The sequence below is a fragment of the Xenopus laevis genome, chromosome 2S (assembly GCF_017654675.1).
Source record: "Xenopus laevis strain J_2021 chromosome 2S, Xenopus_laevis_v10.1, whole genome shotgun sequence".
NCBI lineage: Eukaryota > Metazoa > Chordata > Amphibia > Anura > Pipidae > Xenopus > Xenopus laevis.
Window position 1 is genome coordinate 29,400,527 of NC_054374.1, and position 71,766 is coordinate 29,472,292.

The 71,766-nt window shown below is 48.1% G+C and overlaps 3 protein-coding genes and 1 long non-coding RNA gene across 9 annotated transcripts in view; 1 reads left to right on the forward strand and 3 right to left on the reverse strand.

Moving 5' to 3' along the window:
* Positions 1-272: 272 nt before the first annotated feature.
* On the reverse strand, positions 273-10,585 carry ttf2.S (transcription termination factor, RNA polymerase II S homeolog). Of its 5 annotated transcripts, none has more exons than XM_018248191.2 (24): positions 10,461-10,580; positions 9,894-9,931; positions 9,179-9,290; positions 8,836-8,919; positions 8,493-8,559; positions 7,169-8,176; positions 6,670-6,796; positions 6,286-6,474; positions 6,040-6,197; positions 5,615-5,696; positions 5,145-5,258; positions 4,897-5,047; positions 4,570-4,675; positions 4,122-4,312; positions 3,504-3,657; positions 3,269-3,360; positions 2,895-2,977; positions 2,444-2,577; positions 1,977-2,147; positions 1,832-1,890; positions 1,513-1,666; positions 1,222-1,304; positions 741-815; positions 273-529 (listed from the first exon to the last, which is right to left on the reverse strand). In XM_018248191.2, exons 2-24 carry the CDS (start codon positions 9,919-9,921, stop codon positions 385-387), a joined length of 3,567 nt encoding a protein of 1,188 aa, XP_018103680.1. In that variant the 5' UTR covers positions 9,922-9,931; positions 10,461-10,580; the 3' UTR covers positions 273-384.
* Positions 10,586-18,264: 7,679 nt separating this feature from the next.
* On the reverse strand, positions 18,265-39,563 carry igsf3.S (immunoglobulin superfamily member 3). Of its 2 annotated transcripts, none has more exon segments than NM_001094987.1 (11): positions 18,265-19,528; positions 19,607-20,005; positions 20,163-20,579; positions 20,737-21,138; positions 23,743-24,147; positions 25,262-25,663; positions 25,974-26,363; positions 27,113-27,520; positions 29,817-30,194; positions 39,136-39,253; positions 39,503-39,563. In NM_001094987.1, coding segments are annotated over 10 exon segments (3,498 nt in total). In that variant the 5' UTR covers positions 39,182-39,253; positions 39,503-39,563; the 3' UTR covers positions 18,265-19,277.
* Positions 39,564-51,650: 12,087 nt separating this feature from the next.
* On the reverse strand, positions 51,651-55,729 carry LOC121400434. Its single transcript, XR_005965750.1, has 2 exons — positions 55,270-55,729; positions 51,651-53,017 (listed from the first exon to the last, which is right to left on the reverse strand). It is a non-coding gene; the product is annotated as an uncharacterized LOC121400434 (long non-coding RNA).
* Positions 55,730-64,998: 9,269 nt separating this feature from the next.
* The window catches only part of ptgfrn.S (prostaglandin F2 receptor inhibitor S homeolog), a 14,322-nt gene continuing 7,554 nt past the window's right edge, over positions 64,999-71,766 (forward strand). Inside the window, exon 1 of the mRNA XM_018249029.2 lies at positions 64,999-65,155. Coding sequence (XP_018104518.1) covers positions 65,107-65,155 — 49 coding nt within the window. The 5' untranslated portion in view covers positions 64,999-65,106. The remainder of the gene's footprint in view (positions 65,156-71,766) is intronic.

Genomic DNA, 71,766 nt, shown 5'->3' on the forward strand with positions numbered 1-71,766 from the left:
GCACTCTGAATGTACTCAAGCAGCTTCTGTACCCCCCCCCCCCTCCCAGGACATGAATGGCATCAGGCTTCCAGCTCTTGCCCAAAATTCATGGAAAGCCAATAAGTGCACCAAACCTCAGCTGTATGGGGTAAGTGGACCCACCTTGTCCAGCCAATGGAAGTGTCCTTGTACTGACACGCCCTGCTTTACTCACCTACAGGGCACAACCAAAGGGATTTGCATCACCCACACTGCATAGCATCACCCAGTGAGCAAACTCAGCAACAGTAGGAAATTAAATACATTTATTATATTATTAGAGCCACTCGGGGGTAGTGTAGGTCTCACCACAGATATTCTCAGGGCAAAAGATAGGAGGATCAGATATCCAGAAGCCCACGATTATACCCCAAACAGTAGGCGCAGATCTGCGAGGGTGAGCTTGGTGAAAGTGGCGCTGTTCCCAGACAGAACCTTTTTGGCCAAATCCTTCTTCTTCTCTTGAAGCTGCGAGATTTTCTCCTCTACTGTCCCCAAACAAACAAACCTACAGACAGATGACCATTAGCTATTGACCCTGGGGACTCACATGGGACAGATTTTTTGCACAACCCCCACACATGGCAGCTCCCACCTATAGGTACTGAGAGAGGGCAGGAATGCTGGGTGGCACCAGATCATGTTATTCTATGGGGGGCTAATTGGTAGTGGGCAACTCCTTGGCACATCTAAAGGGCATGCACTGTGGATGTACTGACCTGTGAATAACCACATCTTTCTGCTGCCCGACGCGATAGATCCGGTCACAGGCCTGGTCCTCCAGCGCCGGGTTCCTAGGAGACGGCAGACACACAGTTAACCCCCAGTTAAACGGACATCATGATATTTGCCCTGCCCAATGAGGGGAGACTGGAAGTGGAGACTTCGTTTCTGCACTACCCAGGGGTTTAAGGAAGTTCTTGTGGGGGCAGAAAAATGGACAGGTCTGGGGCTCTCATAAAGGTGAATGGAAAGAGGCTGTTGGCCAGGATTGTGGCAGTTCTCGGGGGGGGGGGTACCCCTATTCAAACACCCTCTGTGCCATAACCCGTAAGGGAACAACAGAATTATGTACAGGACACTGGGGAAGAGATTGGGAGATGCTGGGGCACAGATGAAATAGAGGACATAAGATTAATGGGAGGAGCATAAAACTGCCAATCAATATACAAAAAACATCACATGACAATGGGGCATTACCAGTGCATGTCCATTAGGAACAGGTGATTCCCACCAACCAGATTGAGTCCAACGCCCCCAGCACACAGGGAAACCAGCATCACCTGCAGAGAAAATGAAAAACCCTCTTAGATTTCCATCAGACCATTTCCCTTTCTTTTGTAATGGGCCCCTGTGTTAATTCTACCACAAGAACTTAGATTTCACACTTTCCTTTTCCTTACATTCTCGGGAGAAAGGGTTAAACATACAGGCTGCCACAGATGGAAGGGGATACTTCCCATGTATCAGACAGAGAGGAGGTTACCAGACCTGGGGCCCCTTGGGGTTGTTGTTGAAATCTTCCACCATGTCCATTCGCTGCTTGGGATTCACTGACCCATCAATGGTGGCGCAGGAAAGGCCAATCAGCTTCAAGTGAACAGCCACAATCTTCAGCATGCTGGTCCACTGGGACACAATGACACTGGGGGGGGGGGGAAGAGAGAGACACCTTCTGATTAGCCCCCACACCTCTTTATAACAGGGCAAGTTCAGTGGGACACAACAACACTGTGTTTGGACCTGCCCCATAGCCTTAAAGTATTGGAGAAAACAAAGCCACCTTCCCGGGACCCCACGTGGCTCTCACCTCTTTTGTGCCTGGGAGCTGCTCCTTATGGTCTGGAGCTCTGACACGAGGGAGGAAATCTGTGTGGGAAAGGGACAGAGGTACAGGTGAGCGGGATACATAGATACACACACGTGACACAGACAGACAGACAGCCAGGGGGTACCTTGGTGCTTTGGCTCTCAGTGTCAAACAGCTCAGAGGGGAAGTTGGTGCCATTGAGTGAGACAGTGGATTTGGGGTCGGGGCCCTGGCACTCAGTCAGAGAAAGGGCACTCAGCTGCTCCTCCAAAGTCAAACTCAGCCCCTCACTCTTCAGCTCCAGCTGCTCCAGCACCTGCCCGGGTGGGGGGGGGGGGGGAAGAGAGACATGTTCACAGCACAGACACCCATTGTATTTGTGTATTTATAGTAACACTCAACTCTGTTACCCCCCAGTCTCACAACTGCCCATATTTATTCTTCACATGCTTCTCACATTCAGTGTCTGGCTTGGGGGGAGTGCTCAGCCCCTGGTAGTTCAATAGTTAAATCACAAATGCCAATGCTTTTTCTTGCTTGGGGGGGAATAATTAGCATTTCTCAGAATTGGATTAGGTTGCCCGTTACCCATAATGCCCAGCTGACACTTACCACCTTGAGCAGGGACAGGTGACCACAGCACTGGCGGAGGCGCAGAAGCAGGGACAGAATATGCACCGTGCTGGACCCCTGGGAAGCTGGCAGGGCGGAGACCTCTGACTGGCTGGAGCCAAACTCATTGGCAACTGCAGAGAGAGAGAGAGAGATGTAAGGAGAGGGACACAAATGAGCAGAGCATGATGGGAGAACTACACAAATGGGCTTTGAGCCCCTAGAGAAAGCTTTCCAGTTCAGGCCTCTGGGGAGGGGGGGGGGCATATCTTTACAAGGAAAGCTGGGATTGGTGCAACTGATAGTATGGGGGGGTTAGGAGGAAGCACAGGTAGGATTGTCGTTGGAGCAGTAAGAGAGCTGGATGCTAGGCAAGAAGTGGGACAGCTGATTGGACATTACAGGTCATGTGACAAACAGACCTATGCAGCAGAAGCTTCTGTGGACTTACCTCTCTCAAAAGGGTTGTCTGTATTTTGGGTTCGTATGTGGGTGCCCCCCTCATGTCTCTTTAAATAGTTCTGCAGTGTGGATCTGAGGGTGCAGATAACAACATGGGGGTCACTTACTGTAGATTTGTCTCTTACAAAAACCTCTATATGGGTCTTCCTTCATACAGGGAACCTGGGGGGGGGGGGGGGCCATCATAGTTGTGGCTTCATTTCCCTATACAATAAGATTACCAACCCAAATCCTAAAACATTGCCATGGACTGAGGAACTCTGGGTAACAACAGTAGTCCACCAAGCAGTGCCCTTGCTATGTACACTCACACAGTGATACAGGAGTCTATAGAGCAGCCATGAGTGGGAGGAGTTTCCTTACCTGGATCTGGCGAATATGACGTCGTACACGGCCTTCTCTTTGTCACTGAGGGTTAGTTTGTGCAACTCACTGCGTCTCTGGGGCAGCAGCACCTTGACAAGAAACAGAGAAGCTTCATTGGTCAGTACCGGCTATAGTAGCGAATGATATTTTGGGGAAAAGAGAAATTAAGAAATTTGTTTGGAATCAATCTCCCGGTGCCAGCGAGTCACTAGCGCCAGTGACTTTACATTACCAGTGGTCGTCCCAAGTGGTCCATCTGATCCTTGGTTCTCCTGAGCAGCAAACTCTTGGTCAGGATGTTGAGCCGCTCTCCTCCTTTCCTGCTGCCGTTATCCACCTGATTCTTCCATAATTTGAACTCGTCAAATGGAGAGCAGCGCAGGAACCTGCACCCGGGACAATAAATATTTACCCTGCACTTGATTTTAGGAAGAAGCGCTAAAACTATTACACTTCTTGTGCCCTGCTCTGTACCCCAGATACCTCCTGTATTTATCTTTTGCCCCCATAAACCTGCATCCATTCTCCAGCAGGAGGTGGGTAGGTAGCCCTATCCCAGCTGGAGATTTCTGGCACCTTAGATGTGTCATGCTTGTGCACCCCAAGACAGTGGTTCCCTATGCCGCAGCACATGCTGGTGCTATAACCATAACTTTGTACCCTCTCCCTCAGTCTCACACGGCTGCCTGTTACTATACCTGGAGCCAATGGTTGCATCAGGGATATGTATTTGCAGAAGAGATTTAACAGCCCTCCATGTAGACTGGGGAAGGATATCAGAAGAACTGTCCCCCTTTAATGAAAACTCTGCAGGGTAAAATCACAACACACCCCTATAGGTGGTACTTACCGTAGCAGGGAATACATGTCCAGCAGATTGTTCTGAATGGGGGTCCCAGTCACAGCCCAGCGGGCCCCGGCTCTCAGCTTGCACACAGCAATGGAGGTCTGCACTTTGGGATTTTTTATGTTGTGAGCCTCGTCCAGAATGATGCGAGCCCATGCCATCCGCAGCAGTGGGGAGGAGCTTGACGCCTTATCCTATCAGGACACAGAGCATAGAAGGGTGATGGTTACAAAGCCCTTTCAGGGCACAGAGCATGAGTGAAGAGGCTGAGAAGTAGCATTTTGAGCCAGAGAGTCCAGTTGGTTTGATCTCAGAATAGGGCAAAAGTGGCAGCACCACAGGCAGTAGTGGCAGGAGTAACAGCCCTTAAAAGGGAGAGAATGAACCAATGGTATGGGGACAGGAAGTACACAGAGCCAACTGTCATTCTATTGCTTGTCTGAGGAGGTACCTCCAGGTCCTGGTCCTTAGCTGGGGCATCCCCTTCCTCCTTCTTCACAGGGATCTCTTTGGACACCAGGCTGTATGTAGTCACCACAATGTCGTAGTCAGCCAGCCTACAGGCACAGAAACAGGGAGATTAACCAGTGTCGCTGCACAGCTGCGGGATCAGTACTCTGTGCCAAGCATTGCTGCACGGATCAGATACTCTGATGTGGAGCCTCAAACAATGATGATCTCTCTGCATCACCCAATAACTGTACTGAAGAAACAGGATTAACCCTGACATATAAATGCAGAAGGTGGCTCTCCCTAGAGGCAGCCCAGTGGCACTTACACACTGCAGTCTCTTTCCCGGCTGGGGCCGTGATATAGATAAACTTTCAGTCTGCTCCCTGCCACGCGCTTCTCCACTTCCTTCTTCCAGTGATGGACAAGAGAAGCTGGGCACACAATGAGAGTCCCACGAGTGACCACGAGGGTGGAGTCTGTGGGTGCAACACAGGAAAATGTGATGCTTCTGGATGTAGGACTGGGGTATTAGAGCGGGAGGAGATGACTGAACCCTGTGCACCCCTATAATACCTGTTTTAGAGATCCACTCCTCCAGCTTTTTCTCTTGCTCCCGGTTCTGCCGCTGCTTCTGCATCAGTATGAGGGCCACCATTGTTAGCGTCTTACCCAGTCCCATGTCATCGGCTAAGGACAGACACAAGGTGGTACTCGGGTGATTTCAGGGCACATTATAGCTGATTTGCTACATGATTACGGAGAAGATGAGGTTGTACAAAGAGACACATCCATCAGGTCCAAACCTTTACTCAAAACATGCATAACCAGCACCCAGATCTCCCACAGGAATGAGGGAACCCATTTCATTCTCACTCCAGTTTCCAACCAGGGCTGGAAATAGAATAGAAATGAAGGGAGTCCCTGGAGTACTGCAACCAACATGTTCTTATTCACAGGCTGGACAAGCATTTCCAGAATCAGCACAGCATTACTTTTGCCCCTATGGCATAAACACAGGCCGACACCTGCATTTCTGTTCTTACCCAAAATTCCTCCCCTCGGTGTCTGGTTTTCTCTCCAGCGCAGCCAAGCCAGGGCCTGTTTCTGGTGCAGTAACAGTGGTACCTGAACACACAGGAGGAATCAGTACTACAAAGTCTACAGGGGCTTCATGGACTATCTACCAATAAAGAGACAAGAATCCCACTCTCCCAGCTGCACTGGTTCTAGGTGTGAGGGACAGAAAGGAACAAAGAGTTATGGGGTCCAGGCTTGAATAAGTTTACAGGGAAACATATATTCTGGGTTAAGGAGGAGCATACTATATGGTCAAAGCACGTCATTGTCCCTGTTGCGACTTTTCTGCCTCCCAAAGAACCAGCCCCACCTTGAACCCTTTAGTGCTGGAACCTGAATATTGGTAAATATTTTATTCCCAAAGGCCCTCCTCCTGGTGACACCCCAATACCTTCAGTCCTGCGGGATCCTCTACCGTGTTTTCAGGGCTGGGACAGGACTCCAGGCTCTTGTGCAAATGCTCAATGGCCTCGCTAGTGGCGTTCCTTACAGCAAACAAACGTTCCTCAGTCATTCGCCCCCCATATAGAGTCTGCCACTCCGGGTTCACTGGAACATATACATCACAAGGTGGCACCACTGCACAAATGCAACATGGATTTTGGTGGGTAAACAGACACATTGTACACAAACCTACCTTTATATAAGCTGCTGAAGTTCTGGCTAAGACTTGGGACTGGCGCTGACCCTTTCAGACCCAGGGACATAGGCGGGAGCTCATGGAAGGACAGCGGTTTCACTCCCCTGGCCAATTCCACCGGCCCTGGTTTACTAAATGGGTTTTCGGGGGCAGATCTGGGTGGAATCATTTCCGATTGGCTGCTCTCTGCAGGAGGGAAGTTGAAAAACTGAGTGATCAGCACCCATCTCAAACAGGTGCCAGTCTAAGGGGTTAAAACAGCACAGGCATTGGGTGCAGGGGGAATTCTGGGAGCCCAAAAGGCAAGGAAGACTGTGTGCCATTGCCTGCAGCAAGCCAGAGAAGTGGAGCCCTTACATTACTCCACTGGGCAGCACTTACCTTTCTCCTCACTGGTCTCTGGGGAGAGGGACAAAGAGCTCAGTGCATCTTCCAAATCCTGCACCTGCTTTAAGAGCCTCACCCCTCGGTCTGGCAGTGCCTGGAGATTCACCGCAGCCATGGTGGCCTAAAACAAAACAGAGGTTGCCCAATAATTACTGCCCCTGTAGTTATGGTTTATTACTCAACATGGCTCTGGTTCTGTTATTGTTAAAACTGCCCTCTATTGCCCCTGGAGGGAGGCGGGTAAATTACTTAACACACCCCCCTCTTATATCTACCAATAGGCTATACACACACAGAAAATTATTTAACACACACAAACACACCCTCCTATATCTACCAATAGGCAATATCACCCATACTGTACTATAAGCTGAAAAGCAGAGGGGACATTGCCCATCTAGGCTTGTACTTTGGCTGTTTGTGTGGCAGCAGCACACTACCCCATACAAGCCATGCAGAACAGAGACAGTGCCAGCATTAAAGGGACACGCACCTTTTTCTGTTGTAGCTGAGCAGAGAGCTGAGAGTGCAGAGCAGCGGAGCTTTGGCTCTGTTGCTGTTGGCTGAAGCCTGGGAAGGAGGTGATGGTTCTCTGTTTGCCAACGCCTGATGTTCTCATAGAGGGAGCCTTCTCATTTGCAGGGAGAGAAGAAACAAACACAACATCATCCCCATCCTCCTCCTGATTGTCAGGTACCGGAGCATCATTACTCAGTTCTGGCTGCAGAATCAGGGCACTGGTGGTGTGATTCTCTGTGAGCTGTGCACCTTCTGTTCGGACTTGTGAGCCAGTGCGAGAATCCCTTGATGTATCAGTGGTTTGTGTCTTACTGTCCCTCTGATCAGTAGCTGCCATTACCCTACCAGAATCGGAGGCTTTTCCTTCTTTTGCCAGTAACGGTCCCCTTGAGACTGACGCGCTGCTTTTCCTGATAACTAACTCACATTCCCGGGGTGTCTCTGCAGCCTTCCCATCACTCTCTGGTGCAGATTCTTGCTGAAACTTTTTCACTTTCATTCCACCTGGTAACTCCCTGTCACTCCATCCCTGCTGTAGACTCCTCTCCTCCTTCTGGGCTTCCACACACTTCTTTGGCTCTCCAGTTGCATGACGGATGCTCTTCGAAAGCTGCGCCTCACTGGCAGAATGGCTCTCCTCCTCCCCAGAAGGCTTGTTCGTATCTGCAGAAAGCTTCTGCCTGGAGTTGGGACCACCCTGTAAAACATGTCTCCTTTCCTCCCCAGAGGCTTTTCTCTCTTGTGTGATCTTCTCGCTCCCTTGTCTCCTATTATCATGAACAATCTCACCATGGGCCCCGGCTTTTGTGTCCTGGTCACTCTTCTTAGTGATCTCTGCTTTGGCCTTTGGCTCCTCATTGAGCCGTTTCCACACACCAATTTTGGGATCTTCATTGATGACTTTAAAGGGATTTCTCTCTGGCTTTTCCATGGAATGCTGGGGCAGCTTACAGTTCGGAACAGTCTTCTGTTTTGGATCCTGCTAAGAGCAAGGGGGAATATAAACATTTGGAATATCCCAGAATTCAATGTCTATATTTGCCACAGACTCCATGACTGAGTCCATAGAGCCCATGTATTATCTAAGGCTCATCCTCTAAACCTGCAGTCTCTACTCTGAGCCCAAAGACACCACACCCCAATGCCAAACTCACAAACCCATCAGAAGGTGGTGCCTATTTCCCTATCTACTCTCACAGTGGGCTCTCCTAGTACAGATTATGCAAATGAGATGCCCTGTCAGTGAGAATAGGGTGGAACCAATGAGGACTGCCTTTCCCAAATGCATGGCACTGTACCTGCCAAGGGATGTATCCGCACCACTTCTTCCCATCACTCTTACTCTTCACACAGCGATAGTACAACCTGGGAGGAGAAACCATTACTGTACAATTACCATAAACAGAAAATTGCATACAGGGTGGGTAACTACTGACCAGGGTGTGAGAGGAAGACTGGTTATATGTGGCTGTTATTAACCATAAACAAGGAATCACATACGGGGTGGGTTACTACTGAACAGGGTGTGAGAAGAAGGCTGGTTAGATGGGGCAGTTACTAACCGTAACTTGGGATCATGAACAAGAAGGGCTAATAGGACACCAGGACCAGACATATGGATAGATAGATGGATGCTGTTACCTGTAAGGCCCAGACTCTTGTTTCACAATTGCCTGCAGCTCCACCAGGAAATCTTCATGTAAGAGGCAGTGAGAGGCGGGGAGTCTGCACACAAACACACACATTTAGGATTCATGTCTAGGGGGAATCATGTGATACCCCAATTGTCTGTATAGGACTGTGGGTAATATGTGCACATGTGGAACAATACCAGGCACAGAGGAGCCTACAGAGCAAGTGGGAATGTGATCCTATCTCCCACAGTTATATGGTTCTGCCCAGCCTGGACCCCACTTCCTGGTCTCACTGTATATACTGTACACCCCCCTCCCAATTTCCAAGCCACCCCTGGGATACAACATACTCAGCAGATTGGGTGAATAGGCAGGGGGCACTGGGATTACTAGTGCAGACATAGAAACTCTTCCCTCTGTTGGGTCCATCGCGAGTGCCAGTTTTCAGCAGACATAGAGTCCCTGAGGATAAAAGGAGGACAAGCATTAGTCTGGGCTGTTATCAATTACCCCCTATGCCTGTAGGAGGGGCACTATAATCATCCATGGCACTGGGAAAAAGGGGTCTGGCTAATAAGCCACTTGCGCTGCACTGTATTCCTACCAAAGGAGAGACATTGTGGTTTATTGATACAATATAAAGTAACAAATCAATAGATAATACACATTTCCCAACAACAAAACAGATGAAAGAATGTGTAACTTCAATATAATCATTAAGTTTAACTTTCTATTTCTTAATTCATTTAGTTTGAGTGCAGCGATTCGTCTGCCTATGTTCCCTCTTATCCTGGTATTTCCCCTTGAACCCCTCTTTTTCCAGGGGATCCCTCGGCCTCAGTTTGGGAGACACTTTGCTACTCGCTTAAAGCCAGTAAATGCTACCACGTTGTCCTGTCACACTGGTGTCTATAGGATCCACAGGCTACACAGCATCATGTGATACACGCAACATATGATTCTCTGCCTTTCCGGTGTGACAAAGCTGGGCACAGCAAGCCAGGCAGCATGTGGATTGTACAGTTGGCAGCTTTAGCCGTGGCATTAGGGAGGACTTGCACTCACCATGCTCCTTGCAGCGCACTTTCTCCATCACTCAGGGCCTGTGGGAGGAAACAGATACATTAACTGTGATGTGTTGTACTTAGCTGTCATTATGAGCAGGTTGGATTCCCCTGTAGCTGTATAAACAGGTGCCCTTTGTACAATCACTATGACCCCCACAAACACCCAATGCATCACTATGACCCCACAAGTAATAACCCTGCCTGTTTGTGAGTGTAACTTCCCCCCATTAGACTGTAAGCTCTTCCCTGTGTGTCTCAGCCCATGATTGCCCTGTGTGGCTACTTACTGAGCCGTGTAAATACATAAAGACACAGACCTGTCACTACTGCCACAGAGCTGATCCCCCAGAAACTGCTGCTGCCCCGGTAATAACTGTGTGTCACTACCGTTCCAATAGCGCCTCCTTCTGTCTCTACAGCCCCATTACAAGTGTTCGGTTACACCATTGCCCCTGCCTATCGCTACTACCACAATAATGCTGGCCGTGTGCAACAACTGCCCCTGCCAGACATTAATACCCCGAGTAATAGCCAAACCTGTGTTTCACGCAACAGATAAACTTACACTTCGCGCCTTCTGATGATGCACAAATCCGACCAACCAGAATGCAGTTTGCGAGCAGTTCCAATGCAGAGGCGGGTCTATATTTACACGTAACCATCGAGCGTAGTGCAGGGCTAAAACTTAAACCAATCAGCAGACAGTAAATCCACATGGGCCCGCCCCTACCTTATCAGGAAAATGTGGGAGGGCGAGTGTGACGTTCGGCGATTTCCATTGGTTTCTGATGTGGCATTGACGGATGCGTGAACCAATCATAAGCAAGAAATACGTTTGCAAGCGATTGGCTTGAGTGAGAGCTTCCCATTTAAAGAAGCGTCGCCAAGAGTATTGGGCGGTCGCCATATGCTTGGTAGGTTCACATGATGACAAGTACCCCCAGTAATTCTCATTTTCCTAAAATGACTGGGCGGCTTTGCTCCGCTCGCCTCCCCCTCTAAAATTCTCATGGTGGAATATCACCTTGAGCAGCAGGGGCCCCCTTGTCACACCCACCCATCAGTACAAAGGCCACACAGACAAGCACTAAAACAGTGAATAAAATCATTTTGGCCAAAGGGTTATTAAGCCTGCCACCACATCAAAGTAGACTCTTTAAGCAGGTACCTAATCTAACCTAAATTGCACTCCGTTTTAAAATTTCTGCATTTCTAATGTATAAATAAGAGCCATTTGGTTTACCCCATGGTCAAAAAATAAGGGAAAGATGGAAATGTGTCTCTTTCGGAAAATAAGCACCACTGGTGAGAAAATCGCTAAAAACAACTTCCCCCATCTAACATGCATGTCTAATGTACACAAACACACATTTATTGCACAGCACTATGGACTGTAGGCATTTTACAAATACATGTTTAAAAAAAAAACTGAAAACGAAAGTGAATTGGCAGTTTGTAAATAAACATAGGCCATCAATAAGAACTTTGATTCGTATAAATAAAATGCACCACATTTATACATCTTTATATACAACTTTATTTTTATAACAAAAAAAGAACTTTGTATGAAGACATAACATTTAACCTTTCAGAAGTATAAATAGAAATATCCTAAAAACAACTTCCCCATCTAAAATGCATGTCTAATGTATATCCACATTTATTGCACAATGCTATGGACTATGTAGGTAGCTAATGGTTATTAAAAGTGACCACTGACCAGGGGCAGGGCCCCTTTACAAAGTACCAAAAATTGCCAAGCGGCCAGGGCCCCTCTACAAACTACCAAGGTCAAGGGGTAACATTGATGGGCTCTCTTCAGGCGGCGGTGGATCCTCTTCAAGTGGCGGTGGATCCTCTTCAGGCGTCGGTGATCCTCTTTAGGCAGCATATCCTCTTCAGGCGGCAAATCCTCTCTTCGGACAGGTAATTCCAGCAGCTAACTTTTCTTTCCCCTAGGCGACAGGTCACAGGCACCTTTTATAGGGTTGCGCCCGTGCGTACCGACGTCATAAGTATGCACGGGCCGCAGCCAATCGCATCAACCCGCTGACCACCAATGGGAAGGACCCTATTCAACTGGGAAAGGGGGCCCGGCCCCGGCTAATCAGAAAAGTGTGGTACGGCCAGGCCCCCCTTAAGCCTGCAAATGCTCAAGGCCCGGGACGACTGTCCCCCCTGTGCCCCCCTGATGTGGGCCCTGCTGAGCAGGTCCGGCTGAGAATTAAAACAGGCCCTGGCATTTCAGGTACACAGAGGCCCGATCAGCCCACTAAATTCTGATGTAGGGGACTGGTAAATTAGTTCCCCAGAATTATTTAGCAGGCAGTCCCCTAGTGTTATAGCCACCTAACTGGGTCCTAAAAAACAGTTAGGAGGGGGGAACTGTTTCCTATTCCTGGTTTAAACTATGCCCCTTGTTGTTTCTCACAGTGACCAGTAGATGGCACTGTGCTAAGGTAAAAAGCCTCTGAAGCCATGCTTTCAGGGTCCATTTTGTATTAGTCCTGATCTGATCAGGCAGACAGGACCCCTGTGGAACCTAAACCTGATAAGGGTTTAGTCAGTATAAGTTATCACTTTAAGGGTAAGGCCACACGAGGAGATTCGGGGAGATTTTGTCGCCTGGCGATTAATCGCCTCATCTTTTGCGCGACTATCTCCCTGAACTGCCTCTGCGTTTTTCCCCATAGGCTACAATGCAAAGTCGCCTGCGCTAATGCACACGTGGCGATGCGTTTTCAATAGTCGCCCAAAGTGAGTGATTCAACTTCAGGCGACTATAGAAAACGCATCGCCGCGTGTGCATTAGCGCAGGCTACTTTTCATTCTAGCCTATGGGGGGAAACGCAGAGGCAGTTCGGGGAGATAGTCGTGCAAAAGACGAGACGATTAGTCGCCAGGCGACAAAATCTCCCCGAATCTCCTCGTGTGGCCTTACCCTAAGATCCCAGGGTACTAATTGCCCAGAGTAGGGACTAAGGGTTAGGCCACACCGGGCGTTTTAGGGAGATTTGGTCGCCTGGCGACTAATCGCCTCGTCTTTGCGCTGACCAATCTCCCTAAACGCCTTCCCTCACTCTGCGCCGGCTAAAATGAAAAAATGCCGGCGCTAATCACACGCGGCGGTTCGTGATGCTTGACAAAGGGGTTTTGTTCCCCAAAACGTTGCATTGCACTCTGCTTTGAAATAAAAATTTGCCACCTTAAACCTGACGAATTGCTATGTTAGCCTATGGGGACCTCCTAGAACCTATAGCCAACATTTGGCTAAGTTTTTATAAGTCTAAGTAAAATCGTTCGATCATTCGATTAAATCGTTCGATCCGAAGGATTTCATCGTGCGATAGAACGATTTTACTACGACCGAATATGGCCAAATTCATTTAAAAATTACTTTGACTTCGAATATCGAAGTAATGCAATTCGATGGTCGAATTTCGAAGTTTTTTACACTTCAAAATTCGACCCTTGATAAATCTGCCCCTAAGTGTACAGACCTAGGGTAGAATTGCCTCTCAGGTTCCACTTAGGGGAAAGGCTTAAAGCTGGGTGTACCTCCTCAAAGCTGCATACATTGTCTCCTATATCTGTGGGGACAGATACTGACCAAAGGTGTTGTGAGTAAATGCCTATTACTGTTGATATATGGCCTTGTATGTGTCTATTAATGTACACTCCACTGAGGATTGTATGTGTTAAATAAATGTGTTCATTGGTTAAGTTATAAGAACCACTGGAGCCCAATTATTGCACCCTGAATACAGTTACAGTTGCACTACACCCTGCCTCCACACTGTTGCGAGGGCTCACTCCCTAAGATTTTAAGGTCTCATCCGGAGCACATTTATTAGGAGTGGAGCTTATAGTAAAGTAAGGTGCACTCAATTTACTGTAACGCTATACTGACTTTCTATTTCACCTTATAATCATCATCAATAATAATAATCGCTGCTCATGTCCCAGGTTGTGCAGATTTCCTCCCCCCCTCCAGGATGGAGCATCCCATGGGAGGAGCCCAGAATTCCGCTAACTTCACAAAAGGGAGAAACAGAAAAAAAGTAAAACGTTTTGGGTCAATTTGATGAGGGCGACTGATGATGGGAAAGCTTTCAGGTAGATTAAAGGAATAGTTCAGTGTAAAAATAAAAACTGTGTAAATAGATAGGATGTGCAAAATAAAAAATGTTTCTAATATAGTTAGTTAGCCGAAAATGTAATGTATAAAGACTGGAGTGACTGGATGTCTAACATAATAGCCAGAACACTACTTCCTGCTTTTCAGCTCTCTAACTCTGAGTTAGTCAGTGACTTGGCTAACTAACTATATTAGAAACATTTTTTATTTTGCACAGCCTATCTATTTACCCAGTTTTTATTTTTACACTGAACAATTCCTTTAAAGGAAAACTATACACCCTGAACAATGTAGGTCTCTATAAAAATATATTGCATAAAACCAGGGTCGGACTGGGCTGGAGGGAAAATGGCCGCTGGCCTAGATCCGCACCCAGATCCCACATCTGAGGGATTCTTCAAGCCTCAACCTCCCCTTTTTGGGTGGTCGTGGCAAAAAACATAGTGTATGCTCACATGTGCGGTGCAACAGAATAGCGGGCGGAGGGGGGGCCCAGGTACAGCAGCATCGGTGGCCCCCCACCACCATTCTCATAATAATATACTTTTTTAGTAGTATGTGCCATTGGGTAATCCTAAATAGTAAATGCCATGTTAAAAAATAAGGGCCGCCCCCTGGGATTGTATGATTCACAATGCACACAAACATGTTAGGTCACATGAGCCAATTAACAGTCAGAGTTGTGTCTTTTGCTTCCACACTTCTTCCTGTTACAGTTAGAGTTGTAGTATTTCTGGTCAGGTGATCTCTGAGGCAGCACAGAGACCATCACAAAATGGGGGTTCAAGGCAAGAGATGTAAAAGGGCAATATTTACTTAATTATATACCAGTTTGATAAGATTCTTTAATATGCCACTTAATTTGATATAAACTATCTGTTGCACAAGTATTCAATATGGGGGCAAAGTTTTCCTTAAGGGCAAAGACACACACTGCGATTCGGGTAGATTAGTCGCCCGGCGACAAATCTCCTCTTCTTCGCGCGACAAATCTCCCCGAATTGCCTTCCAGCTGGCTAGAATGAAAATCGCCGGCAGGATGGCACTCGGGGTGCTTCGTTTTCCGAAGTCGCCCAAGCGCTGCAAGTACCATCCTGCCGGCGGTTTTAATTCTAGCCAGCGGGAAGGCAATTCGGGGCGATAAGTCGCCCCGAAGAAGAGGAGATTTGTTGTCAGGCGACTAATCTCCTCGAATCACAGCGGAAAATACACGAGACAAAATCTCACGTATTTTCCAACTGTAATTTCCTCCCCTTGTTTCTCTATAAGAGAAATTCCAACCGGGTATTTACTGCTTATAATGATTATACTGGGTTATACTAGTAATATGGGTTGTACTGTGGTTTACTGGGTTATACTGATTATTCTGGTTTATATACTGGTTGCAATGGGTTATACTGGTTATATTGGGTTATACTGTTTATACTGGATTATACTGTTTATACTGGTTATACTTTGCTATACTGGTTATATTGGGTATACTGGGTTATACTGGGTTACACTGGTTATTCTGGTTATGTTGGTTATACAAGTGTAGAGACCCTGAGGTTTCGGTATGTTTTACTCGGGCAGTTTCCCCTCTGTATTTGGACACAAGTGATCCTCTGATTCACCTGGGCAGCTTGTCCCTTTTCCTGGGTCCATTGTAGTTCAAGGTTTGCCCAGTAGGTGGGAGGAAAAATTTGGATAAAAAGAGAACACACATGCTCAGGACTCTTCCTGGATCCCAACTTGCAAGGATATGGGCACAGGATTGAGCAGTTCCCAGGCCTGTTAGTTAAAGTTCAGTATAGTTGACATTATTATAGTCGCTCTAGGAGTGAAAGACAGAGGCCAGGTTATGTAGCCAGGCAGCTCAAAGCCCCATCAAGGAGGACAGAGGGGTTAGAACACTTGTGGAGATCAGCTGCCATCACAGGGACATGATTGTATCAGCTTAGGGCAGGAGATTTGCCAAGAAAGCAAGATACCATCAGAGAGTTGGTTAGCACAAGGGCAGGGGAAGCTGCCATCATGAGTTTACCTCTGCCGGGGAAAGGATCACCAAGACAGACAGTACTACCTCTAAGTGGGAGGAGATTTACCAAGAGTATTGTGTCTCAATCCCTTTAGATTGTAAACTCCTTTGCACAGGGCCTTCTTCATCTTTTGTATTGGTTACTGGTGGCTATATATGTAATTCTGTATGTTCTATGTATAAACACATTTATTTTACAGCACTGTGGAATATGCTGGCACTATAAAAATACATATTATTATTAATAATATTATATACTAATAATGATACACAACTGCATCCCAGGGCCCCAAACCCATTGATAACAATAAAGCACAATTGGGAAAGGCAGGGGCAGCAATTCTGAAAATGGGCAGCAGGTGGCAGCAGATAACAAGGGAAAGGCAGGGGCAGCAATTCTGTGAATGGGCAGCAGGTGGCACTAGCCAATGAGTGGAATTTGTGAAGAAGTTGTTAAAATTCCCAGGGAACATTAATGGGAGGCGGAAATGATCCAATAAGTGCAGCTCCACCCCCCTACTGGGTTTTTATTGAGTGCATACCTCCCAACTGTCATGTTTTGAGAGGGACAGTCCCGATTTTGACAGCTCAACCCGCAGTCCTGGATTGTTACTGTAATGTCTTGGCTTTCTCTTTGATCTCCTGCACTGAACAGCCAGAAAAAGATACAAAGTTTCTAACCTATTTGGCTTTTTGACAGAGAGCCCAGAATATGGGGTAGATGCACTTAGATACTTTTGTTACAATTTAAGATAAGCAAAGAAACTATCGTAATATTTTAAGATAAGCAGGTCTCTTGGGGAAACTGTGACTTGCAGCTTAAAGGGCAATTCTCCTTCAATAGCAAAACTGTAATAACATAAAAACCACAGAAATGTGTTCAAACTTTCATAACCTGCCACATTTTGTAAAATGAACATGGTAATTAGGGTGTGATCAAAATAATTTCAAGGCACTACATGCCGCAAATCCTGGTAGTAGCAGCAGCTTGGGGGTTCTAGAAAAGATTGCAAGCGTCAGCGTGAGAAATATCCTGTGTGAGTTCCCCTTTAAAGGACCATTTAAACCTCCAAACGTATGTATGTGGATTTGTTCCAAAAGCTTCCACCAGATCTGTGTCTACTTACAAGATAGTAGTTTATGTTATTGCATGTAATAACCACTATTTTTCACGCTTGGGAGTAGTGAACGGTCATTTGAAGGGGAACGCACACAAGATATTCTTCTTCTCCCTTTTTTTAACACACTCTCACTAGATTTACACACACACACACACACACACACACACACACACACACACACACACACACACACACACACACACACACACACACACTGCTTGCAGCCAGGGAGTAGGTTCATACAGTTGGACATGGCTCCTCTGACTCCGGCGCAGTCTGCAGCACAAATTACTGAATGAGGCCTATTGAATAAATGACTCCCTTAATGAGGACATATTAATTACCCTGCCTGGCTCTGCCTTTATCCCAGTGATGAGCAGATTGTTGAACCTCAGAACCTTTGCGTCAGGAGTTGAGTGGAATCTCAGGTTCTGGACATTTTTGGAACAGGTGAAACTTTTTGCCCCTCATCAAATGGGAAGAGGCTGTGCTGGTACCAAGAAAGCCGTACACGCACATCAGTGACATCAGGACCATGGGCTCCTGGAGTGTCGAGGGTACAGGGAATCTAGATAGACAGCCTGGGGAGAGACGCCCCCTATGTTGCATTTCTCGTGGTACGACCCATTGAATCTCCACTTAATCCAATATTGCAGGGCCCCGACATGGACATTTATTGCCAACTCCCTTGAACTCCCCTAGATCCTTTGCCAGGAGAAATCAGAAAAGAGCCAAATCCCCCATTTAGCCTGTCCCCTCCATGTAATACTCCCCCCCCATGTAATATTCTCCCCCCCATGTAATATTCTCCCCCCATGTAATACTCCCCCCCCTTCTAGTGTCCTCCCATGTAATACTCCCCCCATGTAGTGCCTCCATTTAGTCCTTGAGAGTCAGTGGGTGGATCCTTGAGAACATCCATGAGGCCCTGACCTGTGACTAACAAGGGCCCCAACATGTGAGCAACACATTGTAATTTCTAATTGGTTTCTGCAGCTTCTCATGCTCCTCCCCCCAGTACAGGATCAGCCCTTCTATTATTGGTTATCAGTCCAAGCCCCCCTAGTGTGTAATGAGATGCAGGGCTCAAGGCTCGGGGGGTAAAACCTTTACTGTGAGAGGAGGCGGCAGCAAATAAAACAAGCTCAGTGCAACATATCACAAAGTGGGGGGTCGGGGGTCTCATGCACAGGTGGGTCTAAGGGGGGACAGTAGAAGTAGTTAACCCTTTAAGCAACCATAAAGGTACACCCCAGGCCAGGGGCAGGTAAGGGGCTTTACATTCTGAGGTGCCACTAGGGTGTGAGGTAAGTGGGACCCCGGGGCAGGAAGACATGACTGAGAATGAAAAAACACTGAAAATGTTCCTTTTACCCCAAAACTGGTGAAATAGCACCGTGTAATGACAGGGACCCCCGAGAGCCCAGGCTGAGTAGGGGGCAGGGCAGAAGGAAGACCTGCAAATGACAACAAAAGGGGAGGGCATAAAGGGAGGCGCCAGCCAGGGCGTCACTCCCCGCACCCCTACAGTGCAAGAGAAGCATAAAATATATACAGAATAATTAGGGGCAATAAAGTGGGGCACTGGGGCAGATAAAAAGGGTCCGACTCGGGGGATATAAAAGACACTTTCACTTCACAGGAAGCAGTAATTCAGCAAGGAAAGGGTTAAATATTATACACAAATGGGTCATGTCCCTGTGTTTGGCCCCAGGACACAGAAATCTATCGCTACATTGTATCACATGAGTCTGTTCCATTGCAGAACACAAGGGCCACAGAAGCCCCTCGGCCAATGATGAAATGATAGTCCCAGAGTTCCAATCAAGTCATTTCCTGTTGCTGAAGGGCCCGACCACCGGCTCGCAGGGCCAGTTAGTCTCCAAACAGGGCGGAGCCAAATAAAAGCTAAGAACACGTGATTCTCCACTGGCACCAGTGGGGCAAATCCAACTGCCTCTACACAGGACACAAATGGTACAACAAGTAGGGCCCATGGGGCCCCGGCAGTGTTACAGAACAAGTAACTCCCAAAGTAGATCCCAGGATCCTCTCTCTGGCAGGAATCGAGAGGGCACAGTGTGGGTAAAACCTCTGCCCAGATCCTTAGTCAATGGTGCCCGGGTGGATGCTAAGCACGGGGGGCTCCAGGCATGTCGGGGAGTAGTTGAGATGGGGTTCCTTTATCCACAGCAGGGGAACCCCATTCTTGCCCTCGCCAGGCTTGCTCGTTGGTCGGTGTCGGAAGCGCACCAGCAGGATGGTGATGATAAGGATGCCAAAGATGGGGAAGGGGTAGAAGAAAACCAAGTAGAAGAGGGCATCGTTGGCGCAGATGGTGGACTGCAGGTTGGACTCTGTAGGAGGGAAGAAGAGGAAGGTCAGTGAGGAACCCAAGGGGCATGGTGCTGCTACTATGTACCTCCCACACCTACCCTTGCTCTGCACTCTGATCCAGCCAATCAGGGATTCATCCTGAGCCAGGAGATACCAGTTCCCCCGAGGTCCCTGCAGCCACTCCTGCACCAGGCAGGTGTAATTCCCAGAATCCCCCTGGCCCACGCGTGGCACATGCAGCCGGAACAGAGTAGGCGACAACTGAAGCTGCTGTAATCGACCCTCCCAACGAGGCGCCATCGGGGCCCACACCCCGGAACGGTCCACATTCAGCAAAGTCTCCTGCTCCGCCCCCCGAGATGCCCCCTGTAGGGACCAGGAAATTGCCAGCTGGGAGTCCGGCCGCGAGCGTGATGATACCACGCAGTCCAGATCAAAATGGCCGCCCTCCATCAGCGACACGTTGAGTAGAGACGAGTCCAACTGCAGCGCCGGATCTGTGGGGGGAACCAGAAGGCTTACTACTCACAGCCATAGCAACCAGATACCACAGAAACACGTTAGCAGTTTTAGCAAATGTTACCCGCCTTTCCCCCATCACATAGCAGATTGATGGACAGACAGATGGACAGGACTGAGCCCAGACACACTTACCAGGTTGGCGCACGCTCACGTAAGTGGCACCTGATCTCTCCTCTGTACGCTTGTACCACTGCCCCCGCGGGTCCTGGAGCCACTCTTGTACCAGGCAGCTGTAGGTGCCAGTATCCTGCACCTCAGTGCCACGCAGGGTCAGCGCATAGAGCCCCAGGGACGGCTGTGACACCTGCATCCGGCTGGGCAGCCCTGGGGCCACATTCTCCTCCTCTACAGAGCCCAGTATGGTCACCCCATCCACAGTCAGCCGCACCAGGGCCCGTCTCTCCATGTGCCCAGCCCACCAGGACAGCCACTCCAGGGACAGGCGGGAGTCGGGGAGGGTCCGGTTCAGCACGTGGCATGTAACTGTGAAACTCTGCCCCTCCAGAGCCGATACATTCCGGGGGATCTGATCCAGTTGCAAGTTGGCATCTGTAAGTAAAGGGGAGCCGGTCACCCCCAGAAGTAATGCACCCCTACATAACCCTGCCCCCACACCCTGCTTTATGTGTAGGGTACATATCCCTGCCCCTGATGCCCTACTATAGCTGTAGGGTCCAATGCCCAGATGCCCCCACACAGTAAATACCTGGTACTCGCACACGAATCTCCGTCATTCCCGACGCCTCCTCAGCCAATCGGTACCAGGCCTGATTAGGGTCCATTGCCCACTCCTCCACCTGACAGTAGTAGCTGCCACTGTCGTCCGCATGTGCCCCCTGCAGGGTGAGTGTGTAGTGACCTGGTGCCGTCACCTCCAGCTGTAACCGACCTTTCAGTGAAGCCTCCTCAGCGTAGGTGCCATACTCCATGCCCGTGTTACTGCGCACAATCAGCTTCCCATCTGCCCCCGAGGGCTGGCGCATAAACCACAGCACCGCAAAGCGTGAGTCCGGCCCAGTCTGGGAGCGAATGGAGCAGCTCAGAGTCACCTGAGACCCTTCCACTACACTGAGGGTCCTCGTCACCTTACTGACCTGCAGCCGCGGCACTGGGGGAGAAGAGGAAAGGGTTAATCAATAGGATCAACAGAATTCCACACAGATCCTTAATCAGATTTCTGAGCCTGAGAGCACAATCCAAATTCTCACTGCCAGCGCATCGAGCCTGAGAGTGCTCCCCTAAATATCACTGCCAGGTTATGGAGCCTGTTACCCCAAGCTTTCTGGCTGTAAGAGACACATTGGGGAGCTTAAGGGTTAGTTCTGGAGACAGTGAGAGTCTCTGGGGCCCCACATTGTCGCTGTGTCAGACAGAGATGTCCCTGTGGCCCAGAGGGGCTGAGCCCAGAAGCCGTTTATTTAAAGGGAAAGTAAAAGGGAAGGCGGCGGCTGCTGTACACAATCATCTGGTGGAACCGGTTTGTTGGGCTCATCGGATCTGAACTCAGGCAAAAAGAATTTCCCCTGGGGCCAGGCAATCCTGGGGCAGTAGGGGAGGTACATGTGTGTGGGAAATTAGAGGGGCCCCAGGGATTGCGCAGGTAGGAATAGGGCCCATCAATCACTGGGTTCTGTCAGTTTTGAGAATCCGACCCAGGAGAGAAGCAGCCTCATGGTATAAACCATGTACAATAAGATACAGTAGACTCAGCAGTTAGTTCCCCTTTAATCTAACACTGTGCAGTAGTGACAGAGGGTTACATTAACTCCCCCCCCCCTTCTCTTATGTTTCACACCAGCTCCATGCCCCAATTTTACTCATCCCAATTCCTACTGGTACCCAAACACTGCCAGGAACCCCCTTAACTACTGTTACCAAGGCAATGAAGGTTGCCAAGGAAACATATGCACAGAGCACCAAGGAGTGGGTGTCTGACGTGTGGGATGGTGGCAGAATTAGCAACAGAAAAAGGAGGTGGAGCCAGAACCCGTGGGCTCTCATGTACAGCGAATACTGCCCTCACCTGCCAGCCATACCCATCCCAGCATGCACTGCCCTCACCTGCTAACCATATCCATCCCAGCATGCACTGCCCTCACCTTCCAGCCATACCCATCCCAGCATGCACTGCCCTCACCTGCCAACCATACCCATCCCAGCATGCACTGCTCTCACCTGTCAGCCATACCCACTGCCCCCCCATGGCACTGAGATAGCAGGGGCCCATGGGGTTATAGGGCCAGGCACAACTCCCCTATCTGGCACATGGTGGGAAGGGCACATACTGTCCAAAGACATTCATCAGAGCAATTGGTCAATGACATGACACAGCAAGAATGACCTACTAATACACAGGGGCCCCCGTGTGGCATGGAAATGCTAGAGCCCAAACTGGTGCCCGGAGCCAGAGCAACAAATAAGCATTGGAATAATACTCCTAATAATACTGGTAATAGTCCTGATACCAATACTGATACGACTAATACGGCTAATAGTACTGATGCTTCTAATACTGATACTGCTAATAGTCCTGATACTACTAATACTGCTAATAGTCCTGATACTAGGAATATTGCTAATAATACTGACGCTTCTAATACTGACACTGCTGATACTGGTACTGATACTATTAATACTGCTAATAGTACTGATGCTTCGAATACCAACAGTACCAATACTAACAGTAATGATACAGACCCTCCCATGTGCCAAAACCAGGAAACAATGATGGGGCAGGAGACAGGAGGGGGTACAAGGACAATGGCTGTGCCCCTCTCTGTTCTGCACACAGGGGCAGTTGGGGTCTGGCAGTTACTAGCTGACAGCTCAGCTGCACAGGGCAGAGGGAGGGGCCAATGAAGGGGGCATGGAGCTTTTCTAATAAACACAAACGGCTGCTGTGGGTACAGACTGGCACATTAGTGCTGTGTAAGGGCTGCGCTGGGGAAGCAACTAATAACTTGTGTTTTATGAGCCTCGGCAGGGGGGAGACACGGAGAATAGAAGAGAGGGGGAGTTAAAGGGTGATAGAGGGGAGAGCCAGGGAAAGGACAGTGAGGAGAAAGGAGAATGTAACAGGGAATAGGGAGACAGAGGGGGAATATACAGAGGGGAGATGGGGAAAGAAGGGTTAATGGGGCCAGTTCTTGTCATGTAGTGCTGCACACTTTACTGTGTATTGATGTTGATTTATATTTATGAATATTTTTTGTATTTGAGATTCTTTTGTATTTGCTTTTCTATAGGATTGTTTCATATCTGTATGTTCTTGTTGTTCATCAATAAAAAAAATGGCAGTTAGTGTGAGTGTGCATCAAGGTGTAGTAGTAGTGCAAGGGCGTAGTGGTGATGTGTGTATGTGTGATTGTGAGAGTGTGTGTGTCTGTGTGTGTGCGTGCATGTGTGAGTATGTGATACAGCTGACCTGTAACACAAGGGAGCAGTGCTAGTGAGTGCACACGAGTTGGGCAAAGTGATTGGAGAGGAGGGTTACCAGGAAACTAGTTAGCACTAGACTTAGGTTAGTGGGAAATGGAGGCTTACCAGGCAGCTAGTTAGTACTAGACTTAGGTTAGTGGGAAATGGAGGATTACCAGGAAGCTAGTTAGCACTAGACTTAGGTTAGTGGGAAAGGGAGGGTTACCAATCAACTAGTCAGTCAGAGTGGCAGAAAGGTTAGAAAAGGGAGGAGGTACCCAAGGCCTGTTCTCACCTGGGCGCTGGACTCTGATCTCCAGCAGGTTGGATGCCCTCTCAGCGAGTTGTGTCCACGTGCCTCTATATTCCCATCTCCACAGCTCGGCAACACACTGGTACTTGCCCGCCTCAGAATCGCTGGCACGACTCACACTCAGTTTCACAGTGTGAGTAGAGTCTCCCTTCTCCACGACACTGCGGCCACGGAAACTTCCAGCCCTTTCACCCCACTGGACCCCCCCCGCCCGACTGAAGGTCACCAGGTCGTGTGTGTCTCCTCCCCCTGCGGGCTGAAAGCGCCAGGTAACCGACACCCCCACCCAGGGAGGATAGTGTGGCTTCAGGATGCACTGCAGGTCGAAAGAGTCGAAGTAGGAGACCCCGGGAGTGCGGGTGATTGCGGTCACAGCAAATCCAGTCTCTGCAGAGAGAGAAGACGTGTTATTCTATGGGCCACACAAGGAACCAATAGGGCCCCAGCAGGGAGGGAGGTCATGGGATTGTGTATAACAAGGCACAGGCAGGACACACAGCAGTTCTGATCCAGGTACTGCTGCATAGTCAGCTTTTGTGGCCACATCCTTCCATCTGAGCAGAAATCCAATGAGACAGAAGAGGTTAATGTCAGAGTGTGAGTGAGACACATAAAACTGAAAGGGTTAAATCATCAGCTGCCCCACTCAAGGGAGTCTAGGCATGTGATTCAGAGAGACAACTGTGATTCACTAAATTAGTCATTATCCCCAGGAACAAACCCAATGCCAAGTGCCAGCTTGTCCTCTGCCCACATACAGACAGCACAAGAGTTGCCTCGGGCAGCCAGCAGGTCACATAATCCTTCCAACATGGGTACAACTAGCCCAGATGGCCAGGTTGACAGGAGTGGGATATTATCCATGGGGCTCCTTCCAGCCTGGAAGCTCATGTCTTTATATGTTCATAGGAAAGATTAGCTTGGCCTTTATTATGCTAATGATGCTAATTATGGCTGCTGGGTACTGCATTTATTTTTGTTTAACAGTTTAGAGAGGGTCCAAGCAGGTCCGGACTGAGAATTAAAATAGGCCCTGGCATTTCAGGTACACAGAGGCCCAATCAACCCACATAGAGGCCCAAACAGCCCCCACCAGCCCACTAAATACTGAAGTCAGTTATTTCATGCCAGTACCACATTATTTTGGGGCATGATCACATCATGTGTATGAATGTGGCCCTATGTTGTTAGCACTTGGGGAAAGTGAGCCTTATCAGCCTTCTAGCACAACATATACGTATGCATACATACATATGAAGGAATCCAATGGAGGAAGAACACAAGAGGGGAAATTGGGAGGGACAAGCAACTCCCACTGGAAGATTAGAGGAGAGGCAATGTGTTGAACATAGGTGAATGTGGGCGGAGGGCAGAGGCTTTGGGAGGGAATAGTAAAGAGGGAGGTGGGGCCAGGTACAGAGGAGGAGCCTTGTATTCTATGTCCCACCCTAGTGCCAAGCAGATATCCCGTTAAAGTTGGCACATTGGCTCTATCACTCACCCAATGCCATGATATCCACGTTGGCCTGAGCAGATCTCTCACCCAGCAGCTGCCACTCTCCGTCAGTGGCTGGTACCCACTCGGCCACACGACATTCATATGAACCTGTGTCCGTTCTCTGACTGCCCTCCAACTCCAGGCTAAAAGTATCCGAGCCAGACCTGATCAGCCGCAACTCGCCAGTGCCCAGTCTTTCCCGGTACTGCTCCCCCGCCCACGTTACTCCATCACGGTCCTGCCGCACCACTTCCCTCTGGCGCCCCTGTTTATCCTGCAGGTGCCACGAGGCAGAGATGCGGCTCTGGGGTCCAGCAAGAGATGCCACGGAGCAGGTGAGGGAGAGGCGCACCCCTTCTAGCACCGAACTGGAGTTGGCAGTCACTGTGACAGTGAGAGACGTCCCTGTGGAGGAGAGGGGAGACAGAGTCTGGAATGAGCCAAGGACTCCACCAAGAGGCAATAACTGAAGATCCCACCCAATCTAGGAATAACCCCAGGATGTGCCCCAATCTGAGAATAAGCCATTAGATCCTGGTGTACCCCTGTAAGATTATGGCCTAATAAACCCCATGTGGGCTGAAAGCATTCACTTAAAGACCTGCACAGTGTTACTTCCAGCTCTCCTGCACTTTCTCAGTGGAGTATTACCCCGAATCCCCCACCTACTTTCTCATATGCAGGACTGTGTTACCCCCAGCCCTCCTGCACTCACTCAGGGGCAGTACAGAGATGGGGATGTTCTTTGGTCTCTTGCTCTCTCGGTCAATCAGTTCTCCCGAGGGGCCCCTCTCCCGCTCAGTCACCCGGCAGTTGTACTTCCCGCTGTCCTCTGGGCGAAGGTGAAATATTTTGAGTGAAAAGACGATGTCGCTGTCCTTGCCCACCCGCACCTCTCCGCGATCCTCCCGCTTGGCATATTCTCCTGTCAGGGATGGGACCCCCCCAGGACTCTGGCTGGCAATTAGGGAGCTGTTAAATGCCCAGGACACCGCAAACAGGCGCTCAGCTGGATTCTGGGCATCAATAATGCACCGGAGACTCGCCATATCGCCGGCACCATACGTTCTACGTTCTGTCTCCAATCGCACGTTGAACTCTTTGTCTGCGGCAGAGAAAATGGGCACCGATGAGACCATAGGGCAACATACAATGGGGGCAACATACAGAGGAACATTGTAGCGAAGGCTGAAATAGGACACACCCATTAGGTACGAGCCTGTGCCTAAATATTTCCTCCCTATTAATCCCCAGATGGCACCTCAACCCCAGTTGAAGCCCTCACCAATTCTGCTCTGCCAGAATCTAACGTGGCACAGTCAGTTCCCATATTCCTCTACTCTGGGGCCAGCACAGAATTTATCATGTTCCAGAGGTTTTGATCCCAAAAACTGAAGTGAAGAACATTCCATTCAGTCTCAGGGTTCCTGGTTTCCAGTTTGGACCTGGAGGTGCAGGCCAGTGCCACAGTGACCAAGGCCAAACATGCCCAACACAATTATCAGGGGCACGGGGTTAAAGGGAAAATAATAACACCATTAATAAGCTCTTTTGGCCAGGGTCCACTTTAACTCTTCAGTGTACACATGTACTTATTGTATAGCATGGAAGGATATGATGACGCTTTATAAATATTTGTGTTGAGCAATAATTTGAGGGGAGGGGGCAGCTGGATCAGCCTCATTGGTTAATACAAACGTCATCCTGCCCTGAGCCATAACTATGTCTGCTCTCTGCTCCACTGAGCACAAGGGGCGGGACTTGGCGGAACAGAGAAATACAAATTCTGCTCCCAGGAACACAGGCCAGAGTACAAGGGAGACAAAGGCAAAGCAAAGGGTTTTTGGAACTTACCTGTCGGCTGAACCGTCACTGATGTCCCTTCTGATCGTTTCTGGGTCAGGGGGAACCACGTACCATCCGGATCCTGGATCCATTCTGTGCCCACACAGTGAATTTCACCCTGGTCACTGGGGTGCAGGTTATACAGGGTCAGACGGAAGGTGCTGTCCCCCAGTTTGTCCATCCTGACGTCCCCCACTGAGTGCTTCTGGGCATAGGTGGGTCCAGCCCGCACTGAGAGATTCTGGGTCAGAGAGATGATCTCATGCTCCTCCCCTCCAGATATTCGGAGCCAGGAGACGGACAGGTGAGTGTGCTGGGAGGAATTCTGGGAAACTTCACAGGTCACCTGCAGGGAGCCCCCCTCCACCTTCTGGAGCGTCTGAGCAGGGGACGAGACTGTCAAGGTGTCCGGAATCACTGCAACATAGAAATATAGTGAATATATATACAATATAGTGCTAGATTGTTTATAGCTAAACATTGGAAAGGTCCTATTCCTCAGATGTGGTTTAAATAGGGGAGATACGTGTAATGGAGAAAATAGCGGCACTTGTAAATTATGGGGTGAATACGTTTAGGCTGATTTGGAAATCTTTTATCTCTAGATATCCAATTAATACTTATATAGATTAAGACCTATGGTGATAAATAATTAAAACAAGCTGTGATATATACTCTATATGCAATGTAACCCCTATATTTGTTAATAACGCCACATTATATTATTTATGAATGCGGACTTATTTTCTATAAAAAATGTTTTGCACGGTATTTGCTTTCATAAGTTTAATGTTATGCAAGTACACTGGGTAATAAGTACTAGCCTGGTGGGAGGGTATATTTAATTAATCATTGATGTTGTACATGTATAACAGACTGATAAAGGAATATTGTAAACTGTGATAATGTTGTTGTACAAAAAGGATATAGGACAGTATTTTATTATTGGTCAAGAATATATTTTCTAATGAAAAAAAAGAAATATAGTGAGTGTGCACTGTGCCGGGGGTTATGCAGCCTTCCAAATACCTCCTGGGGGCACCTCTCCCTAAACCCTCTCCAGCAGGGTGGCTCAGTCAGCCATGGTGAAAACATACATAACAGCAGGGCCCTTGCGACCCACTGGCACAGAATAGGCCCCTGGTTATTCACTCCAGTCTGTCCCAGGGGTGCTGCCGGCTTAAAGAGTTAAAGGGGCTGAGTTTGTATCCTCCCTAGAGCCGCTGCTTTGTCTGTCCTTCCACCATGTGCCACCTGCCAGCTGTCTGCACCTCTCACTCCTCCCAGGGGCCCCAAGAGGGGGACGGTCAGACTGGCTAATGTCTGACATTTGGCTAATGTCCCATTAACTATTCATGTTCTGGCATGGGAGAGCCAATTATGCTGTAATGGCCTTCTGGGCAGCACAGCGCTGAGAGAGAACTCATGGACTGGATGGAGCAGCCTCCCATTACTGGGTCAATCTCAGGCCCCCTGCTCTATTCCTTTACTGTACTAACCCCACTACCCTTGCTGGGAGGCAGTCTCTGTGTCTATCTCCCTTTCTTGAAAGTTGGACAGCACTGTTTAACTGTATTAGTACCTCGGCCATTGGGAGGCTGTTCTATCCCCCTTTCTGTAAAGTTGCACTTCCTTATGTTCCCTTCCAATCTCCCCTCCTATTCCTTTACTGTATTAGTCCCACCACCCCTGCTGGGAGTCTGTTTCCTGTATCCATCCCCCTTTCTGTAAAGTAACACTTCCTTATGTTCCCTTTCACCCTCCCCTCCTATTCCTTTACTGTATTAGTCCCACCACCCCCACTGGGAGTCTGTTCCCTGTATCTACCCCCCTTTTGTAAAGTAGCACTTCCTTATGTTCCCTTTCAATCTCCCCTCCTATTCCTTTACTGTATTAGTACCACCACCCCTGCTGGGAGACTGTTCCCTCTATCTATCTATGTATCTATGTATCTATCTATCTATCTATCTATCTATCTATCTATCTATCTATCTATCTATCTATCTATCTATCTATCTATCTCCCTTTCTGTAAAGTAGCACTTCCTTGGTGGGGGGGGGCAGCTCCTCGTCACTTCCTGCTGTTCTGATCATGCAGGCGCTCTGCCCAAACACCCAGACAATTAGAACAACAGAAAGACCAGCTGTATAGACAGTCTGTAACTACCTAGCACATACTTGTGTGATAAAGGCTGGGCAACTCTGCTTTTTATAAATAATGGGGCCAAAAACACACAAACCAATGGCACCTTATCTGCCCCACTCTCCTGCCTGAATCAACCAAAGGCCTCTCCAGTCAGCAGTACTGTGACTTTAAGACTGGCAGTGAGTGGACAGGAAGTAGAGACAGTCACACAAGTACCAAGAAATACACCCCCCATGCAAAGGAAGTAGAGACAGTTACATGAGTACCAGGAAACCACCCCCCATGAAAAGGAAGCAGAGAAAGTCACATGCAAAGGAAGTAGAGAGAGACACCTGAGCAGAGACAGCCACACAAGCAAAAGAAGTAAAGATAGTGACATAAGTACCAGGAAATACACTCCCCCATGCAAAGGAAGTAAAAACAGTCACACGAGTACCAGGAAATACACTCCCCCATGCAAAGAAAGTAAAGGCAGTCACAAGAGTACCAGGAAGTATAGGCAAATATAGTGTGAGCAGCCCTGTGAGCAGCCCTGTCATTCCCATGGGGTAAGTGGTGCACAACCTACCATGCAGGTTCATCTTGGCGCTGTAACTGCCATGATAGGTGGGGTCAGTGTTGGGCGTGTGGCACTCGTACTCCCCCGCGTCCTGTTCCTGCAGCTGGCGTATATGTAACAGGGCATGGTCCCCACTCACTCGCTCCACATAGATGTCCCCAGAGCGCACTCTCTGTGAGTAGATGGCATAGGAGAAGGAAGGATCACTGGTTCCAACCATCTGGATCTCCTTCTCAGGTGCAGAGGGGAGGTATATGGACCACAGGAAGTTCTGCTCTGAGGGCCCCTGGTACCCACGCACATTGCACCAGATACTGATCTGAGAGCCTTCTGCCCGGTAGAGGGGCCCCTGTTGTATATTCACCTCCCGCTGGGCCCAGGATGTACCTATAGGAGAGACACATGGGACAGAATGAATTCCAGTAGTCACAGCACCCCAGTCTAATAACATGCTCCCCTGGAAAGCTTGCAACCCTAGACATTGGGCCCACACTGGCAGGTAGGTCTGATAAGTTTCTGTAGGTTTTGGCAAATGGCTGCTTAAGATGCCATAAACACTCAGTATTTATTGGACCTTGATGTACTAGAAATGCAAGGGCCTTTTTTAATCCCAGCACAGACCTGCTGGCTACCGCTGGACTAATCTAAAGGGGAAGTTCATCTTTCCTTCCATAAGCAACACACTAGAGCTGGATGTATTCAGTGCAACTTACGACTGGTATTTTTATTGCACAATTTGCATTTAAATGTCTCCAGAGAAAAGAATATTATGCTGTCTGGTTGCTAGGGACAGTAATCCCAGCAACAACAAAAGGTACAGAGCTGAATCAGTTCATTCTATTCTATTGCAACAACAATAACTAATTCATTAATTATTAACGAAACAGACAGAAAATATATCAGCAAGTCTGTGAGGGTCATTTATCAACACTGGGCAAATATGCTAATGGGCAGTAACCCATGGCAACCAATCAAATTGTTGCTGGCTTTAAAAAGCTAATCACTGATTGGTTGCTAAAGGTAACTGCCCATGGGCATATAGCCCAGTTTTGATAAATTAACCTGTGTGTCTGCATAAGAAGTGGCCCTTGCCAATCATGTCTGTATAAGGAATGGCCACATCCCTCACGATTCAGATGAAATACAACTCCCAGAAGCCATAGCTTAATTTATGGGCATCAGTTTATAGAATGGTGTGCCTGCCCTGCAGAACTGAGGTGCCCACCCCAGCTGTTCCCATTGTGTCCCCCGCACTCCCCCTCTCCTAACAACTCTGTGCTATTTCTGGCCCTTTCTACTCCCGGTGCTGTAATAACAGGCCAATGACAGTGAGGCGGGGCGAGAGGCCTCAGAGAATCAGGCTAAAAGGTGCCAGAATCAGAGTGTTGCACTTGGCCCTGCTGATATGCCGGGCCGAACCCCTCTAGTGCGCCCCAACCATTAACTACAGAGGGAATAAGTCAGTAACCATAGATGCATAGAAGCCAGTTAGGGAAGAGATTGGAAAGGACACAGGGCTCCCCTGAGCTGGAAGTTGGATGGAACATAAATTGTCTGATCTCAGGCAGGTAGGGAGTGGGAGCCCAAATGGGTCACACTCTGGGGGGATCTCAAGAGGGGAAAGGGGTACGTGTGAATGAGCCGGAGGGTTATAGGAGGTGTTTTTGGCAGAGGGAGGCGCTACAGGAGCTGCACAAGGTCAGGGATTCACCACTTACACTCGGAATGTTCCCAAGGTTGGGGGGGGGGGATTAAAGAGACAGTGACAGCAAAGCATAAAATGTTAGTAGATGGTGCCTCCACTTCCTCCTGTAGCTACAGGGATCCTTTCCCCAGCACTTGAGCAATGATGTTCCCATGGGCTTATCTGATGGTTGCTATGCAAAGTGAGCCCTGCAGCTGTATAACATCCTGTACGGCAGCCCCAGCAGCTTCAGCTCATCCCTGTAATGATGAGAGCACTACATGACTAATAGCTCAATAACACACACTTCTTACTGGAGTCAAGGAACCGGCCTAATTGCACTTCCCTGCTACTGGTGCTGACTAACTGCATATTATTCTGAAATCTATTTCACCCTCTCCTGCTCCTTCTCTTCCTCACTTCTTACACTGTTCTTCTGGCCATGGAAATGCATCACTAAAGAAGCCCAGTGTCACCCGCAATCCCTCCAAAACACTTGGCGTTCTGAGGGTTTATGGTTAAACTCTGGGTGCTGTGTGATTATGCATTAAGGAGGGATATTTCCTGAAATAAACACATAAATGGTGTATGGCTCTATCCTTTAAACAAAAATCCTTAATCAAAAAAAAGAAAAAAGAAAATTGTGGTCTCTCGCCAGGACAACCCCCAGTCCAAGGGTTGCCAATCAATTTTTGCAATATGTGGAGAATTCAAAAAGGGGGGAGACCCACTACTAGTAAAGCAGTAGTAGTGATTATGGGGTTAGGAGGGATATTACCCAGAATCCCTGGCTGTGAGGGAGCACAGTGTGATTATGGGGTAAGGTGGGATATTCAGAGCCGGAGCGCCTGAGGCGGCCAAGGCCAGGTGATCTCACTAGGACCCCACTGCTGCATGGTCCTAGCACCGAAAAATTTGTGGCCTGTGGATATTATCCAGAATCCCTGGCTATGAGGGAAACTCTGGGTTCTGTGTGATATTACCCAAAATCCCTTTCTGTGAGAGAAGTGCTGGGCGCCATGCGAGTATGGGGTAAGGATAGATATTACCCTGGCTGTGAGGGAAACTCTGGGTGCCATCTGGGATTATGGGGTACGGTGGGGTATTACCCAGAACTGGCTGGGGGGCTCCTCATTATGCCTGTCGGTGAGTGTAGAGAATTAGAAGAAGGTGTGGAGGGTGTTTGGGAAGGTGTGGGCATGTCTCTCTCCTGAAGAGTAAAACAGTTTGTTGCTGTTACAGGGAATCTCTGGGGGCCACAGAGCCACAGGAACAAGAGAATAAGCAGAGCTGCCAGTGGATCGGCTTTCAAAGGGAGAGAGCTGGGGGGAGAGCGGGAAGTGCCAATATAAATGGGGGAGATTAATAATTAATGTGTTTGGAAACATATAAAGGGAAAGAGAGGGAGGCGAGTGGGGAGAGCAGTGTGCCGCTGTATCCTGTGTGGGTGTGTGAGTGCAAGTGTATATATGGAAGGTGATTTACCCCATGGGAAGGGAAATACATACAAATATATGGAGCATTGGGGTACATGTACAGCAGCCTCTATATATCCTATATATAATCTCAGGGGATGTGAGGGGCGGGGGCAGGGAGATATAGGGCAGTACAACCCTATTTCCAGGAAGGTTGGCAGAATGTGTAACATGTAAATAAAACAGAATGGGATGATTTGCAAATCCTTTAACCCTTTTACTGTTGGATGATTTGGACATTCTAGTTCTGAACATTTTCTGCTCTTTCACTTTAGGGCATTTCGTTTATGTAAGGAAACTATACATTTGTAGCAAACTTTCTAAATATGCTGTAATTTGTGTGTCATTCCACATCTGTAACAAGATATCCGTTTCCAAACAACCTAAGAATTGCAACAATTGTATGTTTTACAGATATGTATATGGCAAAAATATATATATATTACCAACATCTTCCTATTGCACCAACACCAAATCTGTCCAGTTTTATGGTGATTTCGGACTTGTTTGGTCACAAACGCCCAGCAGAGCACAAACCAATCCCCTAAGCACCGCTACAGAAATCCTACGAAACTTCCTAACCCCAAAATACCACTAACAGTAGGTTTTACCCCAGTATAACATTTATTTAAACTCTGAGCTCCTAAACTGCAAAGCTTTCCTAAACATAGTAGTTTTGGAAAAACATTTAATATAATTTTTTTTAATTGCTTTAAAGCTTTTACTTTGCAGCACCTTATCTTATCACCTTAATAGTGTCGTGGGTAATTGTGAGCAAAAATGAGTTGGGCAGGAGGGCCACTGACAGAGTGGAAGAATCCCCCATCTGTGCAGGAGGAAGCCTGTGGGTGGGCCCATTCTTGTCTGATTTCAGCTGCTCTGCACTTCTCCTTTGCCTTTGGTGTCCAATGGGTGACTGGTTCAGACTGCAAGCCAGGCATCCACATACCATCATAGATGTGCCAGCTCCCCATGCCATGTACCCTAATGCCCCCCCATACCATCACGGATATGCCAGCTCCCATGCCATGTACCCTAATGCCCCCCCATACCATCACGGATATGCCAGCTCCCATTCCATGTGCACGAATGCCCCAGCGTAGGTTAGGGAACTCCCAAATTCTGTGGAATTTTACACTGAGGAACATTATTTTTACACTGTTGTAATATTTGCCACCCCTGCTGTTTTTTTTACTTGGTACCCCTGCTGTTTTTTACTTTTCTCTGGGAACCCCTCTTTTTAGGACACGGGCAGATCAGGGGAGATTTAGTCGCCTAGTGACTTCGGGGCAACAATCTCCCCGAACCGCCTGCTAAAATGAAAAATTGGCAGCAGCAATGCACTTGTGGCGCTTCGATTTCCAAAGTCGCCCGAAGTTTCCTCATGAGGCAACTTCAGAAATCGAAGTGCCGCGAGTGCATCGCTGCAGGTGGTTTTTCATTTTAGCAGGCGGAAAGCAGTTCGGGGAGAAGGCAGATGGAAGGCAGTTTGGGAAGATTCGAGGCGATTAGTCGCCAGGCGACTAAATCTCCCCGAATCTGGCCGTGTGCTAAAGCCCTTAGCATTGAACAGCTTTTCCAGTCTTTTGTTGCTCTGCACCCTCAGCTTTTTGGAAACATGTTGCTAGCATTACATTGAAAAGTAGCAGGGATTTTCCAGAAAACAATAGAATTACTCCATTTCAACATTTGATCTGTTGTCTTAGTACTATTTGCCCTTAAATATTGGGATTCGTTGATTTGCAAATCATCCCATTCTCTTCTTCTTCACATTTTACTCAGTTTCCCCAGATTTCTGGAAGGGGGTCTGTACATATAACCCTCTATCCAATAAGTCTGAATGTGGTTACAGTACCGAGGGTTGGGGGGGGGGCAAGAGACTGAATGAGGTGCATCCATTCGCTCCTGCACCAGATGCACTTTACAGCCCACGAAGAGCCCTATGTAAATCCAGTGCAGCTGCTGGGACTGGGAGCAGGGGGGGGGGGGGTTTATCCGTCGGATATTCTGCGGTCACTCTTGGCAGCACCAGTATAAACAGGAACCTGGGTCCCACATGATGCGCTGAGCGCCACTAATCTGGAGATAAAACCCACTGCTGCCATATGAAGATTAAAGGGGAAGCAGAGGTGCATTAAGTCTGCACATGTGTTTATTGTGGATCTAGTGCTTACTGGGTGAAGAATGGACTTGTCTGTGTGACGTTGCTATGGCGCTTGCTCTTGCATCTTTGGCCAAACCTGTCTGGCAAGTCATATTAAATGTGCCACCCCATGCCCAGATGTGCTGCATGTGCCAGCTCTGGCATTCATTCCAACCAGCTACCCACCCCAACTACCCTTGCTCCCAGTCACACACACCTACCCACCCAACCACCCTGAATCCCAATAACACACACCAAATCCTTTCAACCACCCTGGATCCTATTCCTAATCACACACAACTACCCAACACACCAACACACACAATTACTCTGAATCCCACTCGCACACACCAAATCCTTTCAACTACCCTGGCTGCCAATCCCAAACATACCTACCCATCCAAACAAGTCAAATTGCAATTACAGTCCAGATAATGGGACCAAGCTGTTGCCCTTCCCTGCCCTCCGCACAAGTTTCTTCCCTTATAGCCCATCTCTGCAATCTAAGATAACACCAATGCCGCCCACACAGCTTGCAATCTAAAACAACCCACAATACAGCCCACATGGACTGTGCCATAAAGCTTGCAATTGAACGTAACCACCCCAATGCAGGGTAAGACATCTTTCTCCTACAAAAGGTAAGGGTGTTTGCCCCACCCCAGGGGGTCTTCAGCTGCCATGTTGCCCTTGTGGAATGGGGGTGCCCAGGCTCTAGGTGCAGAAATCAACTTCTAAGTAGCAGCCACACTTGCAGATACAATGGAGAGTTCCTAGGAAGGAACAGACGCCTTGGTAACAAGGAGAAAGTACAAGGTCACTAAGCCTGGAGTCTGGAAGAAATTCACCCTTTCATGGGCAGCTGGAGATGCAATGCGTCGGGAGCCGATGTGGACCAAGGGTGACTCAGGAGAAACTGACTAGTCTATACTGAGCCACAGAGCTCACAGTCCACAGGATCCACACATATGTGCCACATCAGTGAATAAATTAAACTGATTTACATCCCACAATGCATTGCAAGCAAAATAAATACTTCCTTCCTACGTCTCAGAATGCACTGCACCTCTCTGTACTACGAGATCATGAGCAATGTATTAGGGAGTTAAGTAAGCAGGTACAGTGCAACCTTATGTTGCATTTCCCTTACAGAAGCTCAGATATGTGGCAAGGTACAGGGAGTTACGGTGCACATCCTTTACAGAAGCTCAGAGAGGTACAGGGAGTTTAGCTACAGGAAGGTGCCAATTAACTGTTGCACTGCTGGGAGCTTAGAGGGCTGTGTAGCTGTTGGATTTACCAGCAATCCCTGTTAGCCGAGGCTGCTAGTAAGAGCAGGAGACGCTGTTATCCCTTTCATTTCCCTGGGAGAATCAGTGTGTGTAATATGAGCCGGGCCCCTGTCAGAGGGGGGGAGGGGCAGATCCCTGGCTGGGGGTGGGGCAGCACCTGGTGCCGTGTGTGTCCCAGTGGGAAAGGGAAACTGTGCCACCTGATGCCTCGCAGCAGCTCCCTGTCTCTTGTCTCTGTGTGTGTGTGTGTGTGTGGGTAGCGGGGGTAGCAGGGAGTTCAGCGCAGCTGTACCATGAAGGTGCAAGGGGAAAAATAGGAAAGCACTGGATTAACCTCTACCATGCTGCTATTCATGTATGCTAGAACTACACCCAGCGACACCACAGATTAACCTCTTCCCCACCACTAACACAATATGAAAGTAGCAACATACACCTGTGTCCAACATGAAGTCAGTAGATAGGGGTGTATGCATCGTGCCTGTCACTTTAATTAGAGGGGAACACAAATTCCCAAGGCATCAGCTATTAGTATCAGTTCAGTATTGGGCCAAAGACAGCACCCAGTAATATGAACTCCACCAGCCAATCAGAAATGGAGTGGAAGGAGTCCCCCCCCTTTCATATATACATATACATACTTTCAAATGAGTATCCGCACTCCAAGACAAACAGCTTCTGCAAACGGAGGGGTGCACAGTAATTTTGTATACACCAATTATCTTCAGACCAGCACTCCCTTTAAAAACTCAATTTGTTTATTATTGCATGGTATCAAATGCCTGACGTTTCGGTCCTCATTAGGAACTTTTTTTGTGTATTTATGATTTGTACGGTTTGCACCACACAGTGCAGAAGAGTGAAAGTGAAAGCACTTGCAGTTACCCTGGCAACCACTTGCTTGCTTCTTCAAAGCAATTGCAGCAGGAGGAGAAAAATCCCGCCTTGTATAATGACCTTCTCCTTATCTGTAAGCCTGAGACACATGCAGGAACAGGGGTTAGGAAGGGTCTTCTCTATGCAGAGTGTATTATTTGTTGTTAAACAAAAGCTGTGTTTACGGGCCCCTATGTGCCACTGACTTGTCCTACCCTGTGTTTGGGGTATGTGATGCCCCTCCCCATGAGTGTGAGTATGGACAGGTGGGAATGACAAACAGTGGCCCAAAAGTGCAGCACAAACCCACATTCCATGGGGATTTATCCATGTTCTTCCCTCATCATTGACACAGAACACACTGGCACAGCATGGGTATTACTAGCAGGTATAACCTTGCTCGTTTAAACGAGCAAGGTTATACCTGCTAGTAATACCCATGCTGTGCCGGTGTGTTCTGTGTCTACGCTGCTTTTGAGATTATCCAATTCCTCTATCATCGAGCACCTGGGATTCGTTTGTTTCTGGACGGCCAGGGTGTGCGAGTGTAAGTTTGTTGTTTTCTTCCCTCATCATTACCATCTTTAATGAGAATTATATTCAGTATTATCTCTTGTTATTCCCATTCCTACCCACTCCATTCATGTGTCTGTTTAGGCTCTTCCCTGCCAGCTCCATCTCATTAACCTCTTAGCTGCCAGCTCCATCTCATTAACCTCTTTGCTGCCAGCGCCATCTCATTAACCTCTTGACTCCCAATGCCATCTCATTAACCTCTTGGCTGCCAGCTCCATTTCATTAACTTCTTGACTGCCAGCTCCATCTCATTAACCTCTTAGCTGCCAGCTCCATCTCATTAACCTCTTGGCTGCCAGCGCCATCTCATTAACCTCTTGGATCCCAATGCCATCTCATTAACCTCTTGGCTCCCAATGCCATCTCATTAACCTCTTGGCTGCCAGCTCCATCTCATTAACCTCTTGGCTGCCAGCACCACATTAACCTCTTTTCAGTCAGAACTATAATTTTGAGCTCTCCCCTGCCAGCACAATAGGAATAAATACTTCTTTGCCAGAGAGGGTCAGGAAGCAAAATGGGAAATCACAATAACCAGAAGTACTGTGCATGCTGGGAATTTAAGAAAGATGCCCCAGGACACAGACAAGTGGAATTTGCAAGAAGACGGCTTGTGACTTCAGTGCAAAGGGGGCGATATGCAGTTCCAGTTCCTGGGCCCTACAGCTGGAATAATGGGCACTGCCCCCTGCACAGGGCATATACACTCCATGGAACAGGACAAAGAGCCGCCCATGTGCCCTGCCCAACAGCAAACAGGGAGATTAATGAAGGCTCATCCCTAGAGTTTGCATTTCTTTCCCCCCACAAGCCAAACTGCCACACACAGGGGCCGTTACCCCTAGCAACTAGCTGCCAATCACAGCACAGTTTGCACAATGAAACTGAACTGCCCACTGGTTGCTATGGTGACTGCATGGGGCAGTTTCCCCCTGAAGTTATTTCCAGTTACTTGGCACAGATTCTTCTGCCCTTTCACTACATTTGCCCTTGTCACAAAATTCACACTTATGCCATTATATATTTATTAACCCACAGACACACTAATGGCAATCAAATGCATCTCCGCTTGAATTAACCCCTTCACAGGGGGACCTCATACACTGTAACCCCTTGGCTGCCAGACGTGGACATACATTAACCCTTTCCCAGTCACAGCCGAGCAGCAGTGACATTACCCGTATTACCTGTTTCCTGAGCAAGATCTGCGCACAGACAATGCGACTGAACCTGTACATTAACCCCTTCCCTGCCAGTGTACAGTGCCAATGGGCAGACTTACCTGCCAAGAGAAGTGCAGCGAGGAGCAGTCCGGCGGCCGTACCCATGATGTGCCAGGTGCTGTGCCCACTTACTCTTCCATCGGTGCCCGGGGTTCCACTGGCAAAACTCCCAAACACCTAAAGGGGATAAGAGCAAAAGGAATTGCGGTTTGTGTTCCTACCGCTGCTCCCACGTACATACAGCTCCCATCAAGCCTCACTCACACTCGCACTCAGCACAGTGAGCACATGGAGGGGAAATGAGGAGAAATCAGTGAGCGCAGCACAAATTCCAGAATAAACACACACGCCTGTACCTGTGCTGCCCACAGCACCCGCCTCTCCCTCTCACCCTGTTACTCACCCTGTTACTCACCCCATACTCACCCTGTTATTCACGCGCACACACAACCGCCTAGCGAGACCAACACCGACCTGACAATGAATCCCAGCCCCACCCCTCTCCCAGGCACCGCCCACCTTTCATAGGAACTGCCCCAAACAATGGGACACCGCCCACAAACCGCAGAAACAGTTCCTAACCTTCCTGAGAGACTGGCCACAATCCATAGTCACTGGCACTAGCCCCATCCCACAGACTGACCCCCAGCACTGATACAGAGTCTGAGTCCCCCATTCCATCGACCCCCAGCACTGATACAGAGCCCCATTCCATACACCGACCCCCAGCACTGATACAGAGCCCACATTCCATACACTGACCCCCAGCACTGATACAGAGCCCCCTATTCAGCTAACACTGACCCCAGCACTGATACAGTGCCCCCATCCCATAGACTAACCCCCAGCACTGAGTGACCCCCCCTCCCCCTCACACAAGCCACAGAGACTGCATGCAGACACCTAAGGACCCAACAGACAGTAAGTACCGAGGACAAATAGAAGGAAAGTGGACTAGGCACCAGTGTCCGGTTCCAGGGTGTGTGTGGTGTGGGCACATTCCCCTCTCAGCCATAACAGCTGCACAGATTCCCTTCCATCCTGGGCACAGCTGGCACAACAAGCACACATATGTCTTCTGCATTCCTCTCATTGTCTGCATGCCTAGTGACTGCCCTATTCCCTGCCCTGCATTCCATACAGGCTCTCAAATCTTGGGATACCCCTTGCCCTGTGATACATTCCTCTAATGCCCCCTGCTCTTCAGGGGTACAATGGAAACAGTGGGGAAAGACAGAGACAGTAAGGCAAATGGAGACAGTATGACAAGATGGAGACTGTAGGACAAGATGGAGAGTGTAGGACAATATGGAGACAGTAGGACAAGATGACGACTGTAGGGCAAGATGGAGACAGTAGGGCAAAATGGAGACAGTAGGGCAAGATGGAGACTGGAGGACAAGACGGAGGCTGTAGGACAAGATGAAGACTATAGGACAAGATGGAGGCTGTAGAACAAGATGGAGGCTGTAGGACAAGATGGAGGCTGTAGGACAAGATGAAGGCTGTAGGACAAAATGGAGACAGTAAGATACGTTGGAGAATGTAGGACAAGATGGAGGCAGTAGGGCAAGATGGAGATTGTAGGGCAAATTGGAGACTGTAGGGCAAGATGGAGACAGTAGGACAAGATGGAGACAGTAGGACAAGATGGAGACAGTAGGGCAAAATGGAGACAGTAGGACAAGATGGAGACTGTAGGGCAAGATGGAGACAATTGGGTAAAATGGAGACAGTAGGGTAAGATATAGACTGTAGGACAAGATGGAGGCTGTAGGATAAGATGGAAATAGTAGAACAAGATGGACACAGTAGGACAAGAATGGAGGCAGTAGAACAAGATGGAGACAGTAGAACAAGATGGAGACAGAAGGCCAAGAATATGGCATTAGAGCAAGATGGAGGCAGCAGGACAAGATGGGGACAGTAGGGCAAGACTGAAACAGTAGGGTAATATGGAGACAGTAGGGTAAGATGGAGACAGTAGGATAAGATGGAGACAGAAGGGCAAGACAGGCAGTAGGACAAGATGGAGAGAGTTGGACAAGATGGAGACAGCAGGACAAGATGGAGACAGTGGGGCAAGACTGAAACAGTATGGTAAGATGGAGACAGTAGGGCAAGACTGAAACAGTAGGGTAAGATGGAGACAGCTGGGCAAAACAGAGACAGTAGGGTAAGATGGAGACAGTAGGGCAGGCAAGACAGAGACAGTAGGACAAAATGGAGACAGTTGGACAAGATAGAGACAGCATAACAAGATGGAGACAGTGCGCAAAACTAAAACAGTAGGGTAAGATAGAGACAGTAGGGTAAGATGGAGACAGTGAGCAAGACAGAGACAGTAGGTTAAGATGGACACAGTAAGGCAAGACAGAGGCAGTAGGACAATATGGAGACAGCAGGACAAGATGGAGACAGTGGGGCAAGACTGAAACAGTAGGACAGGATGGAGACATTAGGGCAAGACAGAGAGAGTAGGACAAGATGGAGACAGCAGGACAAGATGGAGACAGTAGGACAAGATGGAGACAGTAGGGCAAGACTGAAACAGCAGGACAAGATGGAGACAGTAGGGCAAGACTAAAACAGTAGGGTTAGATGGGAAAGTAAGGCAAAACAGAGACAGTAGGGGAAGATGGAGACAGTAGGACAAGATAGAGACAGCATAACAGCATAACAAGATGGAGACAGTGCGCAAGACTAAAACAGTAGGGTAAGATAGAGACAGTAGGGTAAGATGAGACTGTGAGCAAGACAGAGACAGTAGGGTAAGATGGAGACAGTAAGGCAAGACAGAGGCAGTAGGACAATATGGAGACAGTGTGCAAGACTGAAACAGTAGGGTAAGATAGAGACAGTAGGGTAAGATGGAGACAGTGAGCAAGACAAAGACAGGAGGGGTAAGATGGAGACAGTAAGGCAAGACAGAGGCAGTAGGACAAGATGGAGACAGTGGGGCAAGACTGAAACAGTATGGTAAGATGGAGACAGTAGGACAAGATGGAGACAACAGGACAAGGTGGAGACAGTAGGGCAAGAATGAAACAGTAGGGTAAGAATGAGACATTAGGGCAAGACAGAGACAGTAGGACAAGGTGGAGACAGTTGGACAAGATGGAGACAGTAGGACAAGATGGAGACAGTAGGGCAAGACTGAAACAATAGGGTAAGATGGAGATAGTAAGGCAAGACTGAAACAGTAGGACAGGATGGAGACAGTAGGGCACGACTAAAACAGTAGGGTAAGATGGGACAGTAGCGCAAAACAGAGACAGTAGGGGAAGATAAAGACAGTAGGGCAAGACTAAAACAGTAGGGTAAGATGGGACAGTAGGGCAAACAGAGACAGTAGGGGAAGATGGAGACAGTAGGGCAAAACTAAAACAGTAGGGGAAGATGGAGACAATAGGGCAAAACATAGATAGTAGGGCAAACCTAGATAGTAGGGCAAGATGGAGACAGTAGGACAAGATGGAGAGAGTAGGGCAAAACATAGATAGTAGGGTAAGATGGAGACAGTAGGGCAAGACAGAGGCAGTAGGATAAGATGGAGAGAGTTGGACAAGATGGAGACAGCAGGCAAGACTGAAAAGTAAGATAAGATGGAGACAGTAGGATAAGATGGAGACAGTAGGGCAAGACAGAAACAGCAGGACAAGATGGAGACAGTAGGGCAAGACTGAAACAGTAGAGTGAGATGGAGACAGTAGGGCGAAACTGAAACAGTAGAACAAGATGGAGACAGTAGGGCAAAACTAAAACAGTAGGGTAATATTGGACAGTAGTTCAAAACAGAGACAGTAGGGGAAAATGGAGACAGTAGGGCAAGACTAAAACAGTAGGGTAAGATGGAGACAGTAGGGCAAGACAGAGACAGTAGGGTAAGATGGAGACGGTAGGGCAAGACAGAGACAGTAGGACAAGATGGAGACAGTAGGGCAAGACTGAAACAGCAGGACAAGATTGAGACAGCAGGGCAAGACTGAATCAGTAGGGTAAGATGGAGACAGTAGGGCAAGGCTGAAACAGTAGGACAAGATGGAGACAGTAGGTCAAGACTGAAACAGTAGGGTAAGATGTAGACAGGAAGCCAAGGCTGAAACAGTAGGACAAGATGGAGACAGTAGGGCAAGACTAAAACAGTAGGGTAAGATGGGGCAGTAGGGCAAAGCAGAGACAGTAGGGGAAGATGGAGACAGTAGGGCAATACTAAAACAGTAGGGTAAGATGGGACTGTAGGGCAAAACAGAGACAGTAGGGGAAGATGGAGACAGTAGGGCAAAATATAGATAGTAGAGCAAAACATAAATAGTAAGGCAAGATGGAGACAGTAAGTATGGAGAGAGTAGGCCAACTTGGATATAGGGGATCAAGATGATGCTAAAAGGACAAGATAAAAAGAGCAGAGTGATTTGGAGATACAGGGGCAAGGTACTAAATTGGGAACCATATTGGAGGGCAAAATGGAGGCAATAGGGCAATAAAGTCACTGAACAAGATGATGACAGTAAGAACCAAGGGAGAGGACCAAACCTCCCAAATCAGGGATGTGCTGAAGAAGCATGAGGTGGTGAGGTGGCTTTCCCTGCTTTCCAGGAAAACAGATTTGGGCTGCAATTGGCATTGCAAGTACCCAGAGGTCCAAACAGCCCCCACAGCCCTTTAAATAGTGCCCGCCTATGGCATCTTAGCTGCCCCTCTCCCATTTGGCACAATCTACAGATTGGCAGTCTGGGCTCCCAGGGAAATCCCATTAATGGGGAGGTTCACATTGGCCTATAATGCTGTGTCCCCTCAATGTGCCACGCTGTACACTTACTGTGAGTGGTATTGGTGCACTTTTGCCAGTGTGAGGGGTAGTGCTGACTTGAGTGGAACCAGCTGCTGATATTTGGAAGTCACTGCCATTCTCTCTGAATGTGCTGAGCTGTTTCGCCTCTTTCTTACCATATTATGGATAATTTCTCCAGTTGGGGCCCCAGTATACAGAGGATCAGCAACCCTCTGCCTCCAATGCCTTCTCACAGGGCAGGTCCTTTTCTGTAGATACCCCAATTCCTGTTAGGCATCATATAGTCCCTTCCCCCCTTCCCATTTAAACAGGGATATTGTTTTACAGGGACACTGCTGTCTCTGGGGAAGGGGTGGAACCGTGTATGGGGCTCCCATGAAAAAAGACCTATGCATTCTTAACCATGCCCCAATCCACTCTGGTGGTGCCCATTATGCCAAGACCTCAACCACTGCCCTACCCACTTCCTGTCCCAGAAATTGTAGCTTTATAGTCCAGAAGAAAACTTCATCTAAGAAGCATTACCAGGTTGTAGGGCCTAGCAACATGTAATACAGTTAGTGGTCAGTTATGAAATATGGTACAGGACCCTTGTGCTGGGTGGGGCCCCATAAGGGTCAGTTCTGCTAAATTCAACATAACTGAACCTTTGTCCCAATGCGTGTTACTGGGGGGCTCCAGGCAGCGCATGCAGGAGATGGAAGCAAATAGTGGGGAGGAACAGGGCCCTGGGGTTTGTTTGGTGGGGGGTCTGGAGAATATTATTCTGATCCCATCACATGTGACCCCGTGATTACCCGAGAGAGTCTCTCAGGCTTCAGTATCAGTGTAGGCTTTGGACAAGGCTGGGGGCTCCAGCAAAACAATTTGCATTTGACCCCTGTTTGGGAGGCTTTTAGCACAATGACGGGGTCCTGTTGCCCCTGGAGGACAATACAAGGGGCGCTGTCAATATAACCAAATGGTTTAATATCCAACACAGATACCTACCTGCTTCTCCTCTTGCCGACAGTACTCTCATCCCTTTCCTACATTATTTCTTCTGCCCTTTCTTAATCATCCACCATTTGTACTCTGCACCCCAAGAGTACAAAGCTTTCCCAATACTAATGCTACTGTATGACAAATCACCAGCCGGACTACTCCTTTATTCTAGCCCATTTGCTCTTGCCCCTGGCGCTTTTCTACCAGACTGAGGCAGATATGACAACTCCAGCCCTCGTCGTATTGAACAAATGGATTTACATACAAAAACAACTAATGACTGATACAAGAGGGCCCTAGCCATAGGAGCTTATATAACCTTACCATTTTCCCTGATCCCTTTTAATATTCTAGTCTACCCCTCACTTTTTTCATGTTTCACTTCATTTCTCCCCTGCCCTATTTTCTCTTCTGTCTCCCTAATATTCTCCATCCCCCACCCTATTTTCTGATTGCTCCATACCCCTCTCCCACCCTCATTCCCCCCTGGATGTGTCAGTCGCCCCACTCCGAACCCCTGTTTTTCTTTTTGCATCCTGATCTGCTTGCTGAATTGCTCTCATCTTGTGTCTGTCTCCCCCCCCCCCCATTCCCTCTCTCCCTCAGTGGATTTGCCTCTCATCATTAGAGATATGAGAGCAGGAGATTCAGTAACTTTATTAGGAGCCTTGGCTGGGAAATCTCACTGTCAGATAATATCAAACGCCTGCCGCTGCTCTTCTCTTAGGGCTGGGGGGGGGCACAGCTCCCTCATTACACAGAAAAGATCTGGTACCACCCGACTAATTCTGCTGCCTCCAACCCTCTCAGATCCTTTCCCACCATCTCCCAGTTAACCTCCTTTACTAAATACAGTGGCCCCTCAGAACCACACTCTGTCACTCCTGTACAAATCCACTGTGCCAGGGGCCCAGAACATTACCCCCACAATCCCTGGCTGTGAGGGAAACTGTGGGTGCTGTGTGATTATGGGGTGAGGTGGGATATTACCCAGAATCCCTGGCTGTGAGGGAAACTCTAGGGTGCCGCGTGATTATGGGGTGAGGAGGGACATTACCCACAATCCCTGGCTGTGTGAGATTACACAATTTGCTGGGCCCCGGGGCCCATGTGGGGAGGAGAAGAATGGGGAGTCTGCTGACAAGTTGAGGCTAAATAAAGAGGCGTGAGATTGCCACTGTCTGTGCTGTGGGCTCGTGGGATGGGTTTGAATCTGGGGGGCTCTGTCTGATGTGTGATGAGTCACGGGGTCCCTGGGAGGAGGGGCCCCACCCCTTAGTCAGACTCTTGTGCTCTGAACCTGTGACTCAGACCCCCTTCTTATAGCATCAAACAGTCATGTGTGCAGCCCCCTAGCTCTACACTCTGCCCACCCCCGGCCCAGACTCACTAAGGTATAACACATATTGCTTTCTGGGCCAGTGTAGGAGCTGCCATACAGGACTGTACAAGGGGCTAGACACTGAAGGAATGGCAGATTGGAGTGAGGGGGTGGATAATGGTTTGGGCGGATAATGGTTTGCCTACCCTCATGCCGATGACTTATCAGCTGAGCATGTCCATACATACATATCCTCCCCCCATGTCTAGTGAGTGCAGCTGACACCGGCCTGTGTTGCCTGCAGGGGCCCTGAGACACCTACTAATTAGCACATCATAGAGACTGGGGCTAGGTCTGGGGAGGGGGGCACCAGTGTATGGAAATCACAGGCAAAAACAGAGGTTAAGACCCCCCCCCAAGGGATCACAGACAAAGTCTTATCATGAGAGTGCAGGGGGAGTTCTGTTATAGTCCCATGACATGAGTGTCCAATGAGAGTGCTGAGAGGGTCCCAGGAGAGAACTATGGCAGTGCTAAGAGACAGTGTTGTCTGTAAGAGAGTGCTGTAAGAGAATGGTGTGTGCACCTTGGTGGGATTCTTTGGGATCTTCTATTGCCCCCTGGAGTCCTATTGGTGCAACTACACTGGTGTCCTTTTGTTCCAATGCAGTTGTTTCTGATTGGATGAAGATTAAAGGGGAAGTATCCACCTGGGCCCAATTTGTGTTTGTGATTGCATTGGTGCTGAGAGCAGCACAGTGACACTGGGACACAAGCAGGGAATAGGAAGAGGGTGGGGCTTGTTACATAGAACTGTTATATCTCCAGATTGCAGGACTGGGGTGGGAGGAAACAAGACAAATAAGCAATTAGCACTTGATCATTTAAAGAATACTAATTAAATTAAAGTAACAGACTGAGTTTCTTTGAGTCCAGTTTTATTGCCATGTTTTGGCCCTATAAGGTGTTGCCCCAACCCTCCTCTCCGCCAAGGATTTTTATGCCACAGCCAATCAGTATCGAGCAGGGGGAAAAGGGCAAACCTCCAAGCTCTATTCTGATTGGAAAGTAGGGCTCTAGGGCCCGTTACACAGCAGACACCAGAGAAGCTCGATAGGATGAAGTGCAGGGGTGCCCAAAAGGTAGATCAGGATCTACCAGTAGACCTTTAGTTGGTGATCAGTAGATCTGAAGACACTGTCAACAAACAGCTTGTCTAAATCACCCTCCTTTTTCATGCTTTTATTAAGATATGTATTACACTAAGGTTACATAAGAAATTGTTGTTTATTTAATATAACAATATACGTTTGACCATAAATCAATATTTAAGTAATATTTTCCATGGAACAGAAAGCTAGCAATGCTTTTATAGAGGTAGATCATAATGGAGCAACATGAAAAGTAGACCTCGCATTAGTAAAGGATGGGCACTCCTGATGTAGTGGGTTCATTTCTTACACAGGGAGAGCCAAATGCCACTCATGGTTCTGTAGACTGGAGAATGCCCCTTTTTCTCATTTAAAGTAGGGCACTGGGTGCCGGGGGATAGTATGTGGGTGCCAGTTGGGCAGATACAGACTGGGCATGTAATGTAAATTGAATCTCACTGTAAAGCATTACTGGGTCTGTACATGGAAAGTTGTGGTACTGTGCTGCCACCTTGTGTGAATACAGTATAATTGCACAGATGGCAGGATGTGCAAAAGTCTGATGAATCAGGGGGTGCAACATGCACCTCATCATCTCCCAGTAGATGCCAGCAGCCCCTTACTTCCCTTAGGTCTGCCCTCTGGCAACTTCCTATTTAGAGGATCCCCTTTAGAGGAGTTTTCTGTTTGTTTCAGTGCATTTTTAAGTTTAAATCCCATTTAAAGTGCTAAACTCTTATGTGATCATGTGAAGTCTGGGCACCCCTGGTCCTTATAACACAAAGATAGTGAGTAGTGATAAGTGAAATTTTTTGCCAGGTTTCACAGTGAAAAACGCACCCATAGACTCCAACTGGTAAAAAAAATTTTGCACGTCAAAAAATGTTGTCTCCCATAGACTTCAATGCATTTGGTGAATTTGTTACCGTTTTGCGAATTTTCAGCGAAACGGATCAGATTCGCCCATCACCAGTAGCGGGTTCAATTATACCACCTGATTTCTGTGCCAGTAAAATTGGATTATTATTATTATTAGTGCCCTGCTGGGGAAGGAATCTGGGGCAAGTCCCCTGGTAACACAGTAGTTGAGGTGCATCAAGTTCAGCCCTTTGCTGACAAGACCCTTATGTTGCATCTAAATGACCCCAAGAAAAGCGAGACCCTCCACTCTAACTTTGCCTGCAGTCTCCTGGCCCAGCTCAAATTGGATCAGCTCCTGTGCCACCTCTGTGCCATGCCAAATGCCTTTTCCTACCTGTTGGGGGGCTTCACTTTGCTGTGGAATCCACAGGGGCAGGGGAGGTAGTTGATAATAAAAGTGATGGCTGTGGCCAGGGCAGCCATCAGCGGGGGACAGGGGGGAGAGTTGTAGGGGCCCCTCGGGTAAGGGGGGCCCGGCCACGCCACACTTATTTGATTAGCCGGCCCCCCGTCTTTCTGAGAGCTGCTGACTTTGGGAAGGCATGGATGTTGAAGGGGCCCTGGCCACCAATTTTCTCATAATGTGGGGGTGGGGGCCCTGGCCACCAATTTTTTTTTCTCATGTGGGGTCCTAGCCACCAATATTTTTTAATGGGGGGGCCCTGGCCACAAATGTTTTTTTTATGGGGGGCCCTGACCACCAATATCTTTTTATTTTTTATTAACACGTGGGAACCCTAGCCACCAATATTTTTTTTGTTTTTTTACTGTGTGGTGGGGGGCGGACCTATGGGGTGGACCTGTAGGTGGGGCTTGCGGTGGGTGCAGCCCAGGGGGCCCTGTTGTCGTATGGAGCCCTGCGATTTCTGATGGCGGTCCTGGCTGTGGCAAATCAGATCTCAGGCAGCCAATTCCAGTACCCTACTGTGCAGTGACTCTTCTGATTCCAGATTGATGTCACTCTCTGCATACCTCCTCCCAACTGTGCCATAGCCGTTCTCTGTGGGACAGTCATGATTTTGACAGCTCAGACTGCAGTCTCAAGTCTCAAGTTTCTCTTTGGTTTCCTGCACTGACGCCAAAAAAGGATACAAAGTTTCTGAAAGTTAATTAATTAAGAGGCTTTTCGCAGAAAGACCAAAATACTTAGCCCCTGCACTGAGATACAATTGTAACTAATAAGAGTTTCTGAAAGTTAATTAAATAAGAAGTTTTTGGCAGAGAGGCCAGAATACTCAGCAACTGCACTGAGATATAATTGTAAATAATAAGAGTTTCTGAAACTTAATTAAATAGGAGTCTTTTGGCAGAGAGACCAGAATACTGAGCCCATGCACTGAGATACAATTGTAACTATTAAGAGTTTCTGAAACTTGATTAATTAAAAGACTTTTGACAGAGAGACCCGAATACTCAGCACCTGCATTGAGATACAATTGTAACTAATAAGATAAACAATTCTCTCGGTGGCACTGAGGTTCAAAACTTGAAGGGGTGGGTCACCTTTAAAGGGGTTGTTCTCCTTTAAACTAACTGTTAGTGTGATGCTTAGAATTGGCCATTCTATAACATACTTAAAGGGGTGGTTCTGTGCTGAATAAAAAGCTAAATAACTCAAAAACCACAAATAATAAAAAAAATTAAAACCCAACTGCAAATGATCTCAGAATGTCACTCTCTGCATCATACTAATGGTTAATTTAAATGTGAACAACCTTTTAAAGGGCAATTTCTCCTTCATTAGTAAAACTGTAAAAACGCATAAAACATGGCCCTAAATTTGCCAGAAACCTTCATAACCTGCCAAATGTAGTAAAATTGATATGGTTATTAGTGGGTGTGGCCATAAAATGGTCATGGTGATTAGGGGTGTGGCTATAAAACAGACATGTTAATTAGGGTTGTGGCTATAAAATGACTGCTGTAATTAGGGGGTGTGGCTATACAATGGGGTGGTACAAAAATGTGGGTGCTCTTCATGTGGGAGATCTTTCTTCCTCTTTCATTTTTGAAATATAGGGAGGTACCCCTCTAACTGTGCCCCCAAGAGCCAACAGTACAGAAGTCCTATGCAGCTGCAATGCTGTGGGTTCTGGCTGTCGCTGATATGATGCTGGGGGAGTGTATTGGGGGGAGAGCATTGGCTTGAGCTGGGTGGGGGATCATTGATATAAAACAGATCAGAATGTTTAATGGACTGTGAATATTGGAGGGGGGCAAAACCACATTAATATTAAGAACATAAAAATGACCCGAGAGCTTTGTATATTTTAAAGAAAACCGACTTTTAACTTTAACCCCGAAGAGTCTCAGTGGGACCCCAATATGTTATTGTGCACATGTCAATGACACGCGATGTAGAAGTGGAAGCACATGATTGATACTAAATTATATTATATAGATTGGCCCCAGCTGTGCCAGTGTCCTGGTCGATTAACCAGTTACATCAGTAAATTCTTCCAAAACCGCCTGCGAATCTCCATCACTGGGGTCAGGTGACATTTGTATGCAGACAGTCACGACTCAGATTTGTAGAAACCCTGAAGCAAAACAGACTGAACTTGGAGTAATTCTAGTATAATGCAATTCTTAGATTTAGAAATAGATGTGAAAAAAGGGAAAATGTTTTTATAGGGGTTGATCTTGGCAACTATGTCCCATTTAGCCGTAGCCGCCGGCCAACATGGCTAAATAATAAAGCCTTTGGCAACTGTGCTGGGCAGGAGAGAGTTGCTCAGAGGAAAAGGAGGGACAGTCAGACCAGACTGGCAATCTGTTAGTTCTGGCAAATGCCAGAGGGGCTGCTGTAAGGTCCCATAGTCATTATTTAGTGGGCCTGTGGAGGACTCTTTTGGCCTCTGTGTACTTGGAATGCGAGGGCCTATTTTGACTACCATTCCAGACCTAAGGGCCAGATTTAGGGGAACTAGATACAGAGGGGAATGTAGAATAAAAACAGCACAAATACAGAGGGATGGGTGGGATGTAGTTTTTGCACTTGGAGAATCCGTATCCATACGATAAATCAATATGAACACGTATACTTCAGGGAGATGTAGATACAGATTAGTAATCTGGGCCTAAGTAATCTGGGCCTAAAATTTGTACCAATGTGCAGTGATCAGCTACTGAATATTCTGTGAGAAAGCAATGACAGTGTCTGACACACACATTCAGGGCCGCCATTAGGGGGTACAGTCATATGGCCCTAAAGTTGGGCCCACTGTGCTGTATTATGCAAATTTGCTGACCCACCCCCCTTGACAGCGCGCAAGCTGAACCCAAAGACCCAAATGGAGCAAAAGTCACATAAAGTCCAGAAGCTGCAAAAAGACCCTAAACCACAAAAGGAGCCAGAAGGAAACCGAAGAAGCTTCCATTGCCGAGGACAAGAGCCTGAGGTTCCACTAAACATCAATGTGTTTTTTTATTTTATTAAACCCCTGGCTATCAATGTATTATTTTAATCTTCTATAGCTGGGACGGGCCAAGCCGACCGGCCCCTAGGCAACCTGGCCGGCAACCTTGCTCCCCTCCCCACACTGTGACATCATGGGGGCAGTGACAGAGGGGAAACGGCAGAGGAGAGTATTGAGCAGCAGAGGGAAGTGACTACAGAACAGGTACCTGCACAGCACCCCCCTATTGTTGTGCCCTAGGTGGGTGCCTTTACTGCCTGCCCTAGTTACGGCCCTGCTCTATAGGCCAATGACCACCAATCTTTTTTTTTAACTTGTAACGGGGGGCCCTGGCCACCAATGGGTTTTTCACTGCAGTGTGGGGGGTCTAGGGTGGGACCTGTGGTGGTGGGCATGGACATTTCCATGTACTTGGCATATAACAAGGAGTCACAAGAAACATGGGAAGCAGAAAACCTGCTCCTTCTCTAATTCCTCCTCTTGCCCCCCCCCCCCCACCTGATTGTCTGATTGCATAGAGTTAGACAGACTAAAAGGGTGTCAGCAGCTTATCGGCCCATGTATGGGTCCCTCCGACGGGCTTCCCTGATCGATATCTGGCCGAAAGTTGGCCAGATGTCGATCGGACAGGACTAAAAATCCCTAAAAATCTGTCGGACCGACCTATGGCCCACGATCGGATCAGCCCAATATCTCCCACCTCAAGGTGGGCATATCGGGGAGAGATCGGCTTGTTTGGATATCTCTCAGTGTATGGCCACCTTTACTTCCTCTTTAGTCCCTGCGCTCATTGCCTCGCCCACAGCAAAACCTAATGAGGGGAAAATGGCCGCCCTCCTTCTAAGGACAGTATTGCAGAAAACCCCAAGGCAGCAGCAGCAGCCTCCTGGTCCTATTGCAGCAAGTTAAGTGGGACGCAAAGACGAATGGGGGGGGGGGGGGGGTTCTGTGGGGCAAATCATTTCCAGGAGGAGGAGGAAGAAATAGTAACTTCTATAAAACGTGATCAGAAATGCATTGAGCTCACTGGGCCGTATGGGGAACCTGTTAGTGGCAGAACTGGAACAGTGGGTGAGCTTTATGCTTTGGTCTCTTCGTACTGGTCCAAACCCATTGGCTCCGTCTCCTCAGTGTCAGCGCCCCCATTTACATGGGGATCAGCCATATTTGCCCAAAGTCCCCTGTGGCCCTTCTGACCATCCATCCTGGTGGTGTCAAATCTCCTGCTCCAACGTCTACCCCCAAAAATCAACAGCAGTGCAACCAACAGGAGCAGCAGCAGCACCGTGGCCCCCAGGAGCAAGTGGAAAATAGTCGCAGTTGTGCAAATCTGGGAGGGGCCTGATTCACCTGTGGAGGCAAAAAAATCAACTTTTTAATGAAAATGTGTACTGCCTGTGCCTGGACACACTCATCCCCTGGACACAATCACCCTGCACACACTAACCTCCTGGACACACACTCCCCTGCACACACTCACCTCTGCACACACACACCCCCTGGACATACACTCCCCTGCACACACTCACCCCCTGGACACACTCACCTCTGCACATGCACACCCCCTGGACACACTCACCTCCTGGACACACACTCCCCTGCACACACTCACCCCCTGGACACACTCACCTCTGCACACACTCTCCCCTGCACACACCCCCTGGACACACAATCCCCTGTACACACTCATCCCTGCACACACTCTCCCCTGCACACACTCACCCCCTGGACACACTCACCCCTGCACACACTCACCCTGCACACACACACTCCTGCATACACTCACCCCCTGGACACACTCACCTCTGCACACACTCACCCTGCACAAATTCACCTCTGCACACACTCACCCCCTGTACAAACTCACCCCTGCACACACTCACTATTTTATTGCGTTAGTCAAGCAAAATAAACTTGAATTACACTATATAAATTATTTGAATCTTGTTTCCTTCGGGTCTGGGAATTCATAATTATAGCACGCAGGCAGGATCCATTTTGTGGACACTGTTATTAAGGCAAGCCTTGGATCATCATCAGAATGGGGGACCTGATGTCCATCTGCATGCACTGGCTACACAATTAAATGGCCCCCAGTGACCTCAGGTTTAGCAACTGTGAGAAGCCCCAAAAAAGTAATTTCTCTAAACAAAAATAGGGTTCTTATCCAGAATGCCAAGCAGCAGGAGACCACCAAAGGCTGGAGCCATGCACCACAGACACAGTGACAGTGAGAGGCTGAAGCTGCTCTAATTCTGTTTCATGTGAAACATTCCCTCACTCGCTTCCCACCGCAGGAAACCTCAGACTAGAACTTAGCCAACTCCACTGCATAGACGCACATTTGCACACTAACACACACACACACACAGATCCATCCCATAGCATTGACTGCACATTCACACTCACACACACAGCTTGATCCCATAGCAGTGACTGCAACTCACACACTCTACTCACACACACACATGCCCATCATACAGCTGTAACACACACATACACTTAATGCCAATGAGACAGGAAGGAGCCACAAAGTGTAGCAGCACTAGGTGGGCAGTATGGAAAACAAAACTGCCAGATGCTTAATGTCCATATAAGGGTGATGATGTAATGGCCAGTGGGTGACCTTATTGCTGTGATGCCTACAGTTGGGGTTCAAGGCTGGAACTAGGGTTAGGCAGGTGCCTAGACATCAATGTTGTGGGGACCCAATGCATAAAGCTCTTCTTCAGAGCAATAATAAAACATATTTGGGATAATTTATAAACACTGAGCAAATTTGCACCTGGGCAGTAACCCATAGCAGCCAATCAGATGATTGCATTCAGTGTTCACCCTACAGCTGACTGTAAAAAGCTAATCATTAATTGGTTGCTATGGGTTACTGCCCAGGTGCAAATTTGCCCAGTGTTTATAAATAAGCCCCATTGTGCTGTGAATCATTCTCTTTAGCAGCATGAAACCTGGAGACACGAGGTATGGGAGACTTTCTCATAAACAATTTGTTTATCGTTGTGACCTCTTCATAACAGGTAAGTTGCGGCACAATCCTTTCTCCTCACCTTTCCCTGACACAGACTAATGCCCCTTTTTCTATCACTGCCAGAATGGGCCTCAGATCTCCTGTTCCTCTTTGCTTTTTAACTTTTCACTCCCAACAACTTGATACTTCACAGTTTAACTTAGGACTCACTGCCACCTAGTGGCCAAACTAATTGTACATTAGCCATTTAACAGTTCACATTTTTCCTTACATTCATCCTCCCTTTTTTGAAATTCAAACCTGTACTAGTGACTGCAATCACCATCACTTCCATCTCAGGTTCTCACCATACATTCACGCCAGTACCTTTAAGAGATTTCTTCTCTTATCCTTATATAACACATCACTAAAGCATCAATAGGGTTCACCAAATCTTAAACAGTATCTTTTGAGACCTGACACAATGGCTGCTGCAATAGAATATCGGGTTATAACATCCTAACACTATAACTTTGCACTAGATATAAACAAAACATTTCACATTGCTCAGCATTATTCTTCACCTTTCAGCCATACTCACTGAGCATACTCCAATCACCTCCAGCTTACACTTACTTACCTTAAACATTTGCAATATAAACAACACATTAATTCTCAACATATTTCACCATATTGCTACATGGACATCTGCTTCTGAGTGACCAGCTGGCCCACTCCAGTATAATGGCTTGCTGTGGAAGAAACAACACCATTAGCTTACATCCCTCAACACTCTTACAGTTTGTAATCTGTAAACCTGGCAAGCATCTGATTGCAGGTGGACTGCACTGGATAGCATCCCTCCAGCTGCCCATCAGAATGGCCCTGAGTCTCCTCAATTCTGTCCAGGGAATCCCCCTCCTCTTAGATGGTCCACCTTGGTTAGCTTGCTCCAGAGTGCCTGAAATGCCACTGCATCAGTACTCTCTCTCTGACTCTCTGCATAAAGAACTTGGTGTGCAGATCTGTGGCGCCTGCAACTTCTCTGTAGAGCCCCTGCAGGTGGGCCACTATCTCATCTAGGGAATTTCATTCTGCCACTGATAGCTGAAGCACTGCTTTGCAAGCATCACCCTCCAATTAGCTCAGTGCCAAGTGAGTTCCATGCTCTGCTGGCACCTTGTATAAGAGAGCTATCTCTCGCAGCCATTTGGCCCAGTTTGTCACATTCCTTCCCTCAAACTTGGGTATACTGACCAAGGCCTCAATCACCTCGCTGACACTGAAGTCACAGCTCCAGAGTCTTCCATCCTGCCAACTACACCAAATGTAACCTGGAGACAGAAGGTATGGGAGACTTTTTCATCAACATAACAGGTAAGTTGTGGCACAATCCTTTCTCCTCACCTTTCCCTAACATAGATTGATGACCCTTTCCCATTCACTGCCAGAATGGCCCTCGGATCTCCTGTTACTCTTTCACTTTTCACTCCCAACTACTTTATACTTCACACTTAGGACTTAGTGGCCAAACTAATTATAAATTAACCATTTAACAGTTCACATTTTGCCTCCTTACAAGCAGCCTATAAGAAAAATAACAGGCCATACCCATATAGTGAAGTTCTGCGGCACATAAGACCCAGATTACAGAAGAATTCCAGATCAGATGCACATCAATTGTTGGTTGATTGTAGTATCTCCAGCACCCCTGTCTCACTGCTTGTACCCCCATTAGCACCCCCCTCTCACACTGCTTGTACTCCCACTGGCACCCCCCCCTCTCACTGCTTGTACTCCCACCGGCATGCCTCTCTTACTGCTAGTACTACCACCTGCACCCCCCTCTCACTGCTTGTACTCCCACCTGTACCCCCCTCTCACTGCTTGTACTATCACCAGTACCCCTCTCTCATTGCTAGTAAAACCACCGTCACCCCCTCTCACTATTTGTACTCCCACCAGCACCCTTCTCTCCCTCACTGCTTGTACTCCCACCGGCACCCCCCTCTCTCACTGCTGTACTACCACCCGCACCCCTCTCCCACTACTAGTACTACCACCGGCACCCCCTCTCAATGCTAGTACTACCACCGGCACCCCTCTCTCTCACTGCTTGCATTCTCACCAGCACACCTCCCTGTAATAGCTTGTACTCCCACCGGCATCCCTCTCTCTAACTGCTAGTACAACCAACGGCACCCCTCTTTCACTGCTAGTACTACCACCGGCACCCTCCTCTCACTGTTTGTACTCTCACCGGCACCCCTCTCTTTCACTGCTTGCACTCCCACCAGCACCCCTCTTTTATTGCTTGTACTCCCACTGGCACCCCTCTCTCTCACTGCTAGTACTAACACCAGCACCCCCCTCTCACTTCTTGTACTCCCACTGGCACCCCCCTCTCTCACTGCTAGTACTACCACTGGCATCCACCTCTCTCACTGCTAGTACTACCACTGGCATCCCCCTCTCACTGCTCGTACTCCCAACGGCACCTCTCTCTCACTGATTGTACTCCCACCGGAACCCCCTTCTCACACTGCTTGTACTCCCACCGGCACCCCTCTCCCACTGCTAGTACTACCACCGGCACCCCTCTCTCACTGCTTATACTACCACCAGCACACCCGCTCACTGCTTGTACACCCACCGGCATCCCCTTCTCACACTGCTTGTACTCCCACCGGCATCCCTCTCCCACTGCTAGTACTACCACCAGCACCCCTCTCACTGCTAGTACTACCACCAGCACACCCTCTCTCACTGCTAGTACTACCACCAGCACACCCTCTCTCACTGCTAGTACTCCCACTGGCACCTCTCTCTCACTGATTGTACTCTCACCGGCACCCCTCTCTCTCACTGCTTGCACTCCCACCAGCACCCCTCTCTCACTGCTTTTACTCCCACCGGCACCCCTCTCTCTCACTGCTAGTACTAACACCGGCACCCCCCTCTCACTGCTTGTATTCCCACCGGCACCCCTCTCACTGCTAGTATTAACACTGGCACCCCCTCTCACTGCTTGTACTCCCACCGGCACCCCTCTCTCTCACTTCTTGTACTCTGAATGGCACCCCTCTCTCACTGTTTGCACTCCCAATAGCACCACTCTCTCACTGCTTGTACTCTCACCGGCACCCTCTCTCACTGCTTGTAACTCTCACTGGCATGTCTCTCTTACTGCTAGTAATGCCACCGGCACCCCCCTCTCACTGCTTGTACTGCCAACGGCACCCCTCTCTCACTGATTGTACTCCCACCGGCACCCCCTTCTCACACTGCTTGTACTCCCACCGGCACCCCTCACCCACTGCTAGTACTACCACCGGCACCCCTCTCTCACTGCTAGTACTACAACCAGCACACCCTCTCTCACTGCTAGAACTACCACTGGCACCCCCCCCTCTCACTGCTTGTACTCCCACCGGCACCCCTCTCTCTCACTTCTTGTACTCTGAACGGCACTCCTCTCTCACTGTTTGCACTCCCACTCAGTGGCATAACTATATGTCACTGGGCCCCACAGCAGATTCAATTTAGGGCCCCAAAATATTGATAAGGTGGCCTTTTCTACCCAGACATATTAAAATTGGCTATGAATTAGGGCCTCACTGGGCCCCCTATTCTACTGGGCCCCCCTGCAAGCGCAGGGTCTGCTTCCTCTGTAGTCACGCCCCTGCTCCCACTAGCACTCCTCTCTCACTGCTTGTACTCTCACCGGCACCCCTCTCTCACTGCTTGTAACTCATACTGGCATGCCTCTCTTACTGCTAGTAATACCACCGGCACCCCCCTCTCACTGCTTGTACTCCCAACGGCACCCCTCTCTCACTGATTGTACTATCACCGGCACCCCTCTCTCACTGCTAGTACTCTGCAGGGCACCCCTCTCTCACTGTTTGCACTCCCACTAGCACCCCTCTCTCACGGCTTGTACTCTCACCGGCACCCCTCTCTCACTGCTGGTAACTCTCACTGGCATGCCAGAGTGGAAGAGTTGGCTGAGGGCAGCACCAGGTCTAAATACAGCTCCGAGGACAGATGTTTATTTCACAGCAAACAAACACTACAGCAAGTGTTATTAAGCAGCAGACAAGAAGGCTAAAACGAGGAACTGATTGCTTTAAAAGTAAAGGCTTATCCTGAAATATGCATAATTAATAGTAGGAGATTGTGGATCGATGTAAAGATACAATAAATACAATTGTAATATATGTTCAAATTATTTATTTAAATGGATTCTCATTAAAGGGTAACTCCAGGTTCCAAACCAAAAATTTGATAAAGAGGCCCACATAACACAGAAACCCCTAATATACCCATCACAGTTACCTGTTTCTTCAAAAAGTATGAATAAATGCCATTTTCTATGCTGCAATCCAGCTGTTTAACAGTTCATTTCTTTCTGCATCATTTGAAATCCTGGCAGGGAAGGAGGGACTAAACACTGATGTTACAAATTGTAACAACTTCTCCACAGCTTACAGACCATGCAGGAACTACATAACCCACAATGCATTGCACTATGATGTACAGGGAATTGTGGGGTTTGGATGATGCAGGTTAAGGACAGCTGGCTGTTGATACAAAGTAACAGTAGTCATCCAGCTCAGCAAAGTAGTCAGAAAGATCAGCAACAGAGCAGGGGGCTAGGCTTAGGGAACTGTTCCAAACCATTAAAAATCATGAAAAGCAGAGTCAGACTGGGATGCCAGGGACCCAGCAGAAATCCTTAGGCTGAGGGCCCATATTCTAAACTATTGGAACCTCACTCAACCTCTTTATTCTCCTAGTCTCTTTTCTCTACATACCATACTCTATTCTTCCATTATTAAACCGCTTTGTTCCCTTAAAGAAATGAAGGAATGACCATGAAAAAGGCCAAATGGTTAGAAGCAAGAGGACCACTGACACCTGGGCCCACCGGGAGTTTTCCTGGTATCCCGGGGGGCCAGTCTGACACTGATGAAAAGTTGCTTTAAATTATGTTTACTTTTCAAAAAGCTTAAGTTATGTTTTTGTGGTGTTCCCCTTTAAGGGTTTTGTGAGAAGCACTGGTGGTCTAGTGGGGCTCTTGCTGCTCTGTCTGCAGGGACGGAGCAGCTCTAAACTTCTGCGCTCTGATGTGCACTCCTCTCTCTATGGCTTTTGTGCCCAGACACTTCTGGGTTTACGCGCTGCAGTGCGTGCCGTCATCGCGAGAAGTTTAAATATTTAAAGGGGCCTTGGGCAGTTACTCACTACGTCTCTTTTGGATCCCTTTCTGTACTTTGACTTTGGGGTGTTTGACTCGGCCTGAGAGCTCGACTACTCTTACCTCTCCTGAATCTGTACTTCCTGTCCTGATGGTTATCGACCACGCTCCTGTTCTCCGTTCAACTTACAACACTCGGTTCCCTTGTCTGTGCAGGACTCTCTCCCTGGTCCTCTCACGTTAAGACCTGACCAGTGGCTCAGTCTTAAAAGGACCAGTAAGATAAAAAAAAAAAATTAAAAAAATGTGTTTGTACATAAGGAAAAAAAAAACACATTTAACTTTAAATTCGCAAAGTCTTTACTAAGAAATAATTTAGCGATACTCCACTTGCACTCCTTTTCAGAAAAGGCGCCAGGGCGACGATCCATAGTGCGGTGCTCGATTTCTCCTCCCTGCCTTGTATAGGAGATAGTCAGGAAATGGATCGCACCATGGATCGTCACCCCGTCACTAGGGTTGCCACCTGGCCGGTATTTTACCGGCCTAGCCGGTAAAACACCTGCCAAGGCCGGGATTACAAATTTACCCGCAATGAAGCTGCCGGTAAATTTGAAATGCCCTTAAAAAGACCCCCTCGGTCCGCCCCCAATCCCCTGTTAACGTAGCTTTTTCTTCTTCCGTTTTTGTCCTGGCCGCACCGTGCCCCGCCTCTTTATGACACAACCCCGCCCCCTTTGACATCACACCCCACTCCTTTTGTACCCGCTCCCCACCAGCCGGTAAAAAAGTTAGCAAAAGGTAGCAACCCTACCTGTCACCTTTTCTGAAGAGGAGCGCAAGCGGAGTATTGGTAAGTTATTTCTTAATAAAGACTGTGAATTTAAAGTCAAATGTGTCTTGGTGGGTTTTTTTTCGTTATGTACAAACACATTTTTTTTAAGTTTTTTTTATGTTAACGGTCCTTTAAGGAGAAGCTCTGTGTTCCTAGTCCTTAAATACAATGGCTTCAATTCAATGGCTTTACCCTTGTTTGTGCACCATCTGGAGGCCAGCATTTATAATTAGTGCTTCTTTTTCCCCCTTAATCATTAAAAAAAATTAAAAGGTATGATTAAAGTGAGAGCCGGGAAGTTGTGGGATTCTCTCCCTGAATTGGGTCCTGGCAAGGGAGAAAATACATGGACTTTAAGTACATTTTCATTCAGTGACTGGCCCTATTGTTTTCTTGGTGTTAGTTTCCCCCTGGAGCAAACTGGAGAGGCTTTGCGTGGGGTTTTTCACCTAAAATCATCGGAAAAGGCTTGCAAAAGTCTACATCCTCTCCATCTAGAAAATTCCTCCATAATAAACTACAATAACAAGGAGAAGATTCGACCATAGGCTTCTCAAGGTCTGAATATGACCTTGTCCCTCCAATCTAGTAGATTCCTCCAAAGACTTCCTTCAGGCTGAGGGGGGTTAATATATTAATGCATTCTTGCACATTGTGGATATGATAAAGAATAGATAATTATATTATTAACCCTTTAAAGTATAATTAAACCCTAAAAATGAATATGGCCATATTTTACATACTGATCTTTAGGCACTAACCTAGAAGCCGCTTCTACTTAAGAGTAAGAGTTGCTGGGCTTCATAGTCGTCACTTATACAGGGTGGTTTGTAGAATACACCAATGATAATTTTCTTTGTAACCTTTTGCCCAGTCAAAGTCTCTACCCAGAGGGATTCCGCTCCCTCTCCAGTACTGGTTATTTCTTTAGTACATGGCTTTAATTCAGGCTTTACATACAAACACACTCCTCCACCCTTTTTAATCTCTCTGTCCCTCCCAAAAAGGGTGTAACCAATTAGGGCAAGGCCAGACATGGCGTTTTTACATGGTGTTTCTACGTTGCGTAAATACGCCACTAAAAGCACACGTGGTTGTCAACATACGTTTTTCAGCACGTAGGTTTCTTTTCCCAACATGCACTTCTCATTGTTCTCGTTCCCCCATAATTCTGCAATAGAAAATAGAAAAGCTGTTTAGAAATAGAAAAGCTATTTAAATGCAAAAAGGAGCAGGAATGATCGTCAATACACAACGTAATCACGTCACCGGCTTTTAAAACTTAAATGTGTCATTTATCTCGCGAGAATTTGAAAGCCATATTTAAAATACATACGTAAAGAAATTGCTAGCTCTAATCTCTCTCAAAATGAATTAAATGTTATCAAAAAAGCATCAAAATCTAATCTTGCTTAAAAAAAAACTTCAGTGACGGAAAACCAGCCCTTAGGTAGTTCTCACCGAGTGGAGAGAATGACCTGGGTGTCCAAACCCCAGGTCCATCACTTGAAAGATGAACAATTCAACTTCAATATTGAAAAAGGTCAGCAGAACTTACACTCACCAAATTGGCCAAGTGGCCAGGGTGCCGTGCCCCGAACCCGTAACTTAGGCAATGCAAATCATCCAAAATAAATGTGCACGCACTCCTGCAGCCAAGGCATTAGAGGTTAAAACTTGTTAAAAGATATGCGTCCTAACGCGTTTCATATCAAACGATACGTAATCATATGATTACGTATCGTTTGATACGAAACGCGTTAGGAAGTATATCTTTTAAAATGATGGAATAAAGCAACAAGTTTTAACCTCTAATGCCTTGGCTGCAGGAGTGCGTGCACATTTATTTTGCATATTTAAAATATGCTGCGTATTTACGTAACGTGTGGTTTCAAACTTGCAGATCCCATAGAGTCTATTTATTTAGTAGTTTCTTGACGTATTGGCGTTTCTGCTAAAAATACGCCAATACTGGCGTCCTGTGGCGGATTTCAGCTTGCAAGCACCCTGTGAGAATTGCCATAGTGCGTTTTCCATTAGTTTCACTGTTAGTGCAGTTTATGTGTATTATGCCAGACAGAGCTTTTTTAAAAATGCAATGTAAAAACGCCACGTCTGGCCTTGCCCTTAAATTCACAGTCGAGTCGCATGTTTCATCCCACCAGTCTCAGTGATACCAAATATATCATCATTTTTAGAGCATGCAATTAATTCTAGGTCTCCCATTTCTAGGTCTGCCAGCATACAGCGGAGGTTACTATTTTACTTTTGAAAATATACATTACTTAGTGGAGAATTATATGTTAAGTTAGTATTATTCTGTTTTCCTTGTAACAGAGGGACCTCCTTAGCTGGTAAACTGTATGAAACCCTCACTCCTCCCCCATGACCCCTTACTAAACCCACTGCCCCGTCTCCCCTAGCTTCTCCATAATTCTTTATCTCACCCCCCCCCCTTGCCTACTTTCAACACTCCTCCAACCTCTTGACCATTCTTTTCCCTAGCACAGTGGACCCTCTTCCACTGAGGTGCAATCTGTCATGGCTGTATAGGTTGTACCCCAAGGAAAAATCAGCCCAGTGCTCTAGAAACCCTTCCTTCTTACACCAAGACTTGAGCCACACATTTAGCTCCCTAAGCTCCTGCTTTCTTCCTAAACTTGCACGTGGCATGGGCAAAATCTCTGAAAAAATGTGCAGTGAATCAGCAGGAAAGAAGATGGGGAGCTACTGGGGCATCTTTGGAGACACAGATCTTCCTTGCTAAAGGGCTGTACAGAAGCTTAAAACAGAATGTACAACATTTCTAGCATACTTCTTTAGTTAAGCTTTAGTTCTCCTTTAACAGTGGTATGGTGTAGCCCTTGGATACCTAGATATGCAAGAGCTGACATAGTCCTGCACTGTTAATGTGGCCATAGACGTAGAGATCCGTTAGTTTGGCGTGTCACCAAATGAGCTGATCTCTCCCCAATATGCCCACATTGAGGTGGGCGTTATCAGGCTGATCTGATTGTGGGCCGCACAGATTCGGCCGTGATCCAACGGGATTTTTTAACCTGCCTGATCGAGATCTGAATGGCCAGATTTCGATTGGAAAAGCCAGTCAGATGGTCCCACACATGGGCCAATAAGTTGCCAACTCAGTCTGTCGTTAGCTTTTATCGGCCCGTGTATGTCACTTTTTTTTTTTCACGTATTATAGACACAGCACTGCCTCCCCGATGACATGGTACCTAAACATATACTGTATTAGGCAGCAGAGCTTTTAATCGACCCCCCCCCTCCGCCACACTCCTTATAGACACAGCACTGCTTGGCCTGATAACTATATTTATCGTATGCAGCAGAGCTTGCACTCTATCTCCGCATGGACACCACAGAGCAGGCACTGTCTATGGACAGGCAGATCTCATACCTGGCCATATATGAGGCAGCAGAGCTTTCACTCTAACCTTGTCTCAATCTCTGCAGATATGGGGCTGGGGAGCCATTTCCCCCTTCATTAGCTAGCAATTGGGTTCCATAATGATAATGAGCTCTGGTTACCCTAGCAACAGATTTAGCCCTTCATTAATTTTGCCCATTTAATAGCAGGTTCTTGTTGCAATAAACTCAGTGAGGGTGAGAGGAAAGATCCGGATTCTCTGAAAGGCAACAGAAGGGATAGGGGTTATGTCACCCAGATGGGGGAGGGGTATGCCGGGGCAAAGGGGTCTGGACAGAATGAAACCCAGTGCAGAGGAATAAGGACTATTTGGGGGCTTTGAAGGGCTTGTGGGGATGAAGCACAATGTGGAGCAACACAGAAGGTTAGGAAGCCTGGTGTGGCGGGTTATGGGAACTAAACATCAGTTGGGGGAGAAGAGCCCAGGTATCAGAGGTAAAGAACTTAGTGGACTGTGTGCGGAGCATACAACTCTGTGTAAGGGGTTAAACAGGGGACTATAGGAATGTGAGAGATAAAGCCCAGCACAGGGTTTAGGCAGGAGACTGAAGGATTGTGGGCTTGTGGCTAGGAATTAAGCCCAGAATAGTGGGGCAGAGAGAGGATTGTGGGTAGGAATAAAGCCCAGGTTGGGCGGGGGGCAGAGAGAGGAGATTGTGGGTATGAACAAAGCCCAGGGTGGGGGACCACTAGGGGCAGTGCAGGACGCAAATGTGTGAGACACAAAACAAATAAAACACATCAGAAATCCCCACATTCCATCACTCCAACCTCCTGTAGCTGAACATCCGCCAGTGGCGGGGCGGGGCAGTGCAGGGAGCAGCGCGCAGATAGAGGCAGGTGACGATGAGCACCTGAGTGGATGACGTAATGCAGTAGGAGGGAGGGATACGAGAGGGTGGGTCTGGGAAAAGGGGCGGAAAGTACGAGCGGCAGAGGCCACGCCCCAAGCGGTTGAGTCCCAGAGTGAGTGAGGGGAGAGCGCGGAGTGACCATGAGGCTCACGGGGCGGCTGTTCTTTCTCTTGTTCTGTTTCCGTGCCGGTAAGTACCGACCTCCGCCCGACTCATCGGCGGGCTTCTGGTTTACTCTGGCGGGGAGGGGCCGGGAGTTGTACTGGGAAAGCAAAGTATTCCCCCCCCCATTAATATTATCTGCCTGGGACTTTCCACTAACTCCACTCAGCCATGCACATGGTCACTTTGTGCTGATGGGAGGAGCCTGTGTCTGTGCCTTCCTCAGAGTGCAAGCTCTGTGGTCCATGCCCCTTGTTCCTCCCAGTCCCTGGGACCGGCTCACAAATGCTTCCTGTCGTCCTCCCCACCAACACCCTGTACTGGGTATGGAAGGAACAGCTAATCGCCCAGTTGTGTAGCACATAAGTAGCTGTATATGGAACACACACACACACACACTCTCTCACACTCTCTCACACTCTCACACACTCTCACACAAATACACACACACACTCACACACACTCTCACACACAAAACATATATATATATATATATATATATATATATATATACACACACATATATACTCACACACAAATACACATATATATACACACACATATATACTCACACAAATACACATATATATATATACACACATATATACTCACACACACAAATACACACACACACACACACTCTCACACACACACTCTCACACACACACTCTCACACACACATACATATACACACACATACATATACACACACATACATATACACACACATACATATACACACACACACAAATACACATATATATACACACACATACACACACACACACACACACATACACACACTAGTGACACTGAAACTACTTACCTATTGCAGCAGTCTCTGTGCCTGAAGGAGAAGAAGTGAGTCAGTTTGCAGTCACAGTTTTACCCCCGTTTCTTCTTTATTTTAACAAGGGCTGTGGGTGAGGTGTCAGTGAAACAGTGAGTCTATACAGTGTAACCGTTGATGTGCCGGGGGCCAGTTCCGTGTGCTGCCGTCACTGAGTAGCTAATAGAACCCAGAAATGTAGAAGACGGTAACAAAAAACAGAATTTGCTTTAATTAAAAACCCAATAGACTTTCAGCACAAACCATATTAATTTGGCAGCGCCCCCTATGAACAGGGTGAATGTACAGGATGCCCCCTGACAGTTGGGTGCTCAGGGTTAGGGTAGGACAGGTCACTAAATGTCAGCTTGTGACCGGCAGGTTGGGACTTGCTGATATGGGAGTGGCCTGTATGTACCCCAGGGCTGAGTGTGTCCCCTTGTTACCAGGGATCATCATCTCCATAATAGAGAACTGTGTGTTTGGGGATCAGCATAGAGTGCCCTGCCCTGTGGTGGGTGCCTTTAGTTGCCTATAGACGTGCACATGTATCCTTGTGTCTGACAACCAGTTGCACCGTGCGGTCAACCACCTGCCACATAGAAGTGACGATCACCCACGGAAATGGTCAGATACACACAGGGATTGTAGCGTAATGTTCTTGTAATGAGAAATCTTCTAACCTGTCCCATCGACTAAATGAAAGATCGGCATAGTACGAAAAAATACACGGTTTGAAAATTGTACCAAACCTTCGATTTGTACGACTTTATCTTTGCGTCTGTGGCCGGCTTAACTGACGGCTCTGAGCAGGGGTGTCCCATACGGAACCAGTCTCAACAGTCGCTGCCCCCTCTAGTTTATACTGATGGAATGTTCCATAATGAGTTGGTGCCCACTGGGTGGGGTGTTCTGTTGGAGGAGGGGACAGGGTGGTCAGATTCAACATCTTGTTAATAAACAAAAAGTTGGTTCCTCAGGTGTGTGGCAGCTTTGCCTGTTATACCCCAAGCACTGGCACATGGTGCCTCCTGCCTAAACTATAAGTGCCAAATGTGTACCACATGCCTGTGCGTGGTTTGGCTTGCAGTGTGTGTTTGGGGCTAATGTGTGCGTGTCTGGGTGGGAGGGGTTAATGTGTGTTTATTTGGGTGGGATGAGTTTGTGTGTGTAATTTGTGGCTGTAGTGACCCCAAACAAAGAGGGTCTTAATCAGGTTCTAGAGTGTATAATGGGGTCAGTGGCACTCAGCCCTGGATCTGTGATGAGTACTAAGTGATTAACCCCACCTGGTGTAAGTCATTCTCTCTGCACACTCCATGCATTGTCAGAAATAGGAAACCTTGCCCTTTAATGGAACAGTAACACCAAAAAATAAAATTTATCTAAAGGAATAACAATATCATGTAGTGTTGTCCTGTGCTGGTACAACTGGTGTGTTTGCTTCAGAAACTCTACTATAGTTTATATAAGCAAACTGATGTGTAGCAATGGGGCAGCCATTCAAGCACAGGATACACTTATGTGAGTGGGGCACATGCGCAGTAGCGCAACCCCACGGACACAGGGACTGGACGCAGAGACACTTCAACTTTATTATACAGGATTACAGGTTATTTTTTACAACCTAAACAACATGGGACACTAACTGCAGTTTGGACCTACGGATACATATGTTGAAATTTTGACACCTTATTTTCTTCTGCATTATAGTACATGTTGATATGCGCATTACTTGAATTAAGCTCTATAGAGTGCTATAACTAAAATAGGAGGGGCCCCTTATTTTACTTAACAGCTCTAATTGGCTTTAAGTGTTTTTATTTGTATTATGATTCCCTGGCACGTTTGTCTAATAAACATTGCCATTTTTATTCATACACATGTTGATACAAATATTTAAGTAGTACTCAGCCAGTTCTAAGAGTATAAATCCCTTTTCTTGTACAACACTACATTGTGTTTCCATTAAGAAGTTTTCATTGTTTGGTGTTACTGTTCCTTTAAACAAGGCCTTAGCTTCTAGGGGCCAATGAGCTGCCTACTTGCCCCGTGAGTTGCTTCCATCACCCTGACACCATTGCTGAAAGGGCTGTTGCTGGGGGTCTCCTACCCCAAATAGCAGGGGTTCCAATAACCCGGATCTTAGGGTTCAGCTTGTGTCACATGACTGTGCACCAGTATTTGCACAAGTCCTGTGTGTGTTTGCTTGTGGCTGTGTGTGCACTCACTGTTTGCTGATGCACAGATTTGCTCTATGTTACATACTGGGGGGAAGATAGTACTGTGCCCATGGGAGAGCTCTAAGCCACAGTGCAGTTGGTCTTCCTTTTAATTCTGTTCAGTGTAAATCATGTCAGTCCTTATTAGGAAGGGCAATTGCCTGGCAAACATCTGGGGGGCACATTCAGGTGGTTGGAATAGCAGCTACAGGGTCTGAGTGGACATGGGACAATTTGTTGCTGCCTTCTGCAGGTGATGAATTGCATGAAATTGACATGTTTTATTGCCCTAAAATTGTAATCCTTTAATCTGAAGTAGAGTCCTGCAGCGGGTCGGGTACCCGCGGGTTACCTGCAAAAACCTGCGGGTTGCAGGTAGAATGTCTGGGTGCGGGTATAGATGCGGTTCTACTCAATAGCGACATTTACTCCTTTTTTCTGGTCACGTCTACTTCCGATGACATCACTTCCGGTTTACAATGACCGCAGTTCCGGTTCTACTCCCTTTTTTTCTGATCACGTCTACTTCCGATGATGTCATTTCCGGTTTACAATGACGGAAGCTCCTTGATTCTTGATGGTCAGCGGTTGTGGAGAAGGTACTTTCGGATCGGGTACGGGTCCCAAAAAATTGACCCGTGCAGGACTCTAATCTGAAGTGCAGCGGGACCCCCCCCCAATCACGCTTGCACCCAGCTCTGTGTATCACCCACTTCTGATTATAAGTATAACCCACTTTAGTGGGTGCGTGTGCACCCCAGCCACATGGCTATTGTTCCTGCTGGTTACTAGGGTGCTGGGCAGATTCCTGACTGCTGGGGGAATACAGGCTCTTGAGGTCACACTCTAGCAAGGGCCAGCGCAACTGTGTGCAGGGCACTTTTACACTCACATGTATCACTTTGCACAATGGCTGTGAGTTCACTGTTTGTTTCCTACTTTGTAACTGTCTGTGTCATGTCTCTGGCTAATAACCTGCCCTTACCCTGCATGATTAGGGTTACACACTTGCAAAGGGGTTCAGGGAGCCCCCATTACATTATGGGTATAGAACTGTATGTGCCTCCCAGGGGTAGTGGACGTAGGGCTACTCCTGTAGTGTGTATGTTGGGAAATGACAGCTCTACTCTATGGTGCGGGCTGTGCCATTTTGTGTGTGCGCATTCCTGTGAGCCAGGCCTAAATATAGTGTCCTCCCTAATCCCACTGTAAGAGCTCTGATGATAATGGGCCCTGGTACAATGCCAGCCTTACTCTTTGCTGCCTGCATTGCCTTCATCTGTACCCAGGGCATGAGGGGCATACTGTAAATCTTCTTTTTCAGTATAAATTTTCCAAACGATAATTCAGAGCAGCCATTAACCCCTGCACAGCTGGTGTAACACAGTGGTGCTCATGGGCTGGTTCTGCTCGGGGTTAGAGCCTCATGGGCTGGTTCTGCTCGGGTTTAGAGCCTCGTGGGCCGGTTCTGCTCGGGTTTAGAGGCTCGCAAGCCGGTTCTGCTTGGGGTTAGAGGCTCGTGGCCCGGTTCTGCTCGGGGTTAAAGCTCATGGGCCGGTTCCGCTCGGGGTTAGAGGCTCGAGGGCCGGTTCTGCTCTGGGTTAGAGGCTCCCGGGCTGGTTCTGCTCGGGGTTAGAGACTCGCAGGCCAGTTCTGCTCAGGGTTAGAGTATGAGAGCTGTTGGGTGAGGGCACGGGGCCAATGACAGATACAGGTGCCAGGGCAGTGTGTTGTGCTGCACAGGGGAGTATGTTTCTTTGTTCTTCTATGGGAAACTGTGAGAGGGCTAATTGATTTGTTACCCTGGGGCAGTCACACAGGGGCCCGGCTTATGTACACTGGCAGACCATGCGGCAGCCCTGGGTAGTGAGAGGCTTGTGCTGATGTGAGCGGCTGCTCTGAGCTAATCAGGGCTGAGCCACAAGCTGCACACAGAAGCCATTAGAAATGCAATTTATGGGCAAAGAGCTGAGAGAGGATTAAATGGGGGTGGTGGGGAGTTCTTAAAGGCATACACCCCATAGAAATGTTTGTGCATTTTGTGTGATCCGTCCTGCCTGTGATTGGGGGGCTGCTGCTCCCGTCCCTTAGCTATGTTAGGGCCACTCAGGGGCCGTGCTGTATCTGTATTGGAGAGACAAGGGTTCCCAGATGCTGGGGTTCCTACATACATTTTGCCTCCCAGTTGGAATCCCAGATTTGCGTGAGACATTGTGCAGGGTTTAACATGTCTCTCCTCAGACAACACTGTGTGCGGCCCACGCAAGCCAAAGCCTTGCCTGTACAAGCCACAGCATGCCACCTCACTTGCCTCATTGATCTCTGCTTGCCCGCTGCCTGGAAAGGGTGTGTGTGTGTCAGTGTGACTGCTTGGTACCCCCACCCCAAGGAGAGTAATTCACAGATCTCTTCTCACCCATTGTTTTGTGGTGCAATTGTGATAATGGCTCTAAACAAAGCCCAAGGACACACAACCACTGCTGAATGACTTCAGGGAAACGTAATGTGAAACCGCAGGGAGCTGGTGTAATGGCACCCACTGCAGGGGGGCAGGGGTTGGTACTCTCATTGGCAGAGGTGCAGTCCCCGGGGGGGGGGGGGTTGGTACTCTCATTGGCAGAGGTGCAGTCCCCGGGGGGGGGTTGTTTACTCTCATTGGCAGAGGTGCAGTCCCCGGGGGGGTTGTTACTCTCATTGGCAGAGGTGCATTCCCCGGGGGGTTGGTACTCTCATTGGCAGAGATGCAGTCTCGGTGGGGGGGCAGGGGTTGGTACTCTCATTGGCAGAGGTGCAGTCCCCGGGGGGGGGGTTGTTGGTACTCTCATTGACAGAGGTGCAGTCCTGGGGGGGCAGGGGTTGGTACTCTCACTGGCAGAGGTGCAGTCTCGGGGGGGGGGGTTGGTTGGTGCTCTCATTGGCAGAGGTGCAGTCTCGGGGGGGGGGGCAGAAGGGGTTGGTACTCTGGCAGAGGAAGAGTTTCAGCCGCCTGTGACATCACGTTACAATGAGGTCACCAATCAGACACAGTTGGTGGTGAGTCTCTCACGCAAATTAGAACTGGGGCCGTGGGGCTTTTAGGAGCTGCCTGTGACTAGTAACCCTTTGTTTGCCAGTACCTAAGAGATTACAGCCACATACGTGGAGTACAGTAACCACTTAATATGACTTAATACACTTAATATGCTATTGGTTAATAGAGGGGGCTGCAGGTTGATTAGCAGCTGGAGGGGCAATAGTTATCCTTGTGCTGAGACAATAACACCCTCATCTCAGCCCTGGGGCTGCTTATATAATCCTGTGTATACTCCGGCAGGGTGGGGGTTAAAAGCTTGGAGCCAGACTGGGGCGGGATGGGTAATTGTCATTATAGGGAGTAGGTCTGGCTGGGGAGGGGCACATGGATTTGTGTATAGTTAGTCCCAGCCCAGGTACAGTAGTCGTGATTCACTCTGCTGTGGCTCATTGGCGACTTTCACTGAAACTGATACAAAAAGTGGCCCTGGGGGGGGCTCATCACAGCATTAACCCCTGCACTCTCTGGGGAGCATGTTACAAAGGAGAAAGTCCCAACATTAACCCCATGCTCT

Coding starts and splice junctions, on each gene's coding strand:
- ttf2.S (XM_018248191.2), bottom strand. CDS start 9,921: ATGGAGAAAGTGCGCTGCAAGGAGCATG. Junction 6,797..7,168: donor CTCAGCTACAACAGAAAAAG/GTGCGTGTCCCT, acceptor GTTTTGTTTTAG/GCCACCATGGCTGCGGTGAA. Junction 6,198..6,285: donor CTTCAGCAGCTTATATAAAG/GTAGGTTTGTGT, acceptor TATATGTTCCAG/TGAACCCGGAGTGGCAGACT.
- igsf3.S (XM_018248422.2), bottom strand. CDS start 39,181: ATGGGTACGGCCGCCGGACTGCTCCTCGCTGCACTTCTCTTGGCAG. Junction 30,195..39,135: donor CGCTGCACTTCTCTTGGCAG/GTAAGTCTGCCC, acceptor TCTCTCCTATAG/GTACATCCTGGGCCCAGCGG. Junction 26,364..27,112: donor AGTGACGGTTCAGCCGACAG/GTAAGTTCCAAA, acceptor TCTCTGCCGCAG/ACAAAGAGTTCAACGTGCGA.